Raw genomic sequence first — 72,089 nt, forward strand, 5'->3', positions numbered from 1 at the left:
TTCGACAAGGTCCCACACAAGAGATTAATGTGCAAAGTTAAAGCACATGGGATTGGGGGTAGTGTGCTGACATGGATTGAGAACTGGTTGGCAGACAAGAAGCAAACAGTTGGAGTAAATGGATACTTTTCAGAATGGCAGGCAGTGACTATTGGGGTACTGCAAGGTTCTCAGCTGGGGCCCCAACTGTTTACATTGAACATTAATGATTTAGACGACGGGATTAAATGTAGTATCTCCAAATTTGCGGATGACGCTAAATTGGCAGGCAGTGTGAGCTGCGAGGCGAATGTTATGAGGCTGCAGAGTGACTTGGATAGGTTAGGTGAGTGGGCAAATGCATGGCAGATGAAGCATAATGTGGATATATGTGAGGTTATCCACTTTGGTGGTAAAAAAAGAGAGACCGACTCTTATCTGAATGGTGATAGATTAGGAAAAGGGGAGCTGCAAAGAGACATGGCTGTCATGGTACATCAGTCATTGAAGTTTGACATGCAGGTACAGCAGGCGGTTGAGAAAGAAAATGGCATGTTGGCTTAAATAGCGAGGGGACTTGAGTACAGGGGCAGGGAGGTGTTACTGCAGTTGTACAGGGCTTTGGTGAGGCCACAGCTGGAGTATTGTCGACAGTTTTGGTCTCTTAACTTGAGGAAGGACGTTCTTGCTATTGAGGCAGTGCAGCGAAGGTTCACCAGACTGATTCCCGGGATGGCGGAACTGAAACATCAAAAAAGATTGGATCAACTGGGCTTGTATTCACTGGAGTTCAGAAGAATGAGAGTGGATTTCATGGAAACGTTTAGAATTTTGACTGGTTTCGACAGGGTAGATGTAGGAAGAATGTTCCCAATGTTGGGGAAGTCCAGAACCAGGGGGCAAAGTCTAAGGATAAGGGCTAAGCCATTTAGGACCGAGATGAGGAGAAGCTTCTTCACCCATAGAGTGGTGGACTTGTGGAATTCTCTACCACAGAAAGTTATTGAGGCCAATTCGCTGAATATATTCTAAAGGATTTAGATGTAATCCTTACTCCTTGGGGGATCAAGGGGTATGGCGAGAAAGCAGGAATGAGGTACTGAAATTGAATGATCAACCATGAACCCATTGAATGGCGGTGCCGTCTCGAAGGGGCGATTCCTGCAACTATTTTCTATGTTTCCATGTCTAAGTTTGGCTCGTTTGCCTTGAAGGGGTTCCGTGAAGAGCGCTTGCTTTGGGAATCTTGTGCCTGGCATGCGAACAATGTGGCCTGACCAGCGTAGCTGATCAAGTGCGGTCAGTGCTTCAATGGTGGTGATGTTGGCCTGATCGAGTGTGCTAACGTTGGTGCGACTGTCTTTCCAGGGGGTTTGCAGGATCTTTCGGCGACATCGTTGGTGGTACTTGTCCAACGATTTGAGGTGTCTACTGAACAGGATCCGTGTCTCTGAGCCATACATGAGGCCATGATTTGTTCGAAAATCAAGAATCTCAAAGCATTAAATCAAGTTTACATTTCTCGGTCGAAAATAAGTGTACTAAAATATTGAGAGGATTAAACACACTAAGAGCGTGAGGATAACGAAAGCAAGAACAGGGTCTCTTCGAGACCATAAAGGTAATCCGTGTGTGCCGGTGGAAGAAGCGACTATGGATTTAAAGGAAGAATGTGATTTCACAAAATACAAAGGGTGATGCAGACATTGCAATCAGGGCGAAGCATAGTGGAATATTACGTGAAATATAAATGGGGGAGGAGGCGGAATGTTCGGTGGGGGAGCGGCCGACAAGAGGCCCGTCAGTTAGCAGCGGGAGCTCTTGGTCGAGGAGGCGGGAGTTCGGGAGGCGAGCTGCCGACAAGAGTCCCGTGAGTGAGCAGTGGGAGTTCGTGGACGAGGAGGCGGGAGTTCCGGTGCTGAGCAGCCTACAAGAGCACTATAAGTGAGCAGCGAAATTTCGTGGTCGAGGAGGCGGGAGTTCGGTAGGCGAGTGGCCTGCAAGACGCCGGTCAGTGAGTAACGGGAATTCGTGTTCGAGGAGGCGGGTTTTCGGTGGTGAGCAGCCTACAAGAGTCCCGTCAGTGAGCAGCGGGTGTTCTTAGTCGAGGAGGCGGGAGTTCGCGAGCAGAGCTGCCTACAAGAGGCCAGACAGTGAGCAGCGGGATGTCGTTCTCGAGGAAGCGGGAGTTCGGGAGGGGAGCGGCCTACAAGTGGCCCGTCAGTGAGCAGCGGGTGTTCCTGGTCGAGGAGGTGGGAGTTCGGGAGACGAACGGCCTTCAAGAGGCCCGTCAGTGAGCAGCGGGTGTTCCTGGTCGAGGAGACCAGCTGATGCAACTGCAGCAGGGAGGCAAATAAAAGTAGAAAGAAATCGAAAGGTGACGTCAGAGTCAAGATGGTAAGTTATTGGCTGGTGATTGGTAAGTCGTGTTTCTTTTTCTTTTCTTCTTCACTTATTCACCTTGAGCATTGTTGTTGCCAAATTAAGTTAATCTAAGTGCTTGGACATGGCAGGAGAGCTCGAACACGTGTTATGCACATCCTGTACTTCGTGGGAAATCAGGGACGCTTCCGGTGTCCCTGACGACTACATGTACGGGAAATACATCCACCTGCAACTCTTGATGGACCGCATTGCGGCAATGGAGCTGCGGGTAGATGAACTCTTGAGCATCCACGATGCTGAGAATGACATGAACAGCATATTAATGAGTGGGTCTTACGGCAGGTAAAGGATATACAGCCAGAAAGAGAAATGTTGACCAACAGGAAGAACAGCGCAAGCAAGGTAGTGCAGGGGTCACCTGCAGTCATCCCCTTGCAAAACAGATACTCTGCTTTGGGTAATTTTGGGGGGCATGACTCATCAGCGGAGTGCAGCAGCAGCCAAGTTTATGGCACCATGTGTGGCTCTGCTGCACAGGAGGGCAGAAGCAAATGTGGGAGCGCTTTAGTGATAGGGTATTCAATATAAGTCGTTTAGATCGACGATTCTGCTGCCGCGACCAAGACGGCTGGATGGTATGTTGCCTCCCTGGTGCAAGGGTCAAGGATGTATCCGAGCAAGTGCGGGGCCTTCTTAAAAGGGAGGGTGAACAGCCAGTTTGGTGCAGATAGGTACCAACGATACAGGTAAAAAACGGGATGAGTTACTACAAGACGAATTTAGGGAGCTAAATTAAAATGTAGGATCTCAAAAGTAGTCATCTCACGATTGCAACAGTGCCACGTGCGAGTCAGTAGGAATCACAGGGTAGCTCAGATGAATACGCGGCTTGATGACTGGTGCAGAGGGGAGGGATTCAAATTCATGGGACATTGGAACCGGTTCTGGGGGAGCAGGCACCAGTACAAACCCGACGGTCTGCAACGGGGCAGGTTTGGAACCAATGACCAAGATGGAGTGTTTGTTCGTGCTGTTGGTGTGGATTTAGTTTAATATGAGAGGGGGATGAAAATCTGTGCAGGGAGAGAGTGCGAAGTAGAAAGGGTGCAGAAGCAAAAGATAGAAAGAAGAAAAGTCAAACTGGAGGGCAGAAAAACCTAAGGCAAAAAGCAAAAAGAGCCACATTATAGCGAAATTCTCATGGGGCAAAGTGTGTTAGAAAGAAAAGCCGAAGGCTCGATGCTTCAAAGCGAGGTGTATACGGAATTCGTTGGACTAATTAACTGCGCAGACTGCAGTTAATGGGGATGATGTAATTGGCACCAAGGAGACATGAGTCCATGGTGACCAAGGCTGGTAACTCAACATCCACGGGTATTCAACAGTTAGGAAGGATAGACAGAAAGGAAAAGAAGGCGGGGTGGCATTGCTGGTTAACAAGGACATTAATGCAACAGCAAGAAAGGACATTAGCTTGGATGATGTGAAACCCGAATGGATTGAGCTACGGAAAAGCAAGGGGTAAAAGACTCGTGGGAGTTTGTACAGACCACCAAACAGTCGTACTAAGGTTGGGGACAGCATCAGAAAATAAATTATGGATGCATGCAATAAAGGTACAGCTGTTATTATGGGTGACTTTAATCTACATATTGATTGGGCTAAGCAAACTGGTAGCAAAGCGCTGGAGGAGGAATTCTTGGAGTGTATTAGTGATAGTATTCTAGACCAATATGTCGAGGAACCAACTAGGAAGCTGGCCATTCTAGATTAGTTGATGTGTAATTAGAAAGGACGAATTCGCAATTTTGTTGTGCGAGACCCCTTGGCGAAGAGTGACCATAACATGGTAGAGTTCTTTATGAAGATGGAGAGTTTCACAGTTAAAAGAGAAACTAGGTTTCTGAACTGAAGAAAAGGTAACTTTGATGGATTGAGGCGTGAATTTGTTAGTATAGACAGGCAAATGATATTAAAGAGTTCATGGTGGATAGACAATGACAAACATTTAAATATCACATGGACGAACTTCATCAATTGCACATCCCTGTCTGGAGTAAATAGAAAACGGGGAAGTTAGCTCAACCGTGGCTAAAAACGGAAATTAATGACAGTGTTAAATCCAAGGAGGAGTCATATAAATTGGCAAGAAAAAGCAGCAAACAGGAGGACTGGGAGAATTTTAGAATTCCGCTGTGGAGGACAAAGATTTTAATTAAGAGAGGGAAAATAGAGTACGAGAAGAAGTTTGACGGGCACATAAAAACTTTGAGAGATATGTGAAGAGAAAAAGATTAGTGAAGACAAACGAAGGTCCCTTGCAGACGGACACAGGTGAATTTATAATGGGGAACAAAGAAATAGCAGAATAATTGAACAAATACTTTCGTTGTGTCTTCACAAAGGAAGACACAAATAACTTTCCGGAAGTACTAGGGGACCAACGGTCTATTGAGAATGAGGAACTGAAGGATATCAATATTAGGCGGGAAATTGTGTTGGGGAAATTGATGGGATTGAAGGCCCATAAATCCCCGGGGCCTGATAGTCTGCATCACAGAGTACTTAAAGAAGTGGCCCTAGAAATAGTGAATGCATTGGTGATCATTTTCCAACAGTCTATTAACTCTGGATCAGTTCCAAAGGACTGGAGGGTAGCTAATGTAAAACCACTTTTTAAAATGGGAGGGAGACAGAAAGCGGGAAAATTTAGAACCGTTAGCCTGACATCATTAGTCGTGGAAAAGTTGGAACAAATTATTAAGGATGAAATAGCAGCGCATTAGTCAGCAATGACAGGGTCAGTCCAATTAGCAGGGATTTAGGAAAGGGAAATTACGCTTGATACATCTTCTGGAATTTTTTGAGGATGTAACTAGTAGAGTGGGCAAGGGAGAGCCAATGGGTGTGGTGTATTCGCATATTCAGAAGGTTTTGGCAAGGTTCCACACAAGAGATTCGTGTGCAAAATCAAAGCACATGGTATTGGTGGTAATATACTGACGTGGATAGAGAACTGATTGGCAGACAGGAGCTGAGATTCATGATAAACGGGTCCTTTTACGAATGGCAGGCAGTGAATAGTGGAGTGCCGCAGGAAAAAGTGCTGGGACCCCCGCTCTTTACAATATACATCAATGATTTAGACGAAGGAAACGAGTGTAATAGCTCCACGTATGCAGACACTAAACTGGGTGGCGGTGTGAGCTGTGAGGGGGACGCTAAGAGGTTGCAGGGTGACTTGGACAGGTTAGGTGAGTGGTCAAATGCATGGCATATGCAGTATAGTGTTAATGAATATGAAGTTATCCACTCTGGGGGCAAAAATGCGAAGACATAATATTATCTGAACTGTGGCAGATTAGGAAAAGGGGAAGTGCAATGAGACTTGGGTGTCATCGTACATCAGTCAATGAAAGTTGACATGCAGGTGCAGCAGGTGGTGAAGAAAGCAAATGGTATGTTCGCCTTTATTGCGAGAGGAGTTGATTTTTTCAACAGGGAGGTCTTGCTGCAACTATACCGGGCCTTGGTGAGGCATCACCTGCAATATTGTATTCAGCTTTGGTCTCCTAACCTGCGGAAGGGCGTTCTTGCTATTGAGGGAGTGCAGCGAAGGTTCACCAGACTGATTCCCGGGATGACAGGACTGACATATGATGAGAGACTGGATCAACTGGGCCTTCATACGTTGGAGTTCAGAAGGAGCAGAGGGGATCTAATAAAAACACACAAGATTCTGACGGGACGGGACACGTTAGGTGCAGATGGAATGTTCTCTATGTTGGGGAAGTTCAGAACCAGGAGACACAGTCAAAGGATAATCGGTAGTCCATTTAGGACTGTGATGAGGAGAAACTTCTTCACTCAGAGGGTTGTTACCCTGTGGAATTTCCTGTCGCACAGAGTTGTTGATGCCAGTTCATTGGATATATTCAAGCGGGAGTAAGATATGGCCTTATGGCTAAGGGGCTCAAATGATATGGAGAGAAAGCAGGAAACGGGTTCTGAGGGACTGATCAGCCATGATTTATTGAATGGTGATGCTGGCTCGAAGGGCCGAATCGCCTGCTCCTGCACCTATTTTCTATGTTTCTATGTTTCTATGGATACATCTCCAGGCCCGGCTGTAATGTATCCGGCTATTCAGAGAACCAGAAGGGAATTAGCAGAGATTTTGATAATTATTTTCCAATCCTCTCTGGCGACAGAGTACAGGTGTGATTTCGGAAGACTGGAGGCCCTCCAATAAGAATTTAAGAACATAAGAACATGAAAAATATAACCAGGAGTAGGCCATAAGCCCATCGAGCCTGCTCCGTGATTTAATACGATCATGGTTGTGATGATCATGGATTCAGCTCTAATTCCCTGCACGCACCTCATAACCCCTTATTCCCTTACATTTCAAGAAACCCTGAGCGTTTGGCGAGTCGGGAGTTCGGCGAGTCGTGATTTCGGTGAGTCAGGAGATTCTCTGAGTACGGGAGGACCTGTTAGTTCGTGAGGCCCAGAGTCCCGAGTTTTCGGGTGGTTAGGAGTCCGAGGTGCAAGATGCCCGGTGGTCAGCGTGGCGTTCACTTTTAGCGAAGAGCTCACAGCCCATGGCCAGGAAGGTAAATTATTATATGCATGCAGCATTCGAAATAAAGTAAATGAGTTGACGGCAAAAATCATTACAAATGTGTATGATTTGGTGGCCAATACAGAAACGAGGTTGCTGGGGGGCCAAGAATGGGAATTAAACAAACAGGGGTATCTGACGATTCGGAAAGATAAACAAGAAGGGAAAGGAGGTGGCGTAGCTCTGTTAATAAACGATGATATCAGGGCAGCTGTGAGAGAAGATATTGGATCTAATGAACAAAATGTTGAATAATTATGGCTGGAGATTAGAGATAGTAAGGGGGAAAAGTCACTGGTGGGCGTAGTTTATAGGCCCCCAAACATTAACTTCACGGTGGGGCGGGCAAAAATCAAGCGAATAATGGAGGCATGTGAAAAAGGAACGGCAGTAAACATTGGAGATTTCAACCTACATATCGATTGATCATCACAAATCGCACGGGGTAGCCTGGATGAGGAATTCATAGAATACATAAGGGATTGTTTCTTAGAACATAGAAACATAGAAACATAGAACAGTATGTTACAGAACCTACAAGGGAGCAAGCTATCTTTGATCTGGTCCTGTGTAATGAGACAGGAATAATAAAAGATCTCCTAGTTAAAGAATCTCTCGAAATGAGTAATCACAGTATGGTTGAATTTGTAATACAGGTTGAGGGTGAGGAAATAGTGTCTCAATCGAGCATACGATGGTTAAACAAAGGGGACTACAGTAGGATGAGGGCAGAGTTGTCTAATGTAGACTGGAAACACAGACTAACGATGGGACAATTGAGGAACAGTGTTGCACTTTTAAGGAGCTCTTTCATAGTGCTGAACACAAATATATATCAGTGAAAAAGAAGGGCGATAAGAGAAGGGATAACCAGCCGTGGATAACCAAGGAAATAAAGGAGAGTATCAAATTAAAAACCAATGCGGATAAGGTGGCCAAGCTTAGTGGGAAAGTAGAAGATTGGAAAAATTTTAAACAACAGCAAAGAATGACTAAGAAAGCAATAAAGAAAGGAAAGATAGATTACAAAGGTAAACTTGCGCAAAACATAAAAACGGATAGTAAAAGCTTTTATAGATATATAAAACGGAAAAGCGTGACGAAAGTAAATGTTGGTCCCTTAGAAGATGAGAAGGGGGATTTGATAATGGAAATGTGGAAATGGCTGAGACCTTAAAAAATTATTTTGCTTCGGTCTTCACAGTGGAAGACACAAAACCATGCCAGAAATTGTTGGTCACAGCAATGTGGGGAGGGACGACCTTGAGACAATCATTATCATTAGCGGTGTAGTGCTGGACAGGCTAATGGGACTCAAGGTAGAAAAGTCCCCTGGCCCTGAAGAAATGCATACCAGGGTATTAAAAGAGATGGCGGAAGCTTTAGCAGATGCATTCGTTATAATCTACCAAAATTCTCTGGACTCTGTGGAGGTAGCAGCGGATTGGAAAACAGCTAATGTAACGCGTCTGTTTAAAAAAGGGGGAGACAAATGCAGGTAACGATAGGCCGGTTAGTTTAACATCTATAGTGGGGAAAATGCTTGAAACTATCAATAAGGAAGAAACAGCGGGACATCTAAATAGTAATAGTGCAATCAAGCAGACGCAGCACTGATTCGTGAAGAGGATATCATGTTTAACTAATTTACTGGAATTCTTTGAGGATATAACGAGCATGGTGCATAGAGGTGTACTGATGGATGTTCTGTATTTAGATATTCAAAAGGCATTCGATAAGGTGCCACACAAAAGGTTACTGCAGAAGATAAGTGTATGCGGCATCAGTGGAAATGTATTAGCATGGATAGAGAATTGGCTGGCTAACAGATAGCAGAACGTCGGGATAAATGGGTCATTTTCGAGTTGGAAATCGGTGCTGGGATCACAACTGTTTACAATATACATAGAATACCTGGAAGAGGCGACAGAGTGTAGTGTAACAAAATTTGCAGAAGACACAACGATTAGTGGGTTGTGAAGAGGACACAGAGAAGCTGCAATCAGATTTAGATAGGTTAAGCGAATGGGCAAAGCTTTTGCAGATGGAATACAATGTCGGAAAGTGAGAGGTCATCCACCTTGGGAAAAAAAACAGGAAAAAGGAATATTATTTGAATGGGGAGAAATTACAAAATGCTGCGGTGCAGACGGACCTGGGGGTCCTTGTGTATGAATCCCAAAAAGATAGTTTGCAGGTGCAACAGCTAATCGGGCAGGTGAAAGGAATGTTGGCCTTCATTGCGTGAGGGATGGAGTAAAAAGCAGGGAGGTCCTTCTGCAAATGTATAGGGTATTGGAGATGACGCACCTGGAATACTGCATGCAGTTCTGATCACCTCACTTAAGGAATTATATACTAGCTTTGGAGGTGGTGCAGGGACGATTCACGAGGCTGATTCCGCAGATGAGGGTGTTACCATATGATGATAGATTGTGCAGACTGGGTCTTTAGTCGTTGGAGTTCAGAAGGATGTGGGGTGATCTTATAGAAACATTTAAAATAATCAGAGGTTTAGACAAGATAGAGGCAGATAGTTTGTTTCCACTGGTCGGGGAGACTAGAACTAGGGGGCACAGCCTCAAAATACGGGGGAGCCAATTTAAAACAGAGTTGAGAAGGAATTTATTATCTTGGAGGGTTGTGAATCTGTGGAATTCTCTGCCCAAGGAAACAGTTGAGCCTAGCTCATTGAATGTATTCAAGTCACAGATAGATAGATGTTTAACCACTAAGGGAATTATAGGTCATGGGGACCGAGTGGGTAAGTGGAACTGTGTCCACAGCCAGATCAGCCATGATCTTGTTGAATGGCGGAGACGTCTCGAAGGGGCTAGATGGCCTACTCCTGTTCCTTATTCTTATGTTCTTATGCAGGTTCTTATGTTCTTATTTGCTGTTTGAATGGTAAGTATCTCACTTTCATTTTCTCCTTCTGGACTGCTCATGTGCAACCTTGTGGGAGCGTGGGCAGGTTCAGCAGGAACGGCGAGGTCGGGTGAAGGAGCAGCGAGAGATTGCAGAGGGACGTGTTCGGGGACCAGGAGAGTCGCTCCTGCTGCTCGTTTCGTGTCTGCCATCGTTCATTCTTCATAGTTTTATATGTAACCTTCAAAAATGCTGATTGACGTCGGCCTTGATCGTTATCAGCCAGCACGGACACGTTGGTCCGAAGTAGCCTCCTTCTGCACTGTGCATTTCTATGGTTTAATGTTTTTAGCGGGAGCAAAAAGATAACTATGAAAGTTTCGGCCCATTCGAGACCATAAAGGAAATCTGAGTGTGGAGGCGGAAGAGGTGGGGCAGATTCTCAGTGAATACTTAGCATCCCTTCTCACAGCAGAGATGATCGATGCAGAGTTTGTAATGAAGGAGGAGGAGTGTGAAATATTAGACGTGATAAATATAGTGAGAGAGTATTATAGTGTGTATTAAGGGGCTTTGCAGCTTTAAAAGTGGGTAAAACCCCTGGAACGGATGAAAAATTAACCCAGGATTTTAAGAGAAGCAAAAGAGGAAATAGCAGACGCTCTGACCATCATTTTACAATCCTCTCTTGCTGCAGGTGCGGTGCCAGAGGACTGGAGGACGGCTAATGTTGTAAACTTGTTTTAATAGGAAGGAAGGTAAATATCGATTACATGCAGGCCAGTCAACCTAACTTCGGTGGTGGGAAAATATTGGAACAAATACGGAAGGACAGGATGAATCTTCATTTGTAAAGACACAGATTAATCAAGGACAGTCAGCATGGAGTTGTCAAGTGAATTTCGTGTCTGACTAACTTTATTACATTTTTCGATAAAGTAACCAGTAGTGTTGATGAGGGCAGTGCTTATGATATAATGTATATGAAAGTTAGAACATCGTTTCATAAGATACCATTCACGAAAGTAATAGCCCTTGGGATCCAGGGCAAAGTGGCAATATTTGATACAAAATTGGCTAGGAGGCAAGAAGCAAAGGCTAAGGGTTGGTGGTTGTTTTTGTGATTGGAAAGCTGTCTCCAATGTGATTGCAAATGGCTCAGTTCTGGATCGCTTGTTTTTTGAAGTATACATCAATGTCTTGGACTTAAATATTTGGGATTGGTTGAGATGTTTGCAGATTACACTAAAATAGGCTGCGTTGTTGATAATGAAGATGTAAGCTGCGGGCAGCATGAATATATCAATGTACTGGTCAGGTGTGCAGCACAGTGGCAAACGGAATTATCTCCGGAAAAGTGAGAGGTAATAGAATTGGGGAGGTCTAACAAACAACAGAATACACGTTAAATGGTACAACAATTAAAAGTGCAGTGGAACAAAGAAAACGTGGTCTGCACGTCCTCAACTCCCTGAAGGTAGCAATCCAGGAACATAAGGTTGGTAAGAAGACATATGTAATGCTTCCCTTTAAAAGTCGAAGCATTGAAAAAAAGAGCAAGGAGTTTATGCTTGAACTGTCCAAAACCCTGGTTAGGCAGCAGCTGCAGTAGAGGAGACTTACAGATTGTTGCCTGGACTGGAGAATTTCAGCTATGAGGAAAGATTGTAGATGCTGGATCTGTTTTCTTTGTAGCAGAAGAGGCTAAGAGGAGATCTGATTCAGCTGGCTAAAATTATGAGTGGCCTTTATAGATTGGATAAAAAGGATCTGCTTCCATTGGCAGAGGGGACAACAATCATGGGGTATAAATTTAAAGTAATTGGCCAGAGATATGAGAAGATATGAGGGGAAATGACTGCACCCAACTATCTGCCTGAAAGCGCGGTGGAGGTAGGAAACCTCACCACATTTAGAAGATAATTGGGTGCGCGCTAAAAGTGCCACAACTGACATGTCTACGCAAAAAAGGATTGAAATTGAGATTAAACTCCCAAGGCAGGTCGACCATGCGGTTAGCTACAAATTAAACTCCCTCTGCACACGCCCATCAAGCAATATCGGGGCAGGCAGAGCACGGGTTACATGCAGTGTAAAACTCCCCCTGCACTCAAACATCACCAGTCGCAGGGCAGAAATGAAAATGAGATGGGGGCCGTTGCTGGTTAAAGAGGAAATTAACGTAATAGTAATGAAGGACATTAGCTTAGATGATGTGGAATCGCTATGGTTGCAGATACGGAATACCAAAAGGCAGAAAACGCTCGTGGGAGTTGTACACAAACCACCAAACAGTAATGTGAGGTTGGGGACAGCATGAAACAAGAAATAAGGGATGTGTGCAATATAGGTACAGCAGTTATCATGGGCGACATTAATCTACATATTGATTGGGCTAAACAAACTGGTAGTAATGCAGTGGAGGAGGATTTCTTGGAGTGTATGAGGGATGGTTTTCCAGACTAATATGTCAACGAACCAACGAGTGGGCTGGCCATCCTAGACTGGGTGATGTGAAATGAGAAAGGACTAATTAGCAATGTTGTTGTGTGAGGCCCCTTGGGGAAGAGTTACCATAATATGGTAGAATCCTTTATGAAGATGGAGAGTGACAACAGTTAATTCATAAACTAGTTTCTGAATTTAAGGAAAGGTAACTTCGATGGCATGAGACGTGAATAGGCTAGAATAGACTGGCGAATTATACTTAAAGACTTGACGGTGGATAGGCAATGGAAAATATTTGGAGATCACATGGATCAACTTCAACAATTGTACATCCCTGTCTGGAGTACAAATAAAATGCAGAACGTCGCTCAGCCGTGGCTTGCAAGCGAAATTAAGGATAGTGTTGAATGCAAGGAAGAGGCATATACATTGGCCAGAAAAAGAAGCAAAACTGTGGACTGGGTGAATTTTGAAATTATGTAGAAGAGAACAAAGGGTTGAAATAGGAGGGGGAAAATGGAGTAAGAGAGGATGCTTGCTGGGAACATAAAAACTGACTGCAAAATAGATATGTGAAGAGAAAAAGATTAGTGAGGACAAACATCGGTCCCTTGCAGTGAGATTCAGGTGAATTTCTAATGGGGAATAAAGAAACGTCGGACCAGTTGAACAAATATTTTGAATCTGTCTTCACGAAGGAAGATACAAATAAATTTATGTTAATACTAGTGGACCGAGGGTCGAGTGAGAAGGAGGAACTGAAGGAAATTCTTATTAGTCAGGAAATTGTGTAATGGAAATTGATGGATTGAAGGTGGTTAAATCCCCGCGGCCTGATAGCCTGCTTCCCAGAGTACTTAAGGATGTGGCCCTAGAAATAGTGGATGTACTGGTGATCACTTTCCAACAGTCTATCAACACGGGATCAGTTTCTATGGACTGGATAGTAGTTAATGTAACACAACTTATTTAAGAAAGGGGGGAAAGAGAAAAAATGTCATTATGGACCGGTTAACTTGACATTGGTATAGGGGAAAATGTTGGAATCAATTATTAAAGATAAACTAGCAGCGTATTTGGAAAGCAGTGACTGGATCGGTCCAAGTCAGCATGGATTAATGAAAGGGAAATCATGCTTGACAAAACTTCTAGAATTTTTTGAGGCTGTAATTCATAGAGTGGACAAGGGAGAATCCGTAGATATGATGCATTTGGACGTTCAACAGTCTATTGACAAGGTTCCGCACAAGAGATCGGTGTGCAAAATTAAAGCACATGCTATTGGCGGTAATGTACTGACGTGGATCGAGAACTGGTTGGCAGAAAGGAATCAAGTGTCTGGATAAACTGGCCATTTTCAGAATGGCAGGCAGTGACTATAGGGGTGCCGCAGGGCTCATTGCTGGGACTCCAGCTATTTACAAGATATATTAATGATTTACATGAAGGAAATGAGTGTAATATCGCCAAATTTGCGAATGACGTTAAGCTGGATGGCAGTGAAAGATGTGAGGAGGGAGCTGAGATTCCACAGGATGAGCTGGACAAACGCATGGCAGATGCAGCATAATGTGGATAAGTGTAAGTTTATCCATTTTGGTGGCAAAAACACGAAGCAGAATATTAGCTGAATGGCGGCAGATAAGAAAAAGGGGAGTTGCAACGAAACCTGGTGTCATGGTAAATCAGTCATTTATGTTGGCATGCAGGTTCAGCAGGCGATAAAGAAGGCAAATGCTTTGTTGGCCTTCACAACTAGGGGATTTGAGTATAGTAGCAGAGAAGTCTTACTGCAGTTGTACAGGGCCTTGGTGAGGCCTTACCTGGAATATTGTGTTCCGTTTAATCTCCTAATCTGAGGACGGACGTCCTTGTTATTGAGGGAATGCAGCCAAGGTTCAGCAGACTGATTCCCGGGATTGCAGGACTGACATATGAGGAGAGACGGGATCGAATGGGCCTGCATTCACTGAAGTTTGGAAGGATGAGAGGATAACTCATAGAAATAGATAACCTTCTGACGAAACTGGACAGGTTAGATGCTGGAAGAATGTAGCCAATGTTGGGGAATTCCAGAACCAGCGCACCAATTTCAGTATAAGGGTAAGCCACTTAGGACTGCGATGAGGTGAAACTTCTTCACTCAGCAAGTTGTTAACCTGTGAAATTCCCTACCGCAGAGATTTGTTGATGTCAGTTTATTGGACATATTCAAGAGAGAGTTATATATGGCCCTTACGGGTAAAGGGATCAAGGGGTATGGAGAGAAAGTAGGACAGGAGCACTGAGGTGATCGATCAGCCATGATCGTATTGAATATTGGTGCATGCTTCAAGGGCTGAATGGCCTATTCCTGCACCTATTTTCTATGTTTCTATGTTTCTATATGCAGTGCGGGTAAGATACAGAGTAGAGCTCCCGCTACCCTGTCGCATCAAACTCTTCGAGTGCAGTTACAGCGCTGGTTGGATAGTGAGTTACGCTCCCTCTCCGATGTTGCATCAAACAGTCCAATGGAACGTAAAGCACGGGTTATATTCAGAGCAAAGATCTTTCGACACTACCCATCAAACACTCACAGAACAGGTACAGCACGGATTTTCTATACATAAAGTTTCCTCTCCACTGTCCCATCAAACTCTCCCAGGGCAGATTATATTCAGCGTAAAGCTCATTCTAAATTGTGCCATCAAACATTTCTAGTACACGAAAAGCATGGTTAGATACAGACTAAAATTCAAGCGACACTGTCCAATCAAACATTAACAGTGCAGATACAGCTCGGGTTAAGTACAGACTAAAGCTGCATCTACACGGTCCCATCAACCACTCCAAGGATAGCTTCAGCATGACTAGGATAGTGAGTAAAGCTCCCTCTCCGATGTCTCATCCAACAATCCAATGGCAGATCAAGCAGCGGTTACATTCAGAGCAAAGATCCCTGGAGACTGTCCCATCAAACGTTCCGTGGATAGCTTCAGCACGGGTAAAATAGAGAATATAGCTCCCTCTACACTGTCCAATCAAACACTACCAGTGCAGGTTCAGCTCGGGCTATATACAGAGCAAAGCTCTCTCCACATTGTCACATCAAACATCGCTGGATAATTTCAGAAAGGGTTGGACACAGATTAAATCTGCCTTCACACTGTCACATGGAATATTCCCAGTGCAGGTGCAGGATAGTTTAGATATCGATTAAAGCTCCTTCTATAACGTCCCATCAAACATTTCCAGGGCAGTTACAGCAAGTAGTAAGACAGAGGAAACCTCATAAGAAAATGACAAAATAAGATATATAATTAGGAGTCTGCCATTGAGCACCTCGATCGTTCTGCGCCATTCAAGAAGATCAAATGAGATCATGACTGATCTGACTATGGACTCAGCTCCACTTCTCTGCCGCTCCCCATAACCCTTTATTCCCTTATCGCTCAAAGATCTGTCTATCTATGATCTTGAATATATTCAATGACCCAGCCTCCACAGCTCTCTGCGGAAGCGAATTCCATCGATCTACAACGCTCTGAGAGAAGACGTTCCTCTTGATCTCAGTTTTAATGGGTGTCCCTTATTTTGAGTATATGTCCACTTATTCTGAGACTATGTTCCCTTTGAGTGTAAATATCATCTGTGCTTTCACCTTGTCGAGTTATATGTTTCGATAAGATCACCTCTCAATCTTCTGAACTCCAATGTGTATATGCTCTACTTACTCAATCTGTCATCGTAATTCAAAAACCTCATCTCCGCAGTCAACCTAGTGATACTTCTTTGAAAAGCCTCCAATTCAAGTATATGATTCCTTAAATGCGGAGAGCAAAACTGCGCGCAGTAAACAAGAGGTTAACAATACCCTGTACAGTTGCAGCTGAAATTCGCTTATTTTATACTCTACAGCCCTTGCAATAAAGGCCACCGTTCCATGTGCCTTCCTGATTAACTGCTGTACCTGCACCCTAATTATTGTGTTTCATGTAAAAAGACACCAATTCCCCTGCACAGCAGTACTTTGCACTTTTTCTGCATTACAATTTTCATTTGCTTTTCTTTTTATTCTGCCAAGGACGATAACCTTAAATTTTCCCACACTACTCAATCTGCCACATTTTTAGCGACTCAGAAAGTCTCACTTTACTCCTTTGCATTTTAGTTGTTTCCACCTCACAATTTGCTTTCCCACCCATGTTTGTATCATCAGAAACCGAGGCTACGTTGCCATCGGTCCCTTTACCCAAGTCATTAATATTGATAGAAAATAGCTGATGACCCAGCACCGATCCCTGCGGCACCCCACCAGTCACTTTTTTGCCAACCAGGAATGATCTATTCATCCCGACTTTCTCTTTTCTCTTTGTTAGCCAATTCTCTATCCATGCTAATATTTTACCCGGATCCCCGTGAAGTTTTATCTTGTGAAGTAACTTTTTATGTGGCAGCTTATCGAATGCATTCTGGAAATCCCATTACACCACATCCACAGGTTCCCTGTTACCCACCCTGCTCCTATCTCCCTCCAAACTTTCCAATCATGAATTCCCAGGCCATTTGCAGCACGGGTTAGATACAGAGTAAAACTCCTTCTGCACTCTGAATATTGCCAATTGATATGAATAGCCTAATTAAATGGGCCATAAAGTGGCAGCTGGAGTGAAGTGTGGGGAAATGTGAGTTAATTCACTTTGGTAGAAATAATAGAAATCAGAATATTTGTTATATGTTGGTGTTCAGAGAGATGTGGTTGTCCTTAGCCAAGAAACACAGAAAGCTAGCATGCAGGTAAAGCAAGCAATAAAGAAGTCAAATGGCTCTATATGTCCTTTATTTCAAGCGATTTGAATTCCAAGAGTAATGTAGCATTTCTAGAATCGTACACGGCCCCGGTGAGATCACACATGACGTACTGTGCCCTGTTTTGCTCAACCTATCTCAGGAAGGATATACGTCCCTTGGAGGCGGCACACCCGAGGATTACTAGATTGATTCCTGGGATGAGAGGGCTGCCTTATGAAGAGAGACGATTAAAGTTTGACTGTATTCTCTGGAGTTTAGAAGAATGAGAGGTGGTCTCATTTAAACATAGAATTTTCTGACGGAGATTTACAGGGTAGATGCTGAAAGATTGTTTTCCCTGGCAGTAATGCCTATATCGAGGAGTCACAGAGTCAGGATTTGTGGTCGGCCATTTAAGGCAAGCATGAGGAGGAATTTCTTCATTCAGAGAGTGTGAATCTTTGCAATTCTCTGCCCCAGAGCGCTGTGGATGCTGAATCTCTGAATATATTCAAGGCCGAGATTGGTAGGTTTTTGGAGTCGTTGGAATCGACGGATAAGTGTATTATGCGCTTAAGTGGAGTTGAGGTCGATGATCAACCACGATTTTATTGAATGTTGGACCAGGCTTGTTGGACCATACGGCCTACTCCTGCTCCTAATCTTTATGTTTTTATGTTTATTTATGTACACTGCTCCATCAAACACATCCAGCATTAGTTAGATATACTTTAAAGTTCCTTCTGCACATTCGCTCCATCTCTCCCTCTCAATCTCTCTCTCTCGTTGCCTCTCCCTCTCCCTCCCATCGGCTCTCTCCCTCTCCGACCATCTCTCTTTGCCTCTCTCGCACTCTGTCTCTCTCTCATCTCTCTCTCTCTCTCCATCTCAATCCCATTTTCATTCTCTCTCTCCTTTCCGCCATCTCTTTCTAGGTCTCTGTCTCTCTCTCGCTGTGTCTCTTATTTCACCAAAGTTCTCGCAATTCGGGGACCATCCCTTTAGATTGGTACCTTGCGCAAGTCAATCTGCTATTTAAAACTGGTGAGAGATGGAAACCAGTGAATTATATAACACTAAAATGCTATCTGTTGTCGGGCAAGTGCTAGAGTCTACAATTAAGGTAGGGTTTCTGAACAACTAGAATATTTTCAGTTGGTCAGAGAGTGCCAGCATTGTTTTGTGAAAGATAGGTCTTGCTTGACAAAGGTGGCGAGATCTCGGCGAAATGCGAGGTAGGAGGAATACCAGGGGAGAACCCGAGAGCAGAGGGGGCATGGGCGGGAGCAGGAGCAAAGATGGAATAAACAGCGCGACATGCTCGAGTGCGGAGGCGACGAGATGGGGAACAAAAATAGATTTGCGAGCATCTCATCACATGCAGAATTTGAAAGTTTGACGTCAGAGTGAAATACCCAAACTGCGGTCGGCAGATGAGATGAAACTGACTGGTCCGTAGCTGGTGAATGTTTTTCAAAGTTTTATGTTCACTTCTTTTAAGTCAATTCGTATTCAATTAAATAGGACAGCTCAGTCCACTGGAAAGTATTGGGCGCATCCCGTGTCCGGGGCAAACACATTTACTGCAATTGTCGTCAGCTGGAGGAGCGCAAGATCTGGTCTTCGGTGCCTGTGCAGCCGCTGGCGTCGGTGCGCTGCATTTTTGAGGCTGAGAGCTCCATGGATAGCATGTTTATAGAGGTGATTACCCCGCAGTTTAAGAGTATGCAGCCAGAGAGGGAATGGTGACCGCCAGAGAGACAAAGAGGACCAAACAGGTACTGTAAAAGACCCATGAATAAATCGCCCTCTGCAACCAGTATTCTGTTCTGAGTATTGGTGAGGGCGATAGGGACGCTGCGGAATGCAGCCAGAGCCATGTGCACATCACGACGGCTGGCTCAGCTGTATAGGGGGGAGGAAGAATAATGGAAGAGCAATAATGGCAGTGGATTCTGGAGTCAGGGGAGCAAACTGGCGTTTTTGCGACTGTCGACGTGATTACAGGATGGCATGTTGTCTCCCAGGTTTCCCGATTAAGGAAGGTTGCAAGCAGTTGCAGGACATTCCGAGAGGGGATGGTGAACAATCAGAGTTCCTCGTCCACATCAGTTCCAACGACAAAGGTAAAAAGAGGGATGAGGTACTGCAAGTAGATTTTAGGGAGCTAATAGAGATTTTAAAGAGCACGCCCTCCAAGGTAATAATCTCTCGATTACTTCCGGCGCCATGCTCGAATGAGTACACAAATAGGAGGATACAGCAGATTAATGCGTATCAGGAGGGATGGTGCAAGGGGCTGGGCTTTATTTTCCTGAGGCCTTGGGGTCTTTTCTGGGTGAGATGGGATCTGTAAAGACGGACGGGTTGCACTTCAACAGAGCTGGGATCAGTGCCCTCACAGGAAGGTTTGCTAGTACTGTTGGTGTGGGATTGAACTGATCTGGAAGGTTGATGTAACATAAGAACGGGGAGGCGGGGAGGGGTTCGGGGGGTGCTCGAAGTGTTAGGAGAGGCTGAGTGCACTACAATAGTATGGTATTAGTTTGGGTAAATCTAAGAGGGAATAAATTAATATTCCAAATTCGGTTACAGTGTATGGATGTGAATGCACGAAGTGTAGGAAACAAGGCAAATGAGCTACAAGCACAAATAGACGGATGGGAATATGATATAGTGGCGATAACTGAGACCTGGCATAATGGACCGGAGTGGCTAGTAAACATTCCTGATTATATTACAGGAAACATAGGGAAGGAAAGAGAGGTTTTGGTGCGGCATAATTGAATAAGAAGAATGTTATAGTGTTGGAGAGGGAGGATAACCTGGATGGGTCAAACACCGAATTTATATGGCTAGAGTTGAGAAATAATTGAGTGACATCAAACTACAAGATGTATTATATAGACCTTCACATTTTGGGACAGATATGGAGGAGCAATTTAACATAGCCATACAGAGGAGTAAGAACTCTCGGGAAGTAGAAACGTGGACTTCAACTAAACTAATATAGACTCTGATTGTAATAGTTTAAAAGGCAGAGAGCTGCAGAGTTTCTGAAGTGTTTTCAGGAATAAATTTTGATCAGTATATGGATTTCCAAAAGCTATTTTGACAATTTGCCAAATAATAGCCTTGCAAGCAAGTTTGAATCCCATGGAATGAAAGGGACATTGACATATTGGATATTATATTGCCTGAGTGACAGGAAACAGATCGTCGTGGTGAACGGTTGTTTTTCGGACTGGACGAAGGTAAAGAGTGGTGTTCGCCAGGGGTCGGTTCTAGGACCACTGCTTTTCTTGATATATATTATTGACGTCGATGTGGATGCAGAGGGCAGTTGGGAATGCGGTTAATAATTTTTATGGGATCTTGGGCTTCATAAATATAATTATATGATACAAAATGTGGTAGCTATGATGAAGCGGTGTAACACACTGGTTCTGCCCCAACTGGAGTACTGTGTCCAATTCTGGACATGGGACTTTAGATCGGATGTGAAGACGGCAAAGAGGGTTCAATGAAGCTTTTGCGAGAATGTTTCCAGGAATGAAGGATTTCAGTTACGTTGATAGTCTGGGGAAGCAAGAGTTGCTCGCCTTGGAGAAGAGAAGATTGAGAGCAGATTTGATAGCGATCTGTAAATTGACGAGCTATCCAGATAGAGTAGATAGAGAGAAATGGCGGAATGGTCGAGAAGCAATGAACACAGATTTATGTTTATTGGCAAAGGAACCAACGTTTTATACGTCGAGTGGTTAGGATCTGGAATGCACTGTCTGAAAAGGTGGTGGAGGCAGAATCAAAAGGTAGTCGGATAATCATAGAAGCACAGAAATTTACAGCACGGAAGGATGCTGTTTTGGCCAATCGTGTCAGCGCCGCCGCCAAAAAGCTATCGAGCCGAATCCCACATTGCAGCTCTTGCTCCGTAGCCCTATAACTTAGAGTACTCCAAGAGAACATCCAATAACATTTTTTAATGTAGTATGTGTTTCTGCCTCTATCACCCTGTCAGGCATTTAGGACCAGACCCCCACCTTCCTCTGGGTGAACACATTTCCTCTCATACCTCCTCTAAACCTCCCCCCTGTTACATAAATCGATGCCACTTGGTTGTTGACACTTCAGTCTTTGAATGTGCATTGACGCAAGTGTCATTCGCATATTGTAGTTTGATGACATTGGTTGGGACGGTATTTTTTCTGGCCTAGAGATGTCTAAGGTTGAACAGGTTCCTACTGATCCTGTATTCAATATCCACTCATGTGGTGAGCTTTTTGAGTGAGAGGTGGAGCATTGTAGCGAGTAAGATCGTGAAGAGTGTTGGCACGATGACGCAGCACTGCTTGACTCCGGTCCGGACGTGGGTTGGGTCCGTTGGTCAGAATCCCGGCTTCCATGCCTTCGTGGAGCATGCAGTGGATGGTGACAAACTTTTTCGGGAATTATTTGATACGCCTCAATAACGTCTCTCCTCAGCCTCCTCTGTTCCAATGAATTCAAAAGCAATCAATCCAAACTTCCCTAATGGGCAAACATGTCCAATCCAAGCATCGCTCTTGTAAATCTTCTTCTGTACCCTCTCCAGTGCAATCACATCTTTCATTTAATATGGAGACCAGAACTTCAGGCAATACTCTAGTTGTCGCCTAAATAGTGTTTTATACAGTTCAAACATAACCACGCTGCTCTTGTATTCTATGCCTTGGCTAACAATCGTCAGTATAACAAATGCCTTTTTACCATCGCATCTCATTAGCATACGACCTTCAGGGGCCTGTGGACAAGCACTCCAAGATCCCTTTGTTCCTCTACACTTTTCAGTACCTTACCATTTAACGCGTATTCACTTGCCTCGTTCGCCCTCCTCAAATGCATTACCTCACAATTATCCGCATTGAATTCAATTGGCATCTGTTCTGCCCACCTGGTCAATTCGTTGATATCTTCCTGAATTCCACAGCTTTTTTCTTTATTATCAACCTCACAGCCGATTATAGTATAATGTGCAAACTTCTTATGAATACCCCCGACATTCAACTCTAAATCTTTTAACACAAAAAGCAAGCAACGTAGTACTGAGCACTGTGTAACCCCGCTGTAAATAGCCTTTCAGTCAAAAAGCACGCCTCAACCTTTACCATTTGCTTCCTGGCACTGAGCATTTTTTGGATCCTACTTGCCACTTTGCCCCGAATGGGCTTTTACTTTCGTGAACAATCTGCTATGTGTCACCTTATCAGAACCTTGCAAAACTCCATATACACTACAGCAAACGCAATGTCCTCATCGAGAGTTCTTGTTACATCCTCAAAGAATTTTTAAATATCAGTCAGTCTCGACCTACCCTGAACAAATCCATGTTGACAGTCGTTGATTCACCCGGAACTTTCCAAATGAAAGAAAGACAGTGCAGTACGATAGAGAAATGTTGAGGTGGTGTGCGACAGGATGTGAGTCGACACGGTCTCGATTGGCCGAATGGGCCTCGCCCATGCTGTAACAATTTTATTACTCTGAATCTATGATTTTCGAAAGTGTTATAATGATTCATTAATGCACATGATGAATAGATGTGGCTATATCGGATTGCAAAGGGCTACAAAGGCTTCATTGGAGATGCTGCCAGTATTCGTGCGGACAGAAGTGGCACTTACTCAGGAAGCATGTAACGGCTGTCCATGTTTGTGCAGGGTAGAGGGGCCTTTCCAGAAAGGCCTGAGAGAGAGTCGTGCCCCGTACAGGGAGCCCAGTCGAGAGAGTGTGAGCGTGTGATCCTTCACCCGGATGACTTTCCCATCACCGAGAGCCGAGGCGAGACAAGCAGTGAGTAACTGTGTAGCTATTCGCCCAGATTACTGAACCGTCACGCAGAGCGCATTGTAGACAGCGTGTGAGTGAGCATATTAATGCTGACCCCGATCATGGGTCCATCACAGGGTGCCCAGTGTTCACAGTGTGTGAGTCAACGTGTTAATATTCAGCCAGATCACTGGTTCCATGCATTGAGAGCGACTCGATCACAATATCAGGATGCAGGGAGTCGGAGGCTGCAAAGTCTCCGCTGCTTCTTATCGTTTAATGAATTTCACAACCGAAGTAAAGGGATATTTCCCCACATTCTTCAACTGCTCTCTGAACTTAGTCTGTGTCACGCAATAAATAACCGTGTTTGTGCAGCAGCTCAGCAGCTGCAGCATGAATCCAAATTCCCTCACATAAAACGGTAGGTATATCTGCCAAGCATCGAACCAGCACAATGTACCCCACAGAGAATGCACCATATATACCGAGCATAACAGAATGAAATTCCCCGAGATAAGAAGCAGTAAAATGATAGATTTCCTGCGGCTCTCCATCTCTGGGTCTCTGGGACTCTCCACATTGCTGGGAATCCGGAGTCTCCTGCGGGCTCTGCTGGAGACTAAAATGTGTCTGACGGTGAGAGCATTGAGCAGCACTATGATCACAAATGGGACATACGGTGTGAGGATGTAATGCAGGAACTCAATTGTTCCCCAGACCGTCGAAGTCATTAATCTGTTTTGTATACTACAAAACCAGGGATTATTAAATAGCTGATTTGCATCTGACAGCATAATATACCAGAAAATATCAATTAAGCAGCTCATCACAGTCACTGTTCCCAGAACCACAGCCGCCGTTTTTCCGCTGCAATATTTAGTCTTCAGCTTCTGGCAACAAGTCGCCACAAATCGGTCAAAGGTGAAAGTGACAGTGAACCAGACAGAACAGTTTGTGGCTGCATAAACCAGGACAGCGTGGACATTACACACGGGGAGGGACATCAGGAAATAGAAATAACGCCGATAAACAATTGGAATGTGCCTCAATATCAGGTCGAGGATAATGACCAGTAGATCCGCTGCTGCCATGGCCACCAGGTACCGAGTGATACATTGAGAGAGACTGCACTTTCCCGAGACAGGATCACAATCGTTACTACGTTCACTGTGAGGAAGGGAAATAAACAGAGAAAGTATACCTCTGCAAGAGCAACAGTTTAATGGAATTTGGGGTGAAAAGTGCAAATCATTATCGAAATGTACGTTTTTTGGCAATAAAATTAAGGAAACCGCAAAGACGTTCCATAAATATATTGAGAACAGAAGGATAACGAAAGAAAGGGTAGTGCGTAATACAGACCATGAGTGGAATCTATGTGTGGAGGTGGAAAATGTTGGAATGGTTCTTTATCAATTCGTTGCATCTATTTTCAGAAAGAAACGGGAACATACAGATACTGCTATCAACGAGGAGTGTGAAATTCTGGATGAATAAACATAATGAGTGAGGAGGTTTTAAGGGGTCTAGCAGCTTTGATAGTAAATAATTTCCCAGGCCCGGATGAATTGCATCCCAGTCTGTTGAAGGAAGTAAAAGACGAAATAACAGAGGCCATGACCATTACTTTCCAATCATCTTTGGATTTGTGCCTGGTGCTGGATTAGTGGAGGACTGCTAATGTGCTACCAATGTTTAAGAAGGGAAAAATAGATAGGCCAAATAATTACAGGGCTGTCAGCCTAATCTCAGTGATGGGAAAATTATTGGATACATCTACATTTGGAAAGGATTAATTAGGGGCAGGCAACACGGATTTGTTAAAGGTAGGTCATGCTTGACTAACTTGATTTAATTTTTAAGGTGTTAACCTAGAGGTTCGATGAGGGTAGTGCATACGGTGTAGTGTACAGGACTTTAGCAAAGCTTTTGATAACGTCCTACATGTTAGACTGGTCATGAATGTTAATGCCCATGTGTTCCGGGTATCTAGGGCAAAGTGCCTACATGAATCAAAATTTGGATTCGAGATAGGAAGCAAAATGTAATGGTTGATAGATCTTCTTGTGACATGAAGGATGTTTCCACTGGTGTGCCACAGAGCTCAGTACTGGATCTCTTGCTTTAGTGGTAGGTATCACTGATCTACATTTGAATATAGGGAGCATAATTAATAAGTTTGCACATGATACTAAAATTGTCTGTGTGGTTATGAATGAAAAGGAAAGTCATGGACTGCAAGAGAATATCAATATACTGGTCTGGTGGACAGTGAAGTGGCAAATGGAATTTCTTTCGGAGAGGTTTAAGCTAATGCATTTTGGGAGGACTTTCCAGTGTTGATGAGAAGAGGGACCTTGGAGTGTTTGTACACATATCGCTGTAAATATCAGGCAAGGTTGAAAAGCTGGTGGAGAAAGCTTATAGAATTATTGGGCGAGGCATCGAATACAAGAGCAGGGATGTTAAGCTTACATTGTATAATACTCTGGTTAGTCCACTGCTGGAATACTGCTTGCAGTTCTGGGTGCAGTCTTATAGGAAGGACGTGATTGCAATAGAGAGTGCGCAGATGATGCCTTGAATTGAGAATCGTAGCTGTGAGGAAAGTTTGGATAGCCTGGGTCTGTTCTCATTGGAACAGAGGAGGTTGCGAGGAAACCTCACTGCGATCTGCAACATTTTGAGGGGTCTGGATGAAGTGGATAGCAACGGCCAATTTCCATTTGTGGAGGGCCAATTAGGAGCAGTTTAAGATGGTTGTCGGAAGGTTCAGGGGGGATTTGAAGGGGGATTTCTGCACGCAGAGGGTTCTGCGTTACTGGACTGAACTGCCTGGAAAGGGTGGTGGATGCAAAAACCATCACCACATTTAAAATGTACGTAGTTGGAACTTAAAGTGGCATAACCTGCAGGATTAGGACCTAGTGCTCTTAAGTGGGAATAGAATATATAACCTGTTGTTGGCTGACACAGATACGATGGTAAGTACTGCAGCGAATCGAATATGGCCATGGTGATCTCCTGGACTGGTTTAGATCGCCTGCATGATTCGGAGACGAATTTTCGCAGATAACTTTTCTTCAGTTCGCCTTGATCTTTATTTGTTTTCTGCGCGTCCCAAGAGATCAGATGGTTCGGGCTTGGTTGGACTGTAGAATATTTCGATGGAATGGGTGTCGCAGTTGTATGCGGAAGACTGGTTGGCCTGGCTGCTCTTTACATTTCCACCATAGCTAATTGTTCAAATGTTTAGATGTATCCTTCAGGGCTGCTGACCGAGAGCCGTGTGGCTCTTTTTCGGTTGGCGTGGACACGATGGGACGAAATGCCTAATTCTGTGCTTTGATTTTCTATGTTTCTATGTTTCTATAACATTCGATGAAATGATCTAATTATTTTTCCCTGGGGCTTAATACAGGGTTTACTTTAATAAATATCAATAATTCATTGTGGAAACAATAAATGAAATGGAAATAAATGGATGTTTGATCAATGGGAGGTCAAAAGATAGAACTACCTTTATCCCTGCAGACAAAAGTGCCATACCAGGTACCAGGACAAAAAGGATCAGAACCTCTCAAGAAACCTGGGTGTCCCAGCGTCAGTCAGCATTTGGAGCAGTGTAATTCGCTTCTGTGCCCCTGGATTAGGGAGTTGGAAATCGCGCTGGATCCCCGCTTGGTTAGAATATCCATTATATTTAGAAGAGAAATGAATGCAACAACAAACTGCAAAACCATTTTCCTCAGCATGCAATGATTACAGGCAATTGTAATTAAAATGTACGGACATAATATGACAATGTGAAGAGAGTGAATACGTATGCACTGTAGTTACAAATAAAAAGGTCTGAGAGAAGTGTGTTTAAGATTAAGTTTTATGCATTTTTGTTGAAATACTGCATATGGCGCTTATTGAAAGGAAGATATTCCAAATAAAATTGCAAAAAGTAAGCACCGAAATAAAATAAATAGTTATCTTTGACCAGGTAATGCCCAACAAAATGCATGTATTAGTATCGAGACAAGGTGAGTTATCCCTCAGGCAAAGAGTCAGCGAACGGTTTAGTAAAGGATATTAACAAAAATGGAAGAGATTTGTCCATGCACTTTATCACTTGCTGGATTTCACTTGTCCACCGAAAATTAGACGAGAAAATATGAATAGAATTTCATATTCTCAAAACTCTGGTTAAATTAGCTGTGATTATTTATCCTGAAATATAAAGCAGGAGGCGATAGAGAACTGTGCCAGACAGACATGGCATCCACGTGTAAATTCATGACAAAGATTTGGAATAAGGCAAGAGAGATCTGTCTGAATGAACATTTTGTGAGACTGTAAATTATCATTGTGATCCGATTCTGACCAGCAGAAGCAGTGCCTCGAATGCAGAACTGCACAGGTTTGCAAAGGAGACACTGACTGGAACTGAAAAAGTGACTAGACGTTTCAAACATTAATGATAATCTACCAGGATTTGTTCCATTGACTTTATTTCAGTATCCATACCGAGCATTAGGTGCTATGGTGTGTGTCCGTAACCACACCGAGCATTAGGTGCGATGTGTCAGTAACCATACCGAACATTAGGTGACTGTGTGTGTGCCAGTAACCATACCGAGCATTAGGTTACTGTGTATGGGACAGTAACCATACCGTGCATTAGGTGTCTGTGTTTCAGCAACTATAACGAGCATTAGGTGAGAATGTGTCAGCAACCATACTGAACTTTACGTGACTGCGTGTCAATAAACATACTGGACATTAATTAACTGTGTGTGTTAGTAACCATACTGGACATTAGGTGACTGTCTGTCATTAACCATACCGAGCATTAGGTGACAGTGGATGTTAATAACCATACCTAGCATTAGCTTACTGTGTGTCATTAGCCATACCAAATATAGGTGACATTGTGTGTCAATAAACATACTGGACATTAGGTGACAATATGTGTCATTAAACAAATCAAACAATTGGTGCCAGTGTGTGTCAATAACCATAGTGGACATTCGGTGACAGTGCGTGTCAGTCACAATACTGGACATTAGGTGAGAGTGTGTGTCAGTCACCATACCTTCAATTAGGTGACTGTGTGTGTCAGTAACCATAATGAGCATTAGGTGAAAACAGCAGCAAAATATTGTGGATGTTGGAAATGTGAAATGTATAAAGCAAATGATGGAAATACCCAGCAGGTCAGGCACCACCCATGGAGAGAGTAATAAAGTTACGTTCCAGGTCGAGGATCTTAATCCATCGCGTTTAAGGTCTAGTAAACGAAGGCAACATTCCTTGCACTGTTACAAACGTTCAGAAGAGAGAGAGAAGACTGAAAATCGTTCAAAAAATTTCTCGACCAATTTCTTTGCCTGAGTTGAATATAGAAAATTAGAAGCTTGGTAAAACGTTTCACATTCAAAATTAATAGCCAACGGCAGAGTGAACAGGATAGCGAAGGACGAGGGGAGAAACACATGTAAGCAATATTTACAGAATTAATCGCTGGATAGAGATTACCAGGGACTTCCACAGCAGTGTGAAATTGGAATATCTGGAGGGCTTAGGCCATGGTGGGATTTGATGATAGAATCATTGAAATTTACAGCACAGATGAATGCCATTCGGCCCACCGTGTCCGGGCTAGCTGACAAAGAGGTAGCCAATCCAATCCCACTTTCCAGTTCTTGGTCCATTGCCTTGTAGGTTGCATCACTTAAATTGCACATCCAAGTACTTTTTAAATGTGGTGAGATTCTCTGCCTCTACCAAACTTTAGGCAGTGAGTTCGAGACCCCTATCACACACTGCGCGAAAAAACATTTCTCCTGAAATCCCTTCAAAAACACCTAAGACTGAAGTTAAATCTTAAATATTGAAATATTAAAACCGAGAGATTGTAGGAACAGGAGCAAATGTTGATCAGTGATAATGGCAGTGATTCTGGAAAGGTACTTGGTGCGAGTTATGATGTGGACAGCAGAGTTTTGTATGACTTCTCGAATAGATGAGTCTAGATGAAACAAAGAAATGGATGATTGTTTATGCAGCACAACGCCTGATATGGTGCAGAGATCAGACGAAATTATGGAGGAGGTAGTTGGCAGGATTGCTAATTCAGAGGATGTGAGGTCGGAACTCAGCTCCGGGCCAAAGAAAAGGCACAGGTTGCGAGCTGTCATATTCAGCATCAGATATTGGGAATACATCGATAGATAGAAAACCGAGTTTGTGATAAAGACCTGCGTACTGAACTGGCAAGCACAATAATACAATGAACCGTGATTTACAGATCTAATTGCTGGATTTAGAATCTTACAATAGACAGCAAATTTAACCGAGATGACAGAGTAAATTACAAGACCAGTTATACAGTTAGCCATGGTTTGCCGAGTTTATAACAGGATAGAGAGAGACTTACGTAGAACACCAACAACAGCTAGCAGTGGATAGTAAATATATTTAAAAGCGCGAAGTGCCAATTCTATCCTTGTGTGTAATGGAATTCTATTATAATGTTCATAAAGCATGTCAAACTCCCAGATGAAACTCCTGTCCATTGTTGGAACATTCCAAGTCACTGTTGTCAGATTCCAATCCATTGTTGTAATATTCCAATTTAGCAGAATGCAGATTCTGGCTGCCCCTCTGTGAGCAGTGTTCTGATCCCTGTTAGTGCCGTCGGTGAAACTCTAACTGATACTCTGTGATAATACTTTGAAAGGAATTCCTTATTAATAGAAGAAGGAAACCAATTACAGATACATTAGGATCCATGGAGAATACCATTAATTGCAGTCACTGAACAAATAGCTTCAGTTCAATCGTGCAGACTGACATTGAGTACAGTCATTGAACAAACAGCTTCACTTAACCCATTTCAATCCAACACATTTTGCACCACATTTATGCAGCACATTTCTCCGGTCCACCATAGTGGTTATGTTACTGGACTAGTAACCCAGAGCACCGGAATAATGTTTTGGAGCCATGAGTTCAAATCCCACCATGGCAACAAATTCAATTAAATAAATTTGAAATTAAATGTAAATAAAAAGAGGGGGAGGGGGCAACGCGGTACTGATTAAAGAAACTATTGCAGCTGTGAGGAGCGATGATATGTTAGAGGGACCATCAAATGAGGCCATATGAGTCAAATTGAAACATTCAAAAGGGCGATCACACTGTTGGGCGTGTATTAAAGGAGCCCAAACAGTTGGGGTGGAATAGAGGAGCAAGTAATGTAGGCAAATTGCTGTGAAGTGCAAAAATTATAGGGTAATAATAGTCGGGTATTTTACTATTCAAATATTGATTTGAACAAATATAGTGTGAAAGGTATCGAGGGTGTGGAATTCTTAAAATGCATTCAAGAGAACTTTTTTTTAGCTAGTATGTAACAAGCACAACACGAGAGGGAGCGGTTTTGTATTTTGTTTTGAGAAATGAATCTGGGCAGGATGAAGGTATATTAGTGGGAGAGTGCATGGGTGCCAGTGACCAAAATTCAGACCGATTTAAGTTTGTTATGGATAATATCAAGGAAAGGCCTGCAATAAATGTTCCAATTTGGGGAAAATATATTTTTGCTAAGCTAAGGAGATATTTGGCCACAGAGGACTGGAAACGGATATTTCTGGTTAAATCAATCTCGGAACAGTAGGAGGCATTGAAGGAGGAGATCTGGAAGGCTCAGGCCAATCATGTACCCTTAATGAAAACGGGTGGGACTAAATTGCCCTCCCAAATTGCATCACCTCACAGTTCTCTGGATTAAATTCCATCTGCCACTGCTCTGCGCAACTGACCAGTAGATTAATATCCTAATGCAGCCCATGATTTCCTCTTCAGTATCAACAACACAGCCAATTTTAGAACCGTCTGCAAACGTCTCAATCATACTCCGTTTAATCAAATATCAATCGTTGGTATATACCACAAAAAGCAAGGAACACAGTACTGACCACTGTACGACCCAACTGGAAACATTCCTCCCACGAACAAAAACATCCATCAACCATTATCCTTTGCTTCCTACCTCCAAGCCAATTCTAGATTCAACGTGTCACTTTTCCCTGTATCCCATGAGCTATAACCTTCATCGCCAGTTTACCATGTGGGTCCTTATCAAAAAGCTTAGCTAAAGTCCATATACACCACATCGAATGCACTACCCTCATCGACCCTCTTGGTTACTTGCTCAACAAATTAAATTCGGTGAGTCAAACCTGATCTTCCCATAACAATCCTTGTTGACTGTCCATTATTAATCCTTGCCTATCCAAATGCAGACTTATCCTGTTTTTTACGATGTTTTCCAATACTTTTCCCACCACTGAGTTTAGGCTGACAGGCGTGTAATTGCTCTTCATATCTCTTTGTTACTTCTTTAACTAGGGTACTACGTTAGCAGTACTCCGATCCTCCGGCACCATGCCCATAGCCAAAGAGGACTAGAAAATGAAGGTCAAGGCATCTGCTATTGCATATTTTACTTGGCTCAACAGCATGTGATGCATTTCATCCGGGCCTTGGGAATTATCCACTTCCAAAGCTACTAAACTCCTTTGCACTTCCTCTCTCACCATATTTATTTCATCCAGAATATCACAATCCTCCTCGATAGCAGTATCTGCATTACCTCTTTACTTTGTGAAAACAGATGCAAAGTATTCTTTAGGAACCTTGCAAACATCTTCCGTCTCCACACAAAATTACCCTCATGATTTCTAATGGGCCCTACGCTTTCCTTAGTTACCCTCTTACTCTTTATTGTTATCGAACATCTTAGGATTTTCCTTAATTTTAATGGCCAAGAATGTCTCATACTCAGTCTTAGCTTTCCTAATATCGTTTTTAATTTCGCTATTAACTTTTTATATTTCTCTACAAATTCTAAAGTATTAAGCCGTTGAGATGTGACATAACCGTCCTTTTTTTTTATTCCTCACCTATACTTCCCTAGACATCCAGGGCGCTCTAGAATTATTTTCCCAACCTTTTTTTTTAAGGGCACACGTTTGTCTCCTACCTTCCAGATCACCTTGTAGAATGCCTCACCCTGTTTTGAAGCCGATTTACCCACAATTAGCTATTTCCAGTCCACTCTGGCCAAATCACTCCTTAACTTAGCAAAATTAACTTTTCCGCAATTCAGAAATTTTATTGCAGGCCTATTCTTGTCCTTATCAATAACCAACTTGAATCTCACTGAATTATGATCACAGTCACGCAAATACTCCCCCACGAATAACACTTCAAACTGCCCAGTTTGTTTCCCCAAAACTAAATCCGAGACCGCCCGCTCTCGTGTTGGGCTTGCTTAATACTGACTAAAATAGTTCTCTTGATAGCATTTCAAGAAATTGGCAGCCGCTATAGCTTTCACACTGAATTTGTCACAATCAATATTCGCATAATTAAAGTGCCCTACTATTTCTACTTTATGATTTTTAGACTTCACAGCAATTTGTCAAGATATTTGCTCCTTCTATTTCCATCCCACTCTCTGGATGTCTACAATACACTCCCAGCTGTGTGATCGCCGATTTCTTTTTTCCAATTCGACCCATCTGGCCTCAGTTGATGATCCATCTAACATATCATCCCTTCTCACCGCTGTAAGTGCTTATCTAATCAGTGCAGCAACACCGACCCCCGTTTTGCCCCCCTCTCTCTCTTGCCTAAAAATCTGTCAGCCAGAGATATTGATCTGCCAAACCTGCCTCTCTTTCAGCCAAGTTTATGTAATGGCTATAAGGTCACACTCCCAAGAGTCTGCATTTGCTCTTAGCTCATCCGCCTTATTCGCTATACTCCTTGCAGTACCATTCAGCATAGGAAGACATCCTTGCTTGTTCCGTACTAAGCCATGTTTCCTCTGTCTTAAAGATTCGCTTTCGAGATGCATTCTATCCAACTTCTGCTTTACTTAGATTTCTTTTGTATTCGTTCTCATGTTCCCATCCCCCTGCCAAGCTAGTTCAAACTCTCCCCAACTGCACTGGCAAAACTCCCCGCGAGGATATTGGTCCTGACGCTGTTGAGGGGCAAAATGTCTGATTTATATAGGTCATATCTCCCCCACAAGCCGTGCCAATGCCTCAAGAATTTAAATCCCTACCTTCTACACCAATTTTCCATCCACATGCTCATCGTCTCTCTCCTTCTATTCTTATACTCTTTGGCAGGTGCACTGGTATTAACCCAGATATTACTACTTTTGATATCCTACCCCTAAATTTTTCTCCCAGCGCCATAAATACTCCCTATAAGACCTCATCACTCAACCTATGTGTACCATGACCTCTAGCTGATTACCCCCCCACCCCCGACTCCCTCCCCCCCAGGGTGACCTGCATCCGCTCTGTGACATCCTTGACCCTGGAACTAGGGAGGAAGATAAACGTTCAGGAGTAATGTCTCCGTCCGCAGAATCGCCTGTATGTTCCTCTAACTATAGAATCCCCTATCACTAGGGCTCTTTTCTTCTTGTACCCTCCTCGCTGTTCTGCTGGGCCAGCCGTGGTGCCTTGGAATTGGCTCTGGCTGCAAGCCCAGAGGCCCCATCTTCCTTACCGATACTCAGTATTGAATAGTGGTTTAAAAACGAGAGGGACTCGCGGGACGCCTCCTGCGCTATCTGCCTGGAACACTTATTATGTCTGGTGGTCACCCATGTCCCCTCCACCTTTAAGCTGCGGGTTACCGACCTCCTGAAACGTATTATCCAAGTAGTTCTCTGCCTTGCGGATGCACCTTATTGACTGCACCCGCTGCTGCAGCTCCGAAACACGGAGCTCGAGCAATTGAAGCTGGAGGCACCTCCTGCACACATGGATGTCCAATATATTACCAACTATCCCATCAACCATTATTTTGTTTCATAACATCTTTTGGCACCTTATCGAAATATTTCTGAAAATCCAAATCCACTGGTTTCACTCTGATCAATCTGATAGTTACAACCTCAAAATACTCTAACAGATTTGAGATATCTGATTTTCCTTTCATAAATCCGTGTTGATTCTGCCCAATCCTATTATTATTTTCTCAGTGCCTTTTACCATTTCTTAATAATAGAATCAACCATTTTCACTATAACTGATGTCAAGCTCACTAGCCTGTAATTGCCCGTTTTCTCACTCCCTCATTTCCTCAACAGCAAGATTACATTTGCTATCTTGTAATCTGCAGGCACCCTTGTACAATATATTGAAGATTGCAAGATGGAATCCATTGCAAGCAGTATCTCTATAGCGTCCTCTATCAAAACCATTTCATGTAGACCATCAGGTTCAGAGAATGTCTCGGCTTTCAGTCCCGTTAATATTTCCACGACTCTTTTTTGTACTAATTATTATTTAATTTAGTCGCTCATTCTTGCTAGACCCTTGATTCTCCACCATTACTGGGAGGTTTTTCTTGCATCTTTCTTGAAGGCAGACATATACATTCTGTTTAATTTCTGTACCATTTCGTTATTCCACATTGTAATTATTCCTTTCTCAGCCTGAATGGAACCACATTTACTTTTACTAATCTTTCGCTTTTTACATACCAACAGAATCTTTTACAGAATTTGGTCATGGTCATGAACTGTGATGCCTGTGAAGATTTTCATAGCAGTGGTGCTTTGGTCGTGCATCTGTTGCCTTTACCGCTGGAATCACCTATTGACCCTTGCACTCCATTCTCCTCTATTAACCTAATTTATGTTTTGTAGATCAGTCAGTAGCGCGGTCCCATGCATCACCACCGAGCACAAAAGCTGCGGTTGCGGGGCCGTAGTCGGCGGACGATCATTCATCTGGTGCTGAGGAGCCCCGATTCTCGCAAGTGCAGCTGCTAGGTGCCGTCTCCAAGGATGAGAATGCAGACTTCGAGGAGCCCGCATCGCCAAGCTCCACGATATGAAGTGCTCCAGCGGCCATTCCCCCATCCACCGATGTACTGGGCTCAGTCACCTTGCCGCAGGGCAGTTGATGTGTCTCCAGGATGGCACCGACAATGCGGAGATTGTTTCGATGGAGCACGTCTGCTCCTGGAGCAGCCGATCTGAGCGGCGACATGGAACATTTGTACAGCAAGAGTTTTGACATAGAGCAGCAGATCCGACAGACAATGGGGGCATATCCCTACAAATGCACAGCATGACCGGCAGCACTTGTTATTACGTGCCATGGATGGTGGATTCCCTGAAGCTGATAGCCACGAACACTGGTCTCCCAGTGGTCTCGAGGCGCGACACTGGACCCCAAGGTGCCGCAAGACGATTGCCAACGTCACATGAGAGCCAGCAAAAAGATCTTGCTACTGGCTCGGTGCACGTTCCAACCTTGGGACGGTCCTCTCCCATATCCATTCAAACAGCCCCCGCAATGAAACAGCGCCTGAGGAGCTCCTCGGCCAGGAGGCTTGGAGTCAACAGGGGAAGTGGAAGAGCTAATGGTGGGGAGGTGAAACGATGAGGTGGCGGGCGGGGAGCGGCGGGCGGTGTATAGGAATGTGATGTGCATGGTCGCAGGTGTGGTCTTAGTCAGAATATTTCAGGTTATTGCTGCTATTTTGTTGGGAGGTTTGGTGGAGGTGGGGGGAACATCTATTTTTTTGTATTTGTGTTGTATGCTTACGAAGTGTGAGAAATGTTTTTAATTGAATGAATGTTATAAATGCTATTAATTTGTTGCTGGGTGGGGTGGGGAAGCATCTGTGTGTTTTTTTACAGTTATAATTATGGTTGCTTAAAAATGTTCCCAACAAATGTTTTGAGGGGAGAAGGGTGAGACAGAGGTCCTGGTCCACATCGGTACCAATGACATAGGTGGGAAGAGGGATGAGGTCCTGCAGGCTGAGTTTAGGGAGCTGGGGCATAAATTAAAAAGCAGCATCTCGAAGGTAATAATCTCCGGATTAATCCCAGTGCCACGAGCGAGTGAATAAAGAAACAGGAGGACAGATCAGTTGAACTCGTGGCTTAACAGTTGGTGCAGGCGAGAGTGATTAAGTTTCCTAAGGCTTTGGGACCGGTTCTGACGGGTTGTACCGCAACAGAGCCGGGACCAGTTTCCTCGCGCGAGGGTTGGGGAGTTTGTGGGGTGAGGGGGTGGAGGGGCGCTTAGCTAGTGCCATTGGGGAGGGTTTGAACGAGCTTGACAGGAGGACGGGAACCTGAAAATGATTCAGTCGGGAGGGGAGATGAGCTCGAATTCGAAAGCAAAAATAAAGACAATGAGATTGAAGGAGAGAGGAAAAAAGTGGAAAAAAACAAATTGAAAGTCACTTTGTCGAAATGCACTTTGCATATGCAAAAAATATTGAGCTGACGGCACAAATTGAGACAAATGGGTACGATATGATAGCTATTTCAGAGACGTGGCTGCAAGGTGAACAGGACTGGTAATGAAATATTATGGGGTAATTCAAAATTCGGAAGGACTGACAAAAAGAAACAGGAATTGGGGTAGCTCTATTGATAAAGGATGGAATCACTGCAATATTGAGAAATGATATTGGCACATAAGGAATCATAAGGGGGCGTAGACTATAGCTCCCCGAAGAGTAGTAATTCTGTTGTTCGGAACATAAACCAGAAATAGTGGGGGCTTGCGAAAAGGGAACAGCAATAATCATGGGTGTCTTTAACCTCCATATTGATTGAACAAATCAAATTGGTCAGGGTAGCCTCGAGGAAGAGTTCATAGGCCACATAAGGTACTGGTTCCTTGAGCAGAATGTAATGGATTCAACCAGGTCATGTGTAATGAGAAAATATTAATAAACTATCTCCTAGTAAAGGATCCCATTAGGATGAGTGATCATAGCATGATTGAACATCAAATTCAGATGGAGGGTGAGAAAGTTGGATCTCGAATCAGCATACTAAGCTTCACTAAATGAGACGATGAAGATGTGAGGGCAGTTTTGGCTTAAGTGGACTGGGAAAATAGAATAAAGTGCAGCATGGTTGATGAACAGATGTATACATTTAGGGAGATATCTCACAACTCTCAATAAATATATTTTCCAGTGTGGAAGAAAGGGTGTAAGATAAAAATGATGGCACCCAATTAAAAGCAAAGTGGCGAAAACTTGAAGGAGAACAGAAAATTGGGAAGCGTTTAAATCCAGCAAAGGATGATTAAACAATGATTAAGAAAGAGAAGATAGACAATGATAAAAAACTCGCACGAAATATAAAAACAGATAGCAAGAGTTTCTTTAGGTATACAAAAAGGAAACAAGTGGCTCGAGTAAATGTTGGTCCCTCAGAGGAATTAGTAATGGGGAACATGGAGATGGCAGAATCTCTGAATAAATATTTTGTATCAGTCTTTACGGTAGAGAAAACTAACAATTTCCCAACAGTGGATAGTTAAGGCGCTATATGGGGCGGGGTTGGGGGGCGTGGCGGAACTTAACATAATCACAATCAATAAGGAGGTGGTATTCAGTTAGATAATGGAACTAAAGACATATAAATCCCATGGACCTCACCGCGTGCATCCGAGGATCTTACGCAAAGTAGCCGCAGTGATTCTGGATGCATTGGCTGTAATTTGCCAACATTTCCTGGATTCTGGGGAGGTCCCGGCAGATTGGAAAACTGCAAATCCAATGCCTATATTTAAAAAATGAGGCAGGCAACCAGTTAGCCTAATATCTGGGATTGGGAAAATGTTGGAATCCATTATTAAAGAAGCAGTTGCAGGACATTTCGTAAAGCAAAAATCGGTCAGGCATAATCTGCGTGGATATATGAAGTGGAAGTCATGTTCAACAAATGTGCTGGGATTCCTTCAGGATGTACCAAACAGTGTGGTAAGGCGAACCCGTGGGTGCAGTGTATTTGGATTTCCAGTTGGCATTTGACAAGGGTGCACAAAAAGTTTACTACAAGTTCAGTGGTTGGGGGTATATTTTAGAATGGATAGAGTTTTGGCCAACTAACAGAAAACAGACAATCGGGATAAATGGATTATTTTCGGGTTCTCAATCAGTAACTAGTAAGGTGCTGCAGGGATCAATGCTGGGACCGCTACTATTTACAATCTAGAGTAATGACGTGGATGAAGGGACTGAGTGTAACGTAGCCATGTTCGCTGATGATGCAAAATTGGGAGGAGAAGCAATCTGCGAGGAGGGCACAAAAATCTGTTAAAGGACATAGACAGGCTACGTGATTCGGAAAAATTTGGCAGATTGAATATAATGTTGCAAAATGTGAAGTCATGCACTTCGGCAGAAAAAAATTCAAGAGCAAATTATTCATTAAATGGGCAAATATTGCTAAGTGCTGCCGTACAGCGGGACCTGGGGGTACTTGAAACTCAAAAGATTAGTATGCAGGTACAGCGATTGTTTAGCAAGGCCAATGGAATCTTGGACTTTATTGCAAAGGAGATGGAGTATAAAAGTCATACTACGGAAATACAGGGTATTTTGAGACCACACCTGGAATACTGCGCGCAGTTTTGGTTTCCTATATTGGCGAAATGATGTACTTTCTTTGGAGGCAGTTCAGAGAAGGTTCACTAGGATGCATTCAGAGATGAGGGGGTTGAGTTACGAGGAAAGGTTCAGTTCGCTGGGCCTCTACTCATTGGAATTCAGATAAATTTGAGGTCCTCTCATCGAAACGTATAAGGTTATGAGGGAGCGCAGGCAGGATGTTTCCACTGACAGGCGAGACTGGAACTAGTGGGCATATTCTTAGAATTAGGGGCCGCCCATTTAAAACAGAGAAATTTATTCCCTGAAAGGCTTGTAATACTGTGGAATTTTCTGCATCAGTGAGCGGTCAAAGCTGGAACATTGAATAAATTGAATACAGAACTAGAGAATTACTGAAACAATAAGGGAGTAAACGGATATGTAGAGCGGCCAGTGAAGTGGACCTCAGTCCATGATCAGAAAACCCATGATCGTATTAAATGGCGGAGCAGTCTCGAGGGCCTGTATTGGTTATTCCAGCTCCTAATTCTTATGTTCTTTTGTTCGTATAACTTTGTTGTGCACTTTCTCATGTAGCTGCACTATTAAACAATTGCGATTCCCGAACATGAAAGCGGATAATTAAACTTAACTTGAATCAACTCAAACTTTAACTGTCACCGAGGTAATGCACAGCATTCATGTATGAGCTGCAGAGACAGCAATGTTCAGCTTTGTAAAAACGACCGACGTGTTTCAAGCTATGTAGCCACCACGGACCCTACCTGTGGTCCATAGGTGGACAGAGCATTATTTCATTGTCAACCTGGTTGTATGCCCTGAGCTCAGCATTCACCTCCTCATACTTCTCTTGCTCTCTCTCCTGATGTGGACCAGCAGACCGTTCTGGAAATTCTTGTCCCCACCTGATAGCCAGATTGTGCTGCATGCAACATACCATTACGAATCAAGCTCCCTGTTTAGGGTGGTATTTGTAGCAAGCCTCCTGAGTGGTCCAGACATCTAAAGCGTTGCTTACGCACTTCAATGGCATTCCTAATGATATTGTGTGAGGCTCTTATTTTATCGCTTATCGGCTTCTGTCTGGGTGTGAAGCAGGGGTTCATCAGCAAGGTGGCAAGGCCATATTCTTTGTTCACCAAACTTCCAGCATTGACCTTGTGGCTGACTGGTAAACATGTTAGATACAGCATTTTCACGCAGGATATGAGCATCATGGATGCGGCCCAGAAATGTTGCATTTACTGCCATTATCATTTGGTTATTGTCTACAACATGCTGCACATTCAGGGATTGGAATCCTTTTCGTGCCAAAAAAGCTGTGCATCCTGAAAATGTGGCAGGTTGACGCTGTGCGTACACTCTGTTACTCACTGCACCTTGGGGAAGTTTGCAATTCTGGAGAATCCTAGAGCCCTCTCAGTCTGTGCCTCCCTGGTAATAGGGAAGCTGGTAAAGTCCATCGTGCATGTGTAAAGGGCTTCATCGACCTGTCGCAAGCAGCAAAGTGAGGCATGCTGAGATATAGCGCAAATGTGCCCAGCTGAGGCTTGAAAGCAACCCGATGCAAAAGAGGCAAGTGCCGCTGTGACCTTGACCTTGACGGACTGATGATGTTGGCAGGCTGCACATCTCACCTGATCAGCTGGCATATCTAGCTAGTAACCTCTTTGTGGAAGTGCAGTCTCCTAAGGCACGTGTTATCAGATAATTTCAGCTAAGACCGCTCCTCCCTGTAAGTTACTGTGCTATAAGGTCTTATCTTCCTCAACAGTCTGGTACTTCATTGATTGGGCACATGATGCTGTTCAATATACGTTCTGCCATCTCTAGCCTGCAGCATCTGCGTGGTCATCAAGGCAGTTTGCGAAATTACAGGTTGCATTCCAAAACTCTCAGTTTTACACCAGTTGTTCACAAGCAATAAATTTACCTATAAGACATTTAAAGTAACTTCAAATCGTGCACATTATGATAAGATGTTTGCTCAGATGGTCAAACTCCTTAAAAGACTTCCAGAGTACATTCAAACTCCCGAGAAGTTGAAGCAGCCAATTATATGAACTGACCTCGAATTTACAAAATGGCGTCCATCCCGCTGGGTTTCGTTCAAGTGAGAGCAACTTTTTCTCAGCGGCTTTTCCAACGAGTGATATTTTCGGCGATATGTGGCCGAGGTGTCAAAAATAATGCTCGGCGCAATAATGGGCATTGATTTCGGCCATTCTGACCTTTGCGTCAAAAAAAGTAGGTGGGCGGTCTTATTCATTCTCAGCATCAATTAGATGGCAAATGTAATGCTCGGCGATATAAAGGGTATTGGCTTTTTCCCACTCTGAAACTTGCGCCAAAAAAAGTGAGCGGGTGTTATTATTTCTTGGCGTTAATTACATTGCGACAATAACGCTCGGCGATAAATGAGAGATAAGTAGGCGTTAGTTTTCATTATGTGCCTACATGTGCGATACCTGGGCGCTATACCTCATTTCAGCGTTGAAATGGATGTTAGGTGAACTGTATCGATGCAAGAAAATGGGTAGTCTCGCCCACTTGGGAAAGGTAGCCCTTTTTTTCTCTTCGTATAATCTAATTTATATATTATACATATATATTCATATAAAACAGACTCAATTTTATTATTAATAAACACTTTTATTCTTACAGTCTGTATTAATTATCATACCGAACTAAAAATTAAATGTAACAATATAACATGCATGTTCGTTATCATCCCCAATTTAACAATGATGTATATCAGTTTTTAAATGTGTATTGCTTATCATTCCCAATTTATCAAATAAATGTTACAGTTGTGCATTGGTTATCATAACAAACTTGAAAAATTAATTATATAAGTTTTACCTTCAGTACACATACATTCATATTCACATTTAACAATTAAATGCAACACGTTTACCCTTGTATTGGTTACCATCCCCTATTTAACAATGAAATGTAAAGGTTTCACCCTGTGTGTTCGTTACCATACCCAATTTATAACAATTACATTTATCAGTTTTACGCTGTGCATTAGTTATCATAACCAAATTGATAATTACATGTAATATTTGGTTATAAAATCAGCTTTAAGAATTACATATTTCAGTTTTACACTGTGTGCTGGCTATTGAAGTGGGAATTAAAGAATTAAACACGTTTCAGATTAGGAAGGCACAATCACAATTTGCTGATGTGGCAGAATTAGCAGGTGCAACTGAAGGACCATGTTGCAATTCCTTTTATTCAGAGATAATTTCGTAGCCTTCGAAGTTGCCTCCTGTAGTTAATCAGAACTCAGAAATAAATTCCTGTTAGTGGCAGGAGGTAGGATGCAGAATATATATGTTCATACCCAAAGAGGATGTGAAGCAATTAGCAAAGTTGAAATTAAGCAATCTGTAAGAAACGAAAAAAATCGTCACGCAGTAGAATGAATGACCAATGATAATGTAATTGATGACTTGTCAAAGAATTCAGTGTAAAAGAAGCAACTCCTAAAGTGTTCGAAGAGAACGGTTGGGAAGACATCCAGTTAAGTAACTGATGTCGACCTTGTCTCCCTTGATGAAGCAATAAAACAAATCTATTGTCCACAACAGGACTGTGTTCAGTGTCTTTGCATTACTCCACATCAAATAGCGTGGTCTGGCAGGACACACCCGGGCGATGGACAGACAGACGTTTGCATACCATCACGAGTAAGTATATATTTTAAATACCACTCATAAATCTGATGTAATCTGTCGCAAAACATGTCGGTCGCCTGGGCTGTCTGAACTTGTGAGAAAGGTCTGTAATGGTGAAAAAGACATGAGGGTAGTTAAGAGATCACAATTGTAATTATCAAAGTATGACCGGCTTCGTAGGTTTAAAATTGCAGACCCCAGGTTGGAGGAAACCAGTTTAAAGGGGAAAACGAACCGATATTGGGGTAGACGTACAAACCAAAGTTGGTATTGTGCTCCGAACAAAGTTGAGGCTGCACACACGGAGGTGAAAGTAACAGTGACCTCTGTCTTTAATGAGACACTCCAGAGTGAGGAACAGCCTTAGGAGCTGGCTTATATACAGTGCTCGCAAGGGATGCTGTGATGCCTTGGGACTTCAGGCGATGAGCTCCCTGGTGGCGTTACAGGGAAGTGCATACATTAAAGATACACCACATCACACCCCGCTCCCAAAGTCAAAGTGAAAACTATTTACAAGTTGAGGCAGTCAGGAGCCTTTCTTTCCGTGGTGGGCCGCCACGGTACAAATGTAATTTCTGGTGTGTTGGCTGTGCCCTCGCTGGGCTGGCGAGTTGTTGAACCTGCAGGGCTGCTACGTGAGCCTGGCATTGCTGGGCTGTTGGGCATAATGGCTTCGATTTCCTGTTCCGGCTTGGTGTCGTTGATCCTTTGAGTGTGTTGTGGACTCGAAAAAGGTGCTGTCTGATGTGGGTTGTTCTGGGAAGCCTTTGTACTGTAGCCTCGTTTGGTCCAGTTGCAAATTTGCCCATTGTCTCGTTTGACTACAAACACCCTATTTCCTTACTTAGCTGTCATCGTGCCCACGATGCATGTGGGACCATGTCCATAGTTTAGCATATATACAGGATCATTCAGATCAAATTTCTGAGAAACAGTGGCGCGGCCATCGTTAAAATTTTGTTGCTGCTGCCTGCTCTCTTCCTGATCATGCAGGTTGGTGTGAACGTGCGAGAGTCTCGTTTTAAGTGTTCTTTTCTTGAGTAGTTCAGCCGAGGGCACCGCTGTGAGCATGTGGGATCTCCTTCGGTAGCTGCGCAGTATTCGGGACAGCTGGGTTTGTAGTGAGCCTTCTGTGACTCGTTTAAGGCTTTGTTTAATGGTTTGTACTGCCAGCTCTGCCTGCCCATTGGAGGCTGGTTTAAACTGGGCCAAAGTGACATGTTTGATTCCATTGCTGTTCATGAATTCTTTATATTCGGCACTGGTGAAACATGGCCCCTTGTCACTGACCAGTATGTCAGGCAAGCTGTTGGTGGCAAACATGGCCCTCAGGCTTTCAATGCTGGTGGTGGCGGTGCTTCACGCCGTTACTTTACGTTCTATCCCTTTTGAAAAACATCCACCAGCACCAGCAATATTTTACCGAGAAACGGGCCTGCATAGTCGACATGGATCCTCGACCATGGTCTGGAGGGCCAGGACCACAAACTTAGTCGTTCCTCTCTAGGCGCGTTGCTCAACTGAGCTCATACGATGCGTTGCCCTACACCGGACTCTGAGTCAGTGTCAATACCGCGCCACTACACGTGGGATCTAGCTATCGCTTTCATCATTAATATAACCGGGTGTGTGAGGTGGAGAGCCGAGATGAACGTCTCCCTCCCCTTTTTTGGTAGCACTACACGGTTACCACACAACAGGCAGTCTGCCTGAATGGACAGTTCGCACATTCGCTGCTGGAATGGCTTGTTTGGGTCTTGCATTTCAACGGGGATGCTGGCCCAGCTCCCATGCAGTACACAGTTTTTTTTAGTCGGGACAGCAGAGGATCTTGGCTGGTCCAAGTCCTAATCAGGCACACCATGACGGGTGATTTATCATTTTCAAACGCTTCCATGACCATCAACAAGTTTGCGGGCTGCGCAACCATCAATAAGATTGCAGGCTGCGCCATTTCCACCCCCGTGGTGGGCAATGGTAGCCGACTGAGAGCATCCGCACAGTTCTCATTGCCTGGCCTGTGGCGAATTGTACAATTATACGCTGATAGCGCGAGTGCCTACCTTTGTATGCGGGCTGAGGCATTAGTATTTACCCCATGTTTTCTGCGGACAGGGATGTGAGGGGCTTGTGATCGGTTTCCAGCTCAACTTTGAGGCCAAACAGGTACTGATGCATTTGTTTTAGACCGAACACACACGCTAATGCCCCTTTCTCAATCATTCTGTCGGCCCTCTCGGCCTTAGACAAGCTCCTGGAAGCATAGGCGACTGGTGGCAACTTCCGTGCAAAGTTAGCATGTTGTAATACACACCTGACTCCGTACGACGACACGTCACATGCTATCACAAGTCTTTTACATGGACTATACAATACAAGCAGCTTGTTGGAGCATAAAATGTTTCTGGCTTGCTCAAAGCAATTACTTGGCTTTTTCCCCATACCCAGTTTTCACCTTTGCGCAATAACACCGGTAGAGGCTCTAAAACGGTGCTTAACCCCTGTAGGAAGGTATCAAAATAGTTGCGGAGTCCTTGGAAAGACCGCAGCTCCGTGACGTTCTGTGGCCTGGGCGCGTTCCTGACAGTTTCTGTCTTGGCGTCTGTGGGCAGAATGCCGTCCGGCTCGATCTTTCTCCCCAAAAACTCCGCTTCTGTTGCCTTGAAATCGCATTTCGACCTCTTCAGCCGCAGCCTTCTGCGATCCAGTCGCTGGTGGACCTCCTTCAGATTTTGTATGAGCTCGGCGGTGTCCCGACCCGTGACCAACATTTCGTCCTAAAAGATCACCGTGTGTGGTACCGACTTGAGTAGGCTCACCATATTTCTCTGCAAGATCGCTGCAGCCGACGGAATTCCAAACAGGCATATCTTGTAGATGAACAGTCTCTTGCGCGTGTAGATGCAGATGAGGCCCTTCGAATACTCCTCTCGGTGCTGCATCATGTCGGAAGAAGTCAGGTCGAGCTTGGTGAACGTCTTGCCTCCTGCCAGCATAGCAAATAGGTCGTCTACCTTATGTAGCGGGTATTGGTCCTGTAGCGAGAAACGATTAATCGTTACTTTATAATCGCCACAAATTCTGACCGTGCCATCACTTTTGGGTACTGGAACAATCAGGCTGGCCCACTCGCTGAATTCCATTGGTGCGATGATGCCCTCGTTTGCAGCCTGTCCAGCTCGATTTCCACTCTCACCCTCATCATGTGAGGTACCGCTCGCGCCTTGTGGCCAATGGGTTGTGCCTCTGGAACCAAGTGGATCCGCATCTTCGCACGTGAAAAGTTTCCAATGCCTAGCTGAAAAAGGGAAGGAAATTTGTTAAGAACATGAGTACATGAGGCCTCATCGACATGTGATAGCGCTCGGATGTCATCCCAGTTCCAACGCATTTTATCCAGCCAGATCATTCCAAGCAGTATGGGGCCATCGCCCGGGACAATCCAGAGTGGCAGTTCGTGCACCGTGCACTCGTATGTGAACTTTACCATGGCGCTGCCCAGGACAGAAATCGGCTCTGTGGTGTACGTTCTCAATTTCCTGTGGATGGGGGGCAGGTCTGTTCTGAAAGCCTTATTGCACCACAGCCTCTCAAACATGATTTCACTCATGATGGATTGGCTACCGCCAGTGTCCAGTTCCATGGTCTTGGGAAAGCCATTCAATTTTACGTTTAGCAATGTAGGTGGACATTTCGTCGGCAATATGTTCACACGTGTACTTCAGCATTTGCCTCCTGTCTCTGAAGCTCGAAATTGCTTTGATCCACCATGAACCGATCTTCATCTGCCACATTGTGCTTACCAGGTTTTGGAGTGCTTGCAGCTCGTTTGCAAGCTCGTTGCGGTGCCCCATTGTTCCACAGCTCTTGCAAACATAGCCTTTGAAGCGTTATGAATAGACTGAATGGCTTCCTCCACAACGCCAACAAGGAGTGAATTGCCTTGCATTCATCCTTTCTTGGGGACTCTAAGTCATCTGCATCACCTGAGGCCTGCTGGCAGTTGCAGACTCGTGGGTTCTGTCCTGTACGTTTCTGCTCGCAGACAAAGTTCCAGTTAATTTATGAACATTGGTAGCACTTTTGTGCTGAGAGGTTCGTTTGATGATTTCACTGGTGGACATAAACGCCTGTACTATCACAATGGCCTTACTGAGGGTCGGTGCCTCTACAGTCAAACGTTTTCGAAGGATGGTATCGTAGCCAATGCCCAGTAAAAAAAGTATCTGAGCATTTGCTCCAGGTCACCATCAAACTCACATTGTCCTGCAAGTCGCCTCAGCTCGGCGACGTAGCTCGCCACATCCCGACCTTCAGCTCGTGTAGAATCGATACCTCGCCATCAGCAGGCTGTCCCTCGAGTAAAGATGTTCCCGACGCAGTGCACACAGCTGCTCATACGACTTATCTGTGGGTTTCACCAGAGCCAACAGATTCTTCATGAGACAGTAGGTCAGTGCCCCGTAGACTGTGAGGAGGACCACTCTCCTTTTCTCAGCACTTCCTTCTCCTTACAGCTGTTAGCTCCAAAGTACTGGTCGAGCCGTTCGACATAGGTTTCACAGTCCTCACACTCCGAGAACTTCTCCAGGATACCCAGAGTTTGCTGATTCTTTGCGTTGGATTCGTATTCTCGTCGCCAATTATTGTGTTCCTAACACAGTTGAGGCCCCACACAGGGATGTTAAAGTAACAGTCACCTCAGCCTTTAATGAGACACTCCAGAGCGAGTTACAGGCCTAAGGGGCCGCCTTATATACAGTGCTCCCAAAGGATGCTGGGATCCCTTGGGACGTCAGCGGATGAACTCCCTGGTGGCAGAATATGGGAGTGCATGTTTTACAGATACACAACACTTGGCATGCAAAATTATGAGAAATAGGGGGCCGTAATTTCACAGTCTAGATATTTTGCTGACGGCCATAGAACATTTATAGTTGCTATGTTGAGTAACAAATGGGATCCCAAAGAAGATCCCCCAAAACAAAAATTACGTCAGGAGAAAAATAAAAGCAAAAAGAAGGCCAAAGCGGGTTTGAAGGTGGTTGGACAATGTTTGCAATATAAGGCCATTACGTAAATTAAGGGTAGAAGTAAGTAGTTTAACTCAGCAGATGGAGGGATGGTTTGGGCGCCTATGCAATGACCAGGACGACGATATAAACATTATGCCAAATGATGTGTCTCCGCCATATGAGGAAATATTCCCAACTGCCCGAAAAGGGGACAGCAGCGACGATGAAGACAAATCCTTAGTCGCACCAGCGAAAGTGAAAGTAGGAGGCACCAATGCTGGGGCACACAAATATCGGGCCTTCTCCCTCCTGGAAAAACAGGCATTATTTAAGGATTTAGGAGTAATAAAACCCCGCAACAGATAAATCGAGTTTTGGAAGACCCTGCAAGAAATCGACGACACTAATGATATGTATGAACGGGACGTTCTTGAACTAGAAAGGTAAAAGTGCTCACGTGAGAGATGGAACACCCTGGCACAAAGTTAGAGGTAGGGGATCTGGGTGCCCAATTTAAAAGCTACCCGGGCCGCAAGGACGGCTACATACTACGGATTCAAATCCACCGTACACACTGTCTTGGGACAGCGCAATTGGGGCCTTTAATGTTGGTAAAAAAAAAGAAAAATGAGAAAGTATCGAATATAGAGGGAGTTTATGGACAGTCCTCAGGTCAGGCAAACCCAGACCAGAATGATATCCCCTTCTGTAAAATGTTTAAAGATGGGTTGTCGGCAGAGCATCAGAAAATTCTCAAAATGGTGGTAATAAGCACAATGGGCATGTCAGGTAGATAGCGAGGCAACAAAACAGATGAAGTCCCAGGAGGCGGCCCAGACAGTCGGGAGCGTTCTAATTGTGGAAAGATGGGACATCGAAAAAGCGAGTGTAGATTATCCCCACAGAAATGCCAGAGCTGCGACAGAACCCGCCACCCCAAGGACCGTTGCTGGGAAAAAGGGTGAGGGGGGCAGGAAGAACAGAGACGAAATAAGGAAACCCCATCGGCGAAACTAACCAGAGCAACTAGGCAGCAACTACTCCAGGCCTTGAAGAAACTAGGATAAGATTGAAGGTCAGCGGCCCCGCGAAGGAGTGCATGTGACGCGTGTATTCATGTGACAGCAGTGTTAGGGGACCGGCAGCGTGATCTGGTAGTGGATACTCGGGCAGCGGCCTCTATTACAGACAACTCTTTGCCAACTACCCAAAAAATCCTGATGCCGAGGTGGGTTGGAAGGGAACAATTCGCCTGCAAAATTAAGCAAGGTTGTATTATTAGAAAAAGCTGGGATTTTACCGGCACAGTTTTACGTAATGCCCAACAATGAGGGGACGATATCAAGAAAAGATTTATTGGATCATGCTAAATCAACGTAGTTTTGATGAACATGCGTAAGTTGGAAGTGCCCAGATCATAACAAGTGATTGGGACGCGCTAAGACAGTGCGCGGGGCGGGGGGGAGGGGTGTGGCGGGAGGCAGGGCGATTGCCAGCACGTCAGTGGAGTTTAGCCAAAGTACAAGCAAGACTGCTAGTTGGTAGGGGTGAGCTTGTGGTGAACCCAGGACCAGGACATACCTCACATAAACAATATTCGATTAAACTAGTGGCTATTACCATTGTAAAACAAATCTTAAAGGAGTTATAATTAACGTGATACTTAAAGAAGCGGAAGGAACTACCAACTCACCGGTGTGGCCAGTAAAGAAGCAAGACGGGTGATACAGGGTGACCATTTACTACACAACTTGAATAAGCAAACCCATGACAGCAGCTCATTGTGACAATCCCCGCGAACATATTAAATGGGTTGAAGCCCGAACATCATGCATTCATGGTATGAGTCACAGCCAACGGCATTTCGTCCATATCCCTGGCAAAGGAATCGAACTATAAATTTGCCTTTACGGTGGCTGTCCACCACTGTACTTGGATGTGGATCCCACAAGTATGTCACAATAATCCGGCGATATTTCATCGAACCATGAACTGGGATTGAAAAAATTGTCCTGACAGCATACAGAAGTACGATACTGCAGTATTTAGGCGACCTGTTGATAGTCTCAGTTGACGAATGGGAGCACAAAGGTGCACATATAGAAGTCCTAGAAGCCTTACGATAAGCGTCGTTTAATGTAAACCCGCAAAAAGACACAGATTGAACAAGCCACTGAACTATACTTTGGAGAGGAGATCTCCCACGGCACTCGGACAACGTCCAAGGGTAGGAAATAAGCCATTGGTATCATGCCTCATCCAAAAACAGTCCGAGGGGTGCGCAAGGTACAGGGACACTTTACTACTGTAGGAATTTTATACCCAACTTCGCAGCAGTTGTGGAAGTCGTGCAGAGGTTGGTAAAAGGGGGGATAACCGTCCCTAGAGATAACGGAATGGCATCCCGAGCAAGAGACGGCATATGGAAATCTGAAGTAGTTCCTAATGTCCGCCCCAGGATTTGGACTCCCGAATATGGGCTTACCTTTCCACGTTTACATTGAGAACCAAGACATATTTTATGGAGCCGTCGTAACACAAATGCATGGAGAAAGAATGAGACCATATGCTTACAATTCAACCCAACATTCACCAGAAGCCGGGCTGATCCAGATGCGTGGCTGCACTCGGCTGCGCCACATGGGCAGTCATGGCCAGCGAACCTGTCGTGATGACAGGCGAAATTGACCGACACACCAAACACAATCTGGTAGTAATGTAGAATACTGGAAAGCTCCTGGCCGTCTCCATTTCTGCCGAACAAAGTGGGAAGCCGTTCTATTGTCCCTTACTAAAGAGGGAGGGCATTATCATAATTAAACTGCTCGCAGGCACGAACGCGCAAAAAAGAGCAGAAGGGAGAGGAAGGGAGGATCACCTGGTGTAGACTCAGTTGGAGAAAGTACGGAAAGGTAATGGCCCCATCGTGCAATCGGCAAATGATCATGGAGTTATACCATGGCATTAACTATGCCAGGCGTATCGCCATTATCTTCAATTTCTCCCGGGATTGGTGGTGACCGGTAATTGGGAGTGACCTGGCTAAACATTGCCAGCACTATGTTATGTGTGCCCAACATACTCCGGGAAAAGCGATAAAAATAAGGATGCTGCACCAACCCCGCACACGAAGCGCATGTGAAAACGTACAGATTGATTTTACTAGGCCTCTAATCAACTACAGGGGAAGGAAGTACTGCTTGGTGATTATTGACCAGTTTAAAAATTGGGTGGAAGCATTCGGCACCCGCAATTGCACTGCAACCACGGTAGACCGTACCTTAGCAGAAGAGGTAATGCATTGCTTGGGGACTCCCATTCAGATAGATAGGAAAAGGGTCACACTTCACATGAAATTGAATGAAGGAAAGGTAACATATGGAATATGTAGCAGAAATTCCAAATGCGTTACCATTCCCAGAATTCGGGAAGGGTAGAAAGAATGAATAGAACCCTCAAAACCTCCCTGAGTAAAGCAATCGAGGGAACCAGACAGTCATGACCGGAACTTCTGCCCACGATATCGATGAGATTGCTTGCTACACCAAACCACACAACAGGACTCACCCGTTACTAACAAATGAAAGGAGGAGCAATGAAACTCCCTTCAGGAATATTTACAGGAGGAATAGAGTTGGACCTTTACGTGATAGAATTAGGAAGTATGTGGTGGAACTGTAGGCTGTTTAAATATATGCGACAAGAAGTGTGAGATAAGCAAGAAGAGGACGACGAGGATAAAGGAACATTGAAACACAGCAATAAAATCATTAGGTGCAGGTACAGGCCATTCGAACTTCATGCCTGCACCGCCATTCATTATGATTATGGCTGATCATTCAACCTCTATAACCCTTTCTTGCTTTCTCTCCATACCCTTTGATCCCTTTGATCGTAAGGATCATATCGAACGCCCTTTTGAATATATCTAACGAACTGAATTCAACAACATTCTCGGCAGAGAATTTGAGAGGGCAACCACTCTGAGTGAAGAAGTTTCTCCTCATCTCCTTCCTAAATGGCTCACCCCTTATTCTTAAACTATGACCCCTGGTTCAAGAACCCCCCAGCAACGGGAACATTCTACCTCCCTCTAACTTATCCAATCCCATCAGAATTTAATATGTTTCGATGAGATGTCCTCTCATTCTTCTAAACTTCAGTGAATACAGGCCCAGTGGATTCAGTCCCTCTTAATATTTCGGTCCTGCTATCCGGGAATCAGTCTGGTGACCCTTCGCCGATCTTCCTCAATCGCAAGAATGTTCTTCCTCAGGTTAGGAGACCAAAACTTAACACATTATTCCAGGTGTGGCATCAGCAAGGCTCTGTACAACTGCAGTAAGCTTCCCTTCTCTGTACTCAAAACTGCTTGCAATGAAGGCCAACATACGATTTGCCTTCATCACCAAATGTTGTACCTGCATGCCAGCCTCCAATGTCTGATGCACCAGGTCTTGTTGCAGCTCGCCTTTTCCTAATCAGTCACCATTGAGATAATATTCTGTCTTCCTGTTTTTGCCACCATAGTGAATAACGTCACATTTATACACATTATACTGCATCTGCTATGCATTAGCCCACTCACATAACCTGTCCAATTCAACCTGCAGCCTCCTAGCACCCTCGTCACAGCTCACACCGCCACCCAGCTTAGTTTCATCTTCAAACATCGAGATATTACTTTTAATTCCTTCATCTAAATCATTGAAGTATATTGTAAATAGCTGGGGCCCCAGCACTCAACCCTGCGGCACCCCACTGGTCACAGCCTTCCATTCTGGAAAGAACAAAATCCCCGGCGGAAATACCCGAGATGGGACAAGGGTAATGGTTAGGGTGTTACCAGAGAAACCAGGATTTGTCCCTCGGTGGAGCGGACCCTTTGAGGTGGTGATTAGCGGAGGCACGTGTGAAGGCATAAATATGAAAGTGGGGGCAGCTGGAAACACTGGTCTCAACTGAAAGAATATAAGGGACCTTACTAATGACTGGCCAGAAATGGGTACCAATATACCTCTCTGAGGGGCATGCAGAGGCATACGGCAGTTAGTTAAATGGTTTAGTAGGCGGACATATAGTAGGGATGTGTATCATGTTTGTAATTTTAAGCCTAGTCGTTGTGATAATCTGGCTGTGGGAGAGGACTCACGAGAGGAATTGGAATGGCCAAGTGGAGATGGTAAGACTCTGACCCCGGTATGGCCTGTCCAGATTGTGTTCCCCAAAAAGGTGACTCGAAAGGATGCGGTTATTGGCCATATTGCGTCTGCTAACAATGGCCAAAGGAATAGAATACACGGTGTCTCTGTCCAAAAGAAACGACAACGAGAATATGAGCCCCGAGGATAAAAATGGGATCATACTCTACTTCAGGAACCAGAAGAAGCAATGTTCATAGTGTCAGCCTAAATCTCACCCCAACTATAAAGGATCAGAGGGTGAGGTTGGCGACCACTGCGTTAGTCGACGGGCCCCAGGCTGCTGGAAGGTAGGATGTGATCCGACACATATATTGCTAGATTGTCCCTGGATAAGCAAGGCCGAAAGTGGGGCAGGGAGTGTGCTGGGGGACAGACAACCTATGACGATCTCGCATGCCTCATTGTAGGGCCGCAGCAGATCGCAAATAGACGCCTCTGAAATCAGGTGAAACAGCCATGCATGGTTTTCTAAAACTAAATGTGTAACTGGTCAACAGAATCTAATTGGATTTGTACTGTCAATACCACAATATGATGTGACCAAGGGAAAACGTCGGCATAAAGTTGGCAATATATGAGAAATAACAAACCAAACATGGGCCAGATATCACAAACTGCACCAATTCGTCATTAAGATGGGAAATGATAGCAAGGATGTGTGGATGAAAGATTGTTATTAGAATAACCAGGTTGCTTTGTGCCGAGAACATCCCAAATTTTATCAAGATGCCTGTTTATACAGCCACACAGCAGGATGCGTCCTCAGCATAAACCCATTCCGAGACAAGACCAGCACCACAAAGTAATGGGCAATGGTGTGTTAGCACCAGAGCCACTAACATGACTGTGGGAGCAGTAATGCACTGCCCCATCACTTCCACCGACTTTTGCTTTATGAACAGAGAAGAGTTTAATATTCAGGGACATATTATATACCCCGAATTAAGATACAAAACTAGCAGTGGGATGGTGGTAGACACGATAAAGGCGGGCTATGAAGGATTAGATGAGCCTCAGCGAAATCCTTTTGGCAAACGATGTGAGGGACAGACAGCGTTTGAGAATAGTAGCCTTGAGCCACGACAAAAAATATCTCATCCTCATGAAAGTGATTGTTGAGTTGCTAAAGGAATCAAAGAAAGTGCTGGCCAGTCAACTCTGGTATACACGACTATGGGATTTTGGACTTAATGTCCATGTACACGCTCGGATAAGGATTGCGTGACATGTATTAATAATCGTGCAGATGTTGGTCATATTTATTTTACTGTTTGAAAGGTGCTTTAGATGTAGGAGGAGATGTATGAAAGCTCTGGTAAAAGCCGCTCAGAAATACGAAAGGAAGCCTTCGCTGCAAGTTGCTAACAGGGGAGACGAACCACAGCAACACAAATACCTGATATGAATCATGAGTGTCCCAAACCTTTCGCCTTGTCAACAAAATCGGGGCTGGAGACACACGGGTCTAGTGAGGTAAAAGAATTGGTCACCGTGGGTTAATAGAATAGCCATGAGAACAAAGAGGGAATTTAAGCGGGAAGTAAGAAATTAAACACGTTTTAGATTAGGAAGGCAAAAACACAATTTGCTGATGTGGCAGATTGGCAGGTGCAACTGTACTCCAAAGGTACAGTTCCTGTTATGCAGAACTAAGATCGTAGGACCAGGAAGTTGCTTCCTGTTGTATTCAAAACTTAGAAATAAATTCCCCTTAATGGCAGGAGGCAGGATGTAGGATACATATGTTCATAGCAGGGAGGATGTGAAATAATGAATAAATTTGAAATTAAACAAAATGCAAATCGGTGAAAAAAATTGTCAAGTGGTAGAAAGTCTGACCAATGATAATGTAAATGATGACTTTGCAAAGAATTCTGTATAAAAGAAGCAGCTCCTAATGTCTTCGACGAGAACGGTTGGGAAGGCATCCAGTTAAGGGACTGGTGCAGATTGTGGCTCTCTTGATCAAGCAATTAAATTTTTTTCTCCACAACAAGCCTTTGTTGAGCGTCTTTGTCATACTCTACTGCAATCAGTGTTACCGTGAGGGGTGTGGGTTATATCAGTGATACCGTGAGGGATGTGGCCTACATCTGTTTTACATTCAGCGATGTTCGGGACATCATTCTTATAGTGAGATTTACGGTGTATATCAGTGTTACAGTGAGGGCTGTGGTGTATATTCGTATCTTACATAAGAATGTAAGATCATAAGGACATGAGAAATAGCAGTAATTTACAATGATGATGTGGGCTATATCAGATTTTTACCATCGGAGTTTTGGTTGTATCAGTGAAACTGTAAGGTGCGTGGGGTATATCAGTGTGACAGTGAGGTGTGTGAGGTATAGCAGTGTTACAGTGAGCAATGTGGTGTATGTAAGTTTTACAGTGAGGGGTGTGGTGCATATTAGTGTAGATTTATGTTCAAATGTTCAAGAGCAATATAGAACAGTAACAAATACAGCAAGAGGAGATTGTCTCTTCCAGAAGGATTGGAGAAGATATGCCCTTCTGCTGCAGAGTGGTGGATGATTGAGATTTGCCTGAGTAACATTTATAGAGATAGAGAACAGGTTGTCATGGCCGAGTGGTTAAGGCGTTTCTCCATGCAGCTTCTAATCCTGCTAACTGCGGTTAACATAAGAAATAGGAGCAGTAATAGACGATTTAAGCTCTTGATTCTGCTCTACCATTCAATATGATCATGGCTGATCTGACCATAATCGCTTAAATATCTGTCTATCTTTGCCTTAAATATATTCAATCACTAGGCTCCACAGCTCTCTGGAAAGAGAATGTTATAGACATTCAACCCTCTGAGAGACGAAATTACCACATCTCAATTTGAAATGGGCGGCCCCGTATTGTCAGAATATCTGAAAGGTGACAGACTAGGAAAAGGAGAGGTGCAACGAGACGTGGGTGTCATGGTACATCAGTCATTGAAGGTTGGCATGCAGGTTCATCAGGCGGTTAAGAAGGCAAATGGCACATTGGCCTTCAAAGCGAGCGGATTTTAGTACAGGGGCAGGGAGATGTTAGTACAATTATACAGGGCCTTGGTGAGGCCACACCTGGAGTATTGTGTACAGTTTTGGTCTCTTATTTGAGGAAGGACATTTTTCCTATTGAGGGAGTGCAGCGAAGGTTCACCAGACTGATTCCTGGGATGGCGGGACTGACATATCAAGAAACACTGGATCAACTGGGCTTGTATTCACTGGAGTTCAGAAGAATGAGAGCGGATCTCATAGAAACGTTAAAAATTCTGACGGGTTTAGACAGGTTAGATGCAGGAAGAATGTTCCCAATGTTGGGAAAGTCCAGAACCAGGGGTCACAGTCTAAGGATAAGGGGTAAGCCATTTAGGACTGAGATGAGAAGGAACTTATTCAACCAGAGAGAGGTGAACCTGTGGAATTCTCGACCACAGAAAGTTGTTGAGGCCAATTCACTAAATATATTCAAATATGAGTTAGATTTAGCCCTTATTACTAGCGGGATCAAGGGATATGGCGAGAAAGCAGGAATGGAGTACTGAATTTGGATGTTCAGCCAAGAGCTCAGTGAATGGTGGTGCAGGCTCGAAGGGCCGAATGGCCTACACCGGCACCTATTTTCTATGTTTCTATGTTTCTATCTCCCCTAGTTTTGGTTTATGCTATGTTGAAATATCCTCGCAGCATCCAGTTTGACGAGCTCCCTCATTTTCTTGTAAGTTACAATAAAATCACCTTGCATTCTTCTGAACTCCAATGTGTGTTGGCATAAACTACTCAACCTGCCCTCATAAGTCAACCACCGCATCTCCAGAATCAACCTGGTAAACCATCTCTGAACAGCCTCCAATGCTGGAATATCCTTCCTAAAATACAGAGAAGAAAACTATAGGCTGTGTTCCAGGTGTGGCATCATCAATACACTGTACAGTTGTAGCAGGACTAATCGCATTTATACTCTTTCCCCTTGCAGTAAAGGCCAACATTCCATTTGCCTTCCTGATTATTGCTGTACTTGCATACTAACTTGTTGTTTTTCATGGACAAGCACTCCCAGGTCTCCCTTTACAGCAGCACTTTCCAGTTTTTCGCCATTTAAATTGTAATGTCGTTTTCTATTATTTCTGCCAAAGTGGATAACATCGCATATTGCCAATTATAATATATCTGGAAAACTTGTTCCAACTCACTAAGCCTGTTTGTTTCCCTTTGCAGATGTTTTGTGTGCTCAAAATTTGCTTTCACGACTTTCTTTGTATGATCAGCAAACTTGGTTACATTTCACTGGGTCCCTTCATCCAATTCATTTAGATAGATTGTAATAGTTGAGCACCCATCACGGATCCTTGCGGTACTACACTCGTCACTGTTTGCAAACGGGAAAACAACACATTTATCTCGACTTTCTTTTTTCAGTTAGTTATCCAATCCTCTATCCATTGTCAACTATTATCCCGAAACCCGAGGGCTTTTATCTTCTACAATACCCTCTTAAGTGGCACCATATGGAACGCCTTCTGGAACTCTAAATACTACACCTCCACTGGTGCCCCCTGATCCATCCTGCTCGTGACATCCTCAAAGAATCCAGCATTGTGTCTTTGTCACTCTCAGTCTGTCTGTCTCCGCCTCACTCTGTTTCTCTTTGCCTATCTCTCTCTCACACTTTGTCACGATCTCGCTGTCTGTCTCTCGCTGCTTCTCTGTTTTTCTCTGCCTCTCAATTGTTTTGCGTCTTTCTCACGGTGTCCAGCTGTGTTTGCAGCTCGATTATTGTTCTTACGGATTAAGCCATCGTCAGTTCCTCGTTAGTGTAGTTGCGAGTGCTTCAGCCTTCCATGCGGGAGACCGGATTCAATCCCCCGTCGGGGGGAATCATTTATAAGATATCGAATTTTTCCTCTGTTTCTCAGTGCAGATTGATGTTAAAATGTTCCACAGCAATAGAGAACAGTACAAATACGGCAAGAGAAGATTGTCTCTTCCAGAAGGTTTCGGGAAGTTACGCCCTTCCGCTGCAGAGAGAAGGAACATTGCGTTTTGCCTGAGTAGCATTTATAGATGTCTTGGAGCATTAGTTATGGCGATGGTCTCGAAATCCATTGGTGTTTTCGGACGCTGCTTCGAATCGTTCCGACTATGGTTACCATATGAAACAGGAGCAGGATAGACTATTTAAACATTAAGCTTGCTCCGCCATTCAGTATGATCGTGGACTCAGCTTGGTGCCACATTACCCTTTGGCTTACTAATCGCTCAAACATCTGTCTATTTTTGCCTTAAATATATGCAATGACTACAGCTCTCTGGGGCAGTGAATTTCATAAACTTACCACTCACTGAGGGAAGAAATTACTCCTCATCTCAGTTTTAAATGGCCGGCCCCGTATTTAAAGGCTATCCCGCCTAGTTTGGGCTGAAGCTCTGTGTAAATATCCTCTCTGCATCCAGCTTGTCGAGCCCCCTCATTTTCTTTTAAGTTACAATAAGATCACCTCTCATTCTTCTGAACTCCAAGGTGTGTCGACACAACCTACTCAAGCTGACCTAATAAGTCAACCACCGCAGCTCCAGAATCAATCTCGTAAACCTTCTCTGAACTGCCTCCAATGCTAGAATATCCTTCCTTAAATACAGAGAAGAAAACTGTACGCAGTTTTACAGTTGTGGCCTCATCAATAACCTGGACAATTCTAGCAGGACTTAACTGATTTTATATACCATCCCCCTTGCAATTAAGGCCAGAATTCCATTTGCCTTCTTGATTACTAGCTGTACCTGGAATCTAAAGTCTAGTTTTTCATGGACAAGAACCCCCAGGTCTCCCTGTACTGCGGCACGATGCGAATTGTTCGCTCTTTTAATTGTAACGTGCTTTTCTATTATTTCTGCCAAACTGGATAACATCGCATTTTCCCATAATATAATCCATCTGGAAAAAATGTTCCCACTCATTTTGCCTGTCTGTATCCCTTAGCAGATTTCGTGTGTGCTCACAATTTTCTCTCCCATCTTTCTTTGCATGTTCAGCAAACTTGGTTACATTACACTCGGTCCCTTCATCCAAGACATTCATATAGATTGCAAATAGTTGAGGACCCAGCACCGTTGATTGCGGCAGCACATTCGTCACTGTTTGCCAAAGGGAAAATTAAGCATTTATCTCATTTCTCTGTTGTCTGTTCGTTAGCCCATCTTCTATCTGTTATAAGCTATTACCCGCAATGCCGAGCGCTTTTATTTTCTACAGTAACCTCTTATGTGGCACCATATCGAATGCCTTCTGGAACTTTAAATACTCCACATCCACTGGTCCGCCCTTATCCATCCTGCTCGTGCCATCCTCAAAAAACCTTCAGCATTGAGTCTGTGTCACTCTCAGTCTGTCTGTCACCGCCTTACTCTGTCTGTCTCTCTTTGTCTATCTCTCTGTCTCACTTTGTGTCTATCTTGTTGTCTGTCATTCGCTGCTTCTCTGTGTGTCTCAGTCTCTCAATTGGTTTGTCTTTTTCTCACGGTGTCCAGTTCTGTTTGCAGCTCGATTACTGTTCTGACAGATTTTGCTGCCGTCAGATCCTCGTTAGTGTTGTAGTGAGTATCGCTGCTTGTCACGTGTGTGACCGGGCTTTAATTCAGCGACGGGGAGGAAGCATTTTTATGATATAAAATTGACTTCTGTTTCTGGGTGCAGATTGATATTAAAATGCTCCGGAGCAATACAGAACAGTGCATATACGGCAAATGGAGATTGTCTCTTCAAGAAGGTTTCGGGATTATGTGCCCTTCTGCTGCAGAGAGATGGATGATGGAGTTTTGCCTGAGTAACATTGATAGCGGCAGATACCCAGTAGTTGTGGCCGAGTGGGTTAGAAGATGGACTAAAAATCTATTGGGCTTTTCCCGCGCAAATTCGAATCCTGCCGACGATGGGTAACATAAGAAATAGGAGCAGGAAGAGACTAGATAATCCCTTGATCCTGTTCCACCATTCAATTGGATCAAGTTTGATCTGGTCATGGACTCAGCTCCGCTCCCCATTACCGTTTTGCTCACTAAACGCTTAAACCTCTGTCTATCTTTGCGTTAAATATATTCAATGACTAGCTTTTACAGCTCTCACGGGCAGAATATTGGTGTCTATCAATTGATCTGCCTCATTCTCACGGTGTCCAGTTCGGTTAACTTGTTATCTACTCTGTTCATTACATCCTCAAATAACTCCAGCAAATTTGTCAAACGTTACTTCCCCTTCATAAATCCATGCTGGCTGTGCATGACTGATTCTTTTACAAATGTCATGCCAATGCCTCTTTCATCATGGACTCCACATTTTCCCAATCACAGATATTTGTGTCTCATTCAATCTGTGTTCATATTTCTGTCTCTCTGTGTTTATATGTATGTCTTTCTATGCTTTCTGTATTTTAACATTTGTCTACCTGTGACTGTCTGATTTGTGATTCTCTCAGTACTATGTGTGTGTATGTCTGTCTGTGATGATGGATAGTCAACACGGATTTGTCAATGGAAGTTCGTGTCTGATTAACTTAATTGCAATTATGGAAGACATAACTAGGAGCGTCAGCGAAGCAAAAGTGTGTATAGATTTTAGTAAATCTTTTAACAAGGTCCCAGGGTGCAGATTGGTCACAAAAGTAAATGCCCATGGCATGCAGGGCAAAGTGGCAAGTTGGATCCAAAATTGACTCAGAGGCAGGTGTAAGGGCGTAATTGTGACTGGAAAGATGTGTCCAGTGGGGTTCCGCAGGGCTCAGCACGACTTCCCTTGCTTTTATTGATATGCATCACTGATCTAGACTTGAATATAGTGGGTACGATGAAGAAGTTTGCAGATGATGCTAAAATCGGCTCTGTTGTTGATAATGAAGAAGACAGCTGCTGACTGCAGGAAGATTTCATTCAACTTTGCAGGTGGGCTCGACAGTGGAAAATTGAATTTAATCCAAAGAAGTGTGATGTAATGCATTATGGGAAGCGAAAACAAGAAAAGGGAATGCACATTAAATATACTCAGCAGTGTAGAGGAACAAAGGGACTTGGAGTGCATTTCCACAGATCCCTGCAGGTAGCAGACAAGGTAGATGAGGTGCTTTAGAAGTCTTTCGGAATCCTTTCATTTATTAGCCAAGCCATAGAATATACCAGCAGGGACGTTATGCTTCAACTGTATAAAACACTGGTTAGGCCACAGCTACAGTCACTCTTGTTGTTGTGGTCACCACTTTGCATGAAGCACGTAACTGCATTGATGAGCTTACAGAGGAGATTGATGAGGATGTTGCCAGGAGTGGACAATCTAAGCTATGAGGACAGATTATATAGGTTTGATTTTATTTGGTACAGAGGAGGCTGAGGGGAGATTCAATAGATATTTATAAAATTATGAAGGCTCCAGATATATTGGATGGTACGGGTCTATTTCACTTAGTCGTGGATTCAATGACCAATGGGCATAAATTTAACGTAGTTGGTCAAAGGTTTGTAAGGATTTGAGGGAATGTACTTCACGCACAGAGCTGTGGGAGTCCGGCACTCACTGTCAGAAAGGGTGATCGAGGCAGAAACCCTCACCACGTTAAAAAAGTACTCGGATATGCACCTGAAGTGCCGTAACCCGCAGGGTTACTGATCCAGAGCTGGAAAGTGGTATTTGGCTGCATAGCCTCTTGTTGGCCGGCATGGACATGATGTGCTGAAATAGCCTCCTTCCGTACTGTAAACCGCTATGATTCTATGAGTATATGTCTGTATCTGCCTGTGTTTATGTGTGTGTCTACTTGCATGTCTGTGTTGATGTGCTTTAATCGAATAACAAGCATTCAATTCCTCGCTAAATTTATTAATGCCCAGACTTGGATTAAATACTCCAGCTGGTGCCGAATTAGCGTTTTATATCGGTTTAAGATAAGTTCCTGGCTTGTGTACACTATGCCTATGCGTATTAAGCACAGGATCCATATGTTTTGTCAACAGCTGTATTAACCTGTCCTGATAACTTGGGAAGCTCTGCTCTGCTCAACACGTTGACAGCGGGGGCTTGAAGCGTACATTCTCAGAGAGACAGACTCCGAGTGTTTGCAGCATTGAGATGTCAGAATGGTCAAGGTGTTGGATTTGAAATCTAATGGAATTTTATCCCACTCCTTGTAAATCTTCAATTTAACACCGATTTCCTCCCAGATGTTCTTTTGTTAAATTAGTAATGATAACCAGTACACAGCGTCAAACTCGTGTAGCGCATTGCTAATTTGTGTATGCAATCAATAATGGGTAAATCTTGAACCTTTAGTGGCGAAATATGGTATGATAAACAATAACCATTGTAAAAACAATATTTTATTGTTAAATTTGCTATGATAATTAATACAGACATAAAACTGTTTCATTTAGTTGCGAAATAGGGCAAGACAACCAATATATAGGTTAGAAAATATATTTACTTGTTAAATCGGATAGAATAACTAATAGCTGGGGGGAAACTGTTGGAGTTAATTGTTAAATTGGGTAAGATAATCATAGAAACATAGAAAAATAGAAACATAGAAAATAGGTGCAGTAGTAGGCCAGTCGGCCCTTCGAGCCTGCATCACCATTCAATAAGATCTTGGCTGATCATTCACCTCAGTCGCACTTTTCAGCTTTCTCTCCATAACCCTTGATAGCTTTAGCCGCAAGGTCCACATCTAACTCCCTCTTGATTATATCCAATGAACTTGCATTAACTGCTCTCTGCAGTATGGAATTCCACAGGTTCACAACTCTCTGAGTGAAGAAGTTTCTCCTCAGCTCAGTCCTAAATGACTTACCCCTTATCCTTCGACTATGTGCCCTGGTTCTTGACTTCCCCAACATCGAGATCATTATTACCGCATCTAACCTGTCCAGTCCCGTCAGATTCTTATATATTTCTATGAAATCCCCCCTCAAACTTCTACACTCCAGTGAATACAGGCCCAGTCGATCCATTCTCTCCTCATATATCAGCAATGCCAACCCTATAATCGGTGTGGAGATCCTTCGCTGCACTCCCTCAATAGCAAGAACGTACTTCCTCAGATGAGGAGAGTAAAACTCAGCATAATTTTCCTGTTGAGGCCTCCCTAAGGCCCTGAACAACTGCAATAAGACCTCCCTGCTCTTATATACAAATCCCCTAGCTATGAAGGCCAACATATAATTTGCCTTCTTCACCGCCTGCTGTACCTTCATGACAACTTTCAATGACTGATGTACCATGACATCCAGGTCTCGTTGTACCTCCCCTTTTCTTAATCTGTCACAATTCAGATAATATTCTGCCTTCGTGTTTTTGCCACCAAAGTGGATAACCTCACATTTATCCACATTGAACTGCATCTTCCATGCGTTTGCCCATTCACCTAAGCTGTCCAAGTCACCCTGCAGCCTCTTAGCGTCCTTCTCAGAGCTCACACCGCCACCCAGCTTAGTGTAATTTGCAAACGTAGAGATATTACAGTCAATTCCTTCCTCTAATTCATTAATTTATATTGTAAAAAAGCAGGGGTCCCAGCACTGCGCCCTGCGGCACCACATTAGTCATTGCCTGCCATTCTGAAAAGAACCCATTTATCCCGACTCACTGTTTCCTGTCTGCTAATCAGTTCTTTATCCACGTCAGTACATTAACCCCAATACCATGTGCTTTATTTTTGCGCACCACTCTCTTGTGTTGGAACTTGTCAAAATACTTTAGAATGTCCAAATAAACCACATCACTGGGTCTCCATTTTCCACTCTACTTTTACACCCTCAAAAAATTCTAGAAGATTTGTCAAGCATGATTTCCCTTTCATAAATCCATGCTGACTTTGGACCGATACTGTTACTGCTTTCCAAATGCGCTGTTATTTCATCTTTAATAATTGATTCAACCATATCCCCCAGTACTGTTGTCAAGCTAACCGATCTATAATTACACGGTTTCTCTCTCCCTCCTTTCTTAAAAAGTGGTTTTACATTAGCTATCATCCGGTCCATAGGGACCATTCCAGAGTCGATAGACCGTTGGAAAATGATCACCAATGCATCCACTATTTCTAGGGCCACCTCCTTTAATACTCTGGGATGCAGGCTATTGGTCCCCAGGGATCTCTCGGCTTTCAATCCCATCAATTTCCAAAACAACAATTTCCCATCTAATAATGATTGCCTTCAGTGCCTCCCTCTCACTGGGCCCTAGGTCCCATAGTATTTCTGGAAACTTATTTGTGTATTCCTTCTGAAGACTGAACGAAAGTATTTGTTCAACTGGTCCGCCATTTATTTGTTCTCCTTTATAAATTATCCTGAGTCGATTGCAAGGTACCTACGTTTGTCTTCAATAATCTTTTTCTCTTCACATATCTATAGAAGTTTTTGCAATACACAATATCACACTGTTATTTAAATGATTATTTTGAGTACGATAACTAACACACAGGGTAAAAATTATAGATTCAAATGTTACATTCTGCATGATAACCATTAGACATGGTAAAACTGGAGCATCTAATTGTTAAATTGCGTATGAGTACCATTAAACAAAGTAAAACTGTTGGATTACATTGTTAAATTGTGAATGATTATCAATACATAGGGTAAAACGGTTACATTTAATTGTTACATTTGGTATGATAACCAATACGCAAGGTAAAACCAATACATTTTATTTCTGACTTGAGGATGAAAAGGAATGCACTTGGTAAAACTGTTACAACTAATTGTTGAATTGGGTGTGACAACCAACACACAGGGTAAACCGCTTACATTTAATTGTTACATTGTGTTTGGTAACCAATACACAGTGTAAAACGGTTAACATTGAAATGTTAAATTTTGCATAAGAATTGAAATATTGTTTAAAAGTTTACATATAATGATTTATTTGGGTATAACTATTACACAAGGTAAAACTTTAAGATGCCATTGTTAAGTTGGGTATGATAATCAATACAGAAGTAAAAACTCTTACATTCAATTAATACATTGGGGATGAAAACCAATATACAGAGCAATACTGTTAGATTTAATTGTTGAATTGTGTATGATAACTAATACACAGGGTAAACTGTTACATTGAATTGTATAATATCATATGATGATTAATACAGTGTGTAAAACATTCACAGTCAATTGTTGAATTGGATATAATAACCAATACAGAGAGTAATACTTTTCATTTCATTGTTGAATTTGGTGTGGTAAGCAATACAAATGGGAAAACTTGTACATGTTAATTTGTTAATGGTTGCAAAAACACCGGGGCAAAATGACATGTATTAACTACATTGGATGAGATAATCAATGCACAGGCTAAAAATTACATTTAATTGTGAAATTGGGAAAACTAAATAATACACAGGGTAAAAAAGTTACAACTAATTGTTAACTTCGGTATGTAACCAATACAGAGTTAACTTTTATATTTGATTGTCAAATTGGGTATGCTTACCAATACACTCGTAAAACTGTTGCATTTAATTGTTGAATTGTGTATGATTCACATATTAAACTGTTACAGTTAATTAAATATTCGATATACCTAATACACTGTGTAAAATTGTTATTTTAATTGTTAAATTGTGTATGATAACCATCATCATCATCATAGGCCGTCCCTCCTTGTCGAGTATGACTTGCTTCCATACTTTAAATGTGTTCTGGTGACTGAAGTAATTAATGCGGCACCTACCGTCTCCGTCAAGTATGACACCCAATACACAGTGTAAAACTGTTAGATTTAATTGTACATTTGGGTATGATAACTAATAGACAGGCTACACCTGTTTCATTTAATTGTTAAATTGGGTGAGATAATCAATACCCACGGTATTTTTAAATTGAATATGATCTATAATGAACAGCGTAAAATTACTACTTTCAATTGTCAAATTGATTATAACTAATTGTCGTGTTAAGACTGTTACATTTAATTGTTAAAAAAAGCATGATATCAAATATGAAGTATAATCCCGTTACTTTTAATTGTTCAATTAATTATAACTAAAACATATGGTAAAAGCTTTATATGTCATTGTTAAATTGCATATGATAACTAATACACAGGTTAAAACTGTTACAGTTATTTGTTAACTTGGGTGTAATAATAAATAAAAAGAGCGAATCTGTTACATTTAGTTGCTAAATTGGTTAAGATAACCAATACAAGTTTAGGAATATAGATTTTAATTGTTAAGTTATGTATGATTTCCAATACACAGTGTAAAACTAACATATTTAATAATTAAAGCTGATCTTATAACCAATTCACAAGTCAAACCTTACCAGGAATTAATAATTTGGTTATGATAATTGATAAAAGCATAAAACTGTTAAATCTAATTGTTAACTTGGATATGAAACTGCTGTGTATGTAGAGAGAGTCAGACTGAACACTTTGAGCTCAAAGTAAAGTGTGACCTGAGTCATTTATTGCAGATCTCCAGAGTGCCGCTCCAACCTGTGAAGCCTCCTTAAATACCTGTGCTCCCAAGGCATTATAAGATCCCTTTGGACTTCAGGGGATGAGCCCTCTGCTGGCTGTACATAGTAAGTACAAGTCCACATACACAACAATAACGAATAAACAGGATAAATACTTTACACTACGTTGTTAAATTGGGTGTGATAAACAATACTTAATTGTTACATATGTGTATGAATGTATGTCTCCAAAGGGTAAAACTTATAATTAATTGTTAAATTTGTTATGATAATCAATACAAAGTGTACGACTGCTACATTTATTTGAGAAATTTGGAATGATGAGCAATACACATGTTAAAACTGTTAAAAGTTATTGTTAAAGTAGGGATGATAACCAATACACATGTTACACTGCGACATTTAATTGTTAAGTTGGGTATGATAATTAACATAGAGTGTAAGAATAAAAGTATTTATTAATGATGAAATTGATACTTAATTTTATATATATATATATATATATATATATATATATATATATAAATGAATTTGCAGGAAGAGACTAAATGGATCCCTCCTTCGAGTGGGCTAGACACCCCACTTTTTCTGCATCGATACCGGCCACCTAACATCCACTTTAAAGCTTAGATGAGGTGAACGCCCAGAAATCGCCCATTTTTGCACAAAATTAAATCTAACGCGCGCTTTTCGCTCACTTATCGCCCAGCCTTACTTTCGGCAGTTTATTAGCACCAATAAATAATACCGCCTGCCCATTTTGTTTTGTCGTTAAGGTCAGAATGTCTGAACTTAATGCCCATTATAATGGCGAGCCTTACTTTTGGCACCTCGGCCACATATTGCCGAAAATAACGCTCACTGAAAAAGCTGCTGAGAAAAAGTTTCTCTCTACTGATCGAAACCAAGCGGTATGGATGCCTTTTTGTAAATTGAGGTCGCATCAAATAAAAGGTGCTACAACATTTGTGGAGTTTTAATGTACTCTGGAGGTCTTTTAAGGTGATTTGAACATCTGAAAAGCATCGTTTCATAATTTGGACGATTTGAAGTTAATTTTGGTGTCTTAGTTGGTAAAGGTATCTATGGTGAACAATTGGTATATTACTGAGAATTTTGGAATTCGTCCTTTAATTTCTCAGCCTGTCTTGATGACCACGCAGATGCTGCAGACTAGAGAAGGTAGAAGCTATATTGATCAGCATTACGTGCACAATCAAAGAAGTGCCAGACTGTTGAGGAGGTCGAGACTTTTTACATCATGCAATTACAGGCAGAAGCAGTCTCACCTGATTTGTCCATAACACATGCCTTAGGAGACTGCGCTTCCACAATGAAGTTATCAGTGAGATTTGCCAGCTCAACAGTTGAGATGTGCTGCCTGCCATCATCATCAGGAACGCACTGTCCGTCGAGGTCAATGTCACTGCCGGACGTGCCTTATATACATCGGTTTCATTTCAGGCCTCAGCTGGCAACATTTGCATTATATCTCAGAATGACACCCATTGCTGCATTTGACAGGTCACTGAACCCTTTTACGCATGCAGGATAGAGTTTTCCAGCTTCCCTCTGACCAGTCAGTCACAGAATGTGAGGCTCTAGTATTGCAAACATGCACAAAGTGCAGATTGCCATTCCGCCACCTTTTCAGGATGCAGAGTCTTATCGGAACGGAAAGGGATATCATTCGCTGAATATGCAACTCGTTGTCGGCAACAATCAAAGAATAATGGCAGTAAATGGAACATTTCCGGCAGCATCCATGATGCTCACATCCTGTCTGAGGGTGCTGTCCCTGACATGTTTACCAATCAGCCACAAGGTCAATGCTGGATGCTTAGTGAAAAACGATAAGGCCTTTCAACCATATAATAACCCCCCCCGCACCCGCCACCCCCACTACATAACACCCAGACAAAAGTCGAAAAGTGATAAAACGAGAGCCACGTGCAGTATCGTCGATAAGACCATTGGTATGTTTAAGATTTTTAGATGCATGGAACACTCAGGATGCGAGCTGCAAATGCCACCCTGGGCAGCTGGCTCAATTCGTGGTGGTGTGCTGCATGCTGCATAATTTAGCTATCAGGAGAGGACAAGAATTGCCAGAAGGGACCGCCGCTCCACATCAGGAGAGAGAGGAAGATGAGGACAAGGAGGTGAATGCTGACCTCAGGGCAGACAATCAGTCTGACAATGAAACCATGCCCCCTCCCGCTCCAGACCGTAGGAAAGAGCTCGTGGTGGCTACATAGCTTTAATACTCCAAAGGTAGCAGCTCATAAATGAGCGCTTTGCTTGAAATAACTTTGGTCGTTTTTAAAAAGCTGCAACACTGCTGTGTCGATAGCTCATAATGGATGCTGTGCATTACTTTGGTGACAGTTTCAGTTTAAGTTGATTTAATTTAAGTTTCATTGTCCACTTTCGCGTTCAGGAATCACAAATGTGTAACGGTGCAGCTATCTGTGAGAATGCTCAACAATGTTATATCAACAAAAGAACAAGAGAATTATGAGCGGGAGTTACGAATATAGCCCCTCGAGCCAGTACTACCGTTTAAGATGTTCATGGCTTTTCCGATCATGAACTCAGTTCCACTTCCCTGCCCGCTCCCCATAACCACTTATTCCCTTATCATTTAAGAAACAGTCTATTTCTGTCTTAAATTTATTCAATGTCCCAGCTTCCACCGCTCTCTGAGGCACCAAATTCCACAGATTTGCAAGCCTCTGATAGAAGAAATGTCCCCTCGTCTAAGATTAAAATGGGCTGCCCATTATTCTAAGATTATGCCCTCTAATTCTGCTCTCCCCATATCAGTGTAAACATCCTTTCTGCGTCCACATTGTCAAGACCCCTCATAACCTTATACATTTCGATAAGGTCACCTAAAATTCTTCTGGATTCCAATGAGTAGAGACCGAACCTACTAAACCTTTCCTCATAAGTCAACCAACTCATCTCCAGAATCATCCTAGTGAACCTTCTCTGCACTGCCTCCAAAGCCAGTACATCGTTTCACAAATACGGAAACCAAAATTACATGCAGTATTCTTCGCGTGGTCTCAACAATACGATGAATAACTATAGCAAAACTTCCCTGCTTTTATACTGCATCGACTTTGAAATAATGCAAAGATTCCATTGGCCTTCCTGATCATTTATTTGCTCTACATGCATCGGAATCTTTTCAGTTTAATGCCGCTGTACTCGTAACTTTGCAATTTTTCTCCATTTAAATAATAACTTGCTCTTTGATTTTAACCTGTCAGAGTGCCGGATTTCACTCTTTCCAATAATTTATACTCCATATGTCAAATATTTGCCCACTCACTTAACCTATCTGTGTCCTTTTACAGACCTTTTGTGTCCTGATCGCACATTGCTTTTCCTCCCATCCTTTTATCGTCAGCAAACGTGGCTACGTTACACCATGTCCTTCTTCCATTTCTTTAATTTAGAGTGTAAATGGGTGGGGGTCCCAGCAATGAATCATGCGGCGCCCCACTAGTTACTGATTGTGATCCTGAGAATGAACCATTTATGCAGGCTCTCTGTTTTCTTTCTGTTAGCCAATCCTCTATCAATGCTAATATATTACAATCAACGTTGTGAAATTTTTTCTTTTACAGTAAACGTTTACGTGGCAAAAGCTTTGTGGATGTCCAAGTAAACAGCAATAACACGTTCCCCTTTATCCACCCTGTTCGTTACATCCTCAAATAATTTCAGCAAAGTTTTGGAACATGACTTCCAATTCATAAATCCTTGCTTGTTATGAATGACCGAATTTTGCTCTTCCAAACGTCCTGCTACTGTTTCTATTTTAATGGACTTCAATATGTTCCCAATCACAGATATTAGGCTAACTGGATGTCTGCCTCCTTTTTTAAATAAGGGCAGTTTTCCTATAGGCTGGGACCACCCCAGACTGCAGGGAATTTTGGTAAATTACAACTAATGCATCCACAAACAATTCCGCTACTTCCCATAAGACCCTAGGATGCAAGCGATCAAGTCCATGGGATTTTACTGCCGTTAGCCCCATTATCTTACTGAGTACCACCTCCTTAGTGATTCTGAATCTGTTCCTCCGCCCTCCCCCCACCCCACCCCCACCTGCCGCTAAAGCGCCTTGACTATCCACAAGCGATATTGTTAGTGTCTTCTACCCTAAATATTGATACAAAATATTTATTCAGAAATTCTACCATCTCCATGTTCCCCACTACTAATTCCGCAGTCTCGTCCTCTAAGGGAACAACATTTACTCTAGCTACTCTTTTGCTTTTTATACAGCTATAGCAATTCTTGGTATCTCTTTTCATATTTCGTGCTAATTTACTTTCATCATCTATCTTACCTTTCTTAATCATTGTTTAATAATTATTTGCTGCCTTTTGAAAGCTTCCCTATCTTCTATCCTCCCACAGGTTTTGGCACTTTTTATGCACTTGTTTTTAATTTGATGCCTTCCTTGATTTCGTTAGTCAGCCACGGATGGCTATATTTTCTCTTACACCCTTTCCTCCTCACCGGAATATATTTTTTTGAGTGTTGTGAAATATCTCCTTAAGTGTACACCACTGTTCGTCAACCGTCCTACAGTTTAATCTATTTCCCCAGTCCAAGTTAGCCAATCTGCACGCATGTCTTCATAGCCTTCTTTATTTAAGCTTAGTACGCTGGTTCGACATCCAACTTTCTCATCCTCCATGTGAATTTAAATTCAGTTATGCTAAGATCAGTCATACCAAGCGGATCCTTTACTAAGTGATTGTTTATTAATCCTTCCTCATTAAACATGACCAGATCTACCTGCCCCTTGTTTGTTTCCGTTACATACTGCTCAAGGAACCCGTACCTTATGCACGCTATGAACTCTTCCTTGAGCTACCCTGACCAATTTGATTTGTCCAATCAATATGGAGGTTAAAATCACCGATATTTTTCTCTTTTCACAAGCCCCTATTTCCTGGTTTATGCTCCGACCAACAGAGTTGCTATTGTTAGGTGGCTTATAGACTATGACAACCAGTGAATGTTTCCTCTTACAATTCCAAATCTCCATCGAAACTGATCCAACATCCTGATTATTTGAGCCAATATCGTCTCTCACTATTGTAGTGATTCACTCATTTATCAAAAGAGCTACCCAAACTCCACTTCTTTCAGGCTGTCCTTCCGGATTGTCAAATATGCCACAATATTTAATTCTCAGTCCTGGTCACCTTGCAATCACATCTCTGCGATAGCTATCAGATCTTACCCATTTGTCTCAATGTGTGCCCCATCAACTTATCAATGTTTTACATATGCAACGTGCATTGAGACCAAGTGACTTTAAATTTGTTGTTTTCCAATTTTTTCCTACTTTTTCCTCTCTCCTTCGAACGCACTTTCTTTATTTTTGCCTTCTAATTCCAGCTTTTCTCCCCTCCCTACTGAATCATTTTCAAGCTAGTTGAATCAGAGTCACGTTATTTTAAACTCACCCCAACGGCACTCGAAAAACCGCCACCCACCGCGAGTAAATTGGTGCCGGCTCTGTTGAAGAACAAACTGTCTGGCATGTACAGGCGCCACCTCTCCCAGAAGCAGTCTCACTGGCTCAGACCCCTTAATCCATCCCGCCTGCATCATCAGTTCTGCCATGTGTTCTTCTGCTCTATCCTCATGTTTTTGTACTCAATAGCTCGTGGCACTTGGTGTAAACATGTGATGAATTCCTTTGATGTGCTACTATTTATTGTGTGTCCTATCTCCCTAAACTTTGGCTGCAGGACCTCAGCCCTCTGTCATTGGTACCACGAGCTCTGTCTGTTCACCCTCTCTGCCCAAAACATTTAAAGAGAATCTTCGTAAGGAGCCATAATTATGACTGGATTGGAACACCCCACCACCCCACCTATCCATCCAACAACAAATTACTAGCTTTTATAACATTATTTCAATGTTGAACATTACCAACAACATTTCATAAGCATACAACACAAATGCAAAAAAACAAGATGCCCACCCCTCCCCCCAAACCGCCCAAGAAAATAACAGCAACAACATTAAATACTGTGACCAAGACAACACCTGCACTTTCCTTCCCCCACCGCTTCACGGCGACCCCATCCCATTCCCCTTCTGTCTCCAATCTGGCTGGCCGACAAGCTCGTCAGGCGCTGCCTCATCGGGCTGAACAACGGCAGAACCGTTGTTTGGACGGATATGGGAGAGAATGGTCCCGAGGTGGGTACGTGCTCCGAGCCAGAAGCAAGATCTTCCTCCTGGGTCTCAGGCGACGTTGACAATTGTGGTGCGGCACCTTGGCATCAGTTGCTGCGCCCCGGGACCACTGGGAGTCCTCTGCC

At 43.2% G+C, this 72,089-nt stretch overlaps 1 pseudogene; it reads right to left on the minus strand.

The window, feature by feature from the left end:
* Window positions 1-23,154: 23,154 nt before the first annotated feature.
* LOC139239567 (probable G-protein coupled receptor 139) lies at window positions 23,155-29,496 on the minus strand (annotated as a pseudogene).
* Window positions 29,497-72,089: the final 42,593 nt, after the last annotated feature.

The sequence above is a fragment of the Pristiophorus japonicus genome, chromosome 28 (genome assembly GCF_044704955.1).
Source record: "Pristiophorus japonicus isolate sPriJap1 chromosome 28, sPriJap1.hap1, whole genome shotgun sequence".
Taxonomy (NCBI): domain Eukaryota; kingdom Metazoa; phylum Chordata; class Chondrichthyes; family Pristiophoridae; genus Pristiophorus; species Pristiophorus japonicus.